The sequence below is a fragment of the Mytilus galloprovincialis genome, chromosome 12, assembly GCF_965363235.1.
Source record: "Mytilus galloprovincialis chromosome 12, xbMytGall1.hap1.1, whole genome shotgun sequence".
NCBI lineage: Eukaryota > Metazoa > Mollusca > Bivalvia > Mytilida > Mytilidae > Mytilus > Mytilus galloprovincialis.
The window spans coordinates 21,664,780-21,736,868 of record NC_134849.1 but is presented as its reverse complement, the minus strand read 5'-3'; the positions used below and the strand labels follow the sequence as shown (position 1 = coordinate 21,736,868).

Here is a 72,089-nt window from a genome sequence, read left to right as displayed (position 1 = left end):
AAGATAACTTATTATTTTCCATCTTTTAATTTCTTTTTCATTTTTTCTTCTACATTGTCAAATAGATCAAATCAAATGCTATTAGTTTCAGTTTTGGCATACACATTACAGTTGTAAAACCATACATTTTCAAATTTTTCATTGTTTTTAATTCTTGCCATTAGTCCAAGATTGCGTTGCGTGTCATCATGCAATTTCACTTCATTTTTCAGGGATCTTTTTTGTCGCATTATCCATATTTTAGTTTCAGTATTCTTTACCTTATCGATGACAGGCTTCTGATAACCAAAACAGGTGTTCTGTGGATGGCTAGTACATTACTGGGCTCAATATCTACTTTACATTCACTCTTTAAAGTTTCAATGAATGCATTTCTCAAATTCTCACCCCTTTTTCAAGAAAGTTTAGCATTCTTATATTATGTTTTCCACTGTATTATTATAATTGGCTAACTTCAATGCATCAAAAGATCTGTTATTATTGTCACCAACCTTTTCCACTAACTCTATCTTTAGCCCTGATTCTTTCCCTCAAATCCTCATTCTCAATCATCAATGTATCTAACTTATCATCAAGTTTTCCAGTTGCCTCCCTTATTTTACACTCAAACTTTCTAATGATCTTCTCTTCCAAACGATCTAATATTTTCTGGACAATGTTACTAAATAAAGTTTTTAAGTCCTTTTGTTAGCATTAGTAAGGTCATTCTTTGTAACTGTGCCCTGAAGAGATTGTTTTTTTTCACTTTAATCATTTTGAATACCAGTCAATTCAATACCTTCTACACTGTCATTTGCAACATCTGAGTGCGATCGTTTGTTCTGCTTGGTGGTTTTTCCTTTACAGAGTCTTTAGGAGAATCGTTGCTCCTAGGCTTTTTAGCTGCTAATATTGTTTGTATAGTTTTTGCTCCTTTACTGTCCCCAGGCATGGTGGTAATACAGGCAACACTACTCAGAAAATCAATAAATTACAAATATTTTTCCAATTCAAAATATATAATTCCACTATGGTAAATCCATTTTTCAACAAAATGGTATTTATACATTCCGACATTGTGTTATTGTGGTATATGTTAAATATTTTATTCTTGTCTTTAGTATTTGCTTATGTGCTTAGTTTACATGTCTTTTTGTTTTTCTTTGTTAATATATTTGTTTGGTTTTATAGTTATTAAGATTATAACCGAATGTTGACTGTTCGATTTGGATTGTCCGCGATGTTCCGTAATATTCATGGTTTACATTTCTTTATAATATAAAATAGGCGTTTTATTGAATTATCTTCTAATGATATAAATGTACATTAAACAAAAAAAAAAGATATACCGATTCCCGTATTATACATTTACCACAAAGCGACAAGTGATATTAAAAGAGTAACTAAAAGAGGGTGTCATATTGTAATATAAAACAGAAAAGAATTTTAAGGTTATGGAACAGTAAATGGACTTGGTCACAGATTTCGATCAAATTGTGCATATTACTTGTGATAGTTGAATTTTATCTGAAAGTCCAAAAAATTATCCATTTATCTTTTTTTATTTTCTAAAATATTGCTGTTTGAATTCATTCAAAATAAGTGAACATTTGTACAGGAAGCACATTCATGAAGTCGACGAAAAGAGTTCACAAATTTACATTAAAATCAACAAAGTTTATATTTTTACTCCAAAGATTTTTCTTAAAAAAACTATATGTTGTTGATACATACATTTCCGTTTTAATGATATAAAATATTCATATGGTCACCGACTTCGTTTTTGGTGACCGTGTATTCAGAAATTCGTTACCTTGTCTGTAGTCAAAAACGTGAAAATCGACGAATTTTGGTCTACAACGCGATGACGTTACCATCATTTCGTCGATTTTGTTTATTTTTTCAACAAGTACACCACTTTGCTTGATTTATACCTTAAAAACAAAATCGGTGATCTTATCATTATTTTACATCATTAAAACGAAAACGTCCATTAATATTTTTAAACCGATAAAAACAAAATATCATAACATCATGCAAAAATACCAATTTAAAATTAAGCTCTTCTATAATTATACATATAAAATAACATTTTTTTTATATCTGCGTATGAACAGATATTGCTAGGAAACCTCTGTTAAATAGTTAGCTATCAATTAAACAAAACCAAATCCAGGTCATAAATAAAAACCGAGGGAAACAACGGATCGAAAGGACGGATGTAAAGTTGGATCAATATTAAAATTCAACATTCGTTTTGTTTTATTAATATTTGTTTTTTCTTGCATCCATTTTCAACATTATACATTTGATTTCAACATTCAAAATTCGATATTAATATTCAACATTCAGCATTCCAATTTTTTTTTTCTTGCATTCATTTTCAACTTTCAACATTCATTTTCGACATTCAACATTTGTTTTCAACATTCGATTTTTAACTTTAACATTCGTTTTCAACATTCAATATTCGTTTTCAACCTTCAACATTCATTTTCAACATTCGATTTTCAACTTAAAACATTCGTTTTCAACATTCAACATTCGTTTTCAACATTCAAAATTCAAAATTCCATTTTCGAAATTCAACATTCGTTTTCAACATTCAACATTCGTTTTCAATATTCAACATTCATTTTCAATATTCAACATTCAACATTCGTTTTCAACATTCAAAATTCAAAATTCATTTTCGATATTCAACATTTGTTTTTAACATTCAACATTCGTTTTCAATATTCAGCATTCAACATTCAATTTTTTTAAATTTTTTTTTGAATTTTTTGTTGTTATATCCATTTACAAACATTCAACATTCGATTTTCAACTTTCAACCTTCGTTTTCAACATTCAACATTCGTTTTCAACATTCGATTTTCAACTTTCAACATTCGTTTTCAATATTCAACATTCGTTTTCAACATTCAATTTTCAACTTTCAACATTTGTTTTTAACAATCAACATTCGTTTTCAACATTCGATATTTTACTTTCAACATTCGTTTTCAACATTCAACATTCGTTCTCAACATTCAACATTCGTTTTTAAAATTCGGTTTTCAACTTTCAACATTCGTTATCATCATTCAACATTCGTTTCCAACATTCAACATTCGTTTTCAACATTCAACATTCGTTTTCAACATTCAATATTTGTGTTCAACATTCGATTTTCAACTTTAAACAGTCGTTTTCAACATTCATTATTCGTTTTCAGCATTCGATTTTCAACTTTCAACTTTCGTTTTCAACATTCGTTTTCAACCTTCAACATTCGTTTTCAACATTCGATTTTCAACTTTCAACATTCGTTTTCAACATTCATTATTCGTTTTCAACATTCGATTTTCAACTTTCAACATTCGTTTTCACCATTCAACATTCGTTTTCAACATTCTACATTCATTTTCAATATTCGATGTTCAACTTTCAACATTCGTTTTCAACAATCAACATTTGTTTCCAACATTCAATTTTCAACTTCCAACATTTCTTTTTAAAAATCAACATTCGTTTTCAACATTCGATATTTTTCTTTCAACAATTGTTTTCAACATTCAACTTTCAAAATACAAAATTCATTTTCGAAATTCAACATTCGTTTTTAACATTCAACATTCGTTTTCAATATTCAACATTCAACATTCAAATGGTTTTTTTTATTTTTTTGTTATTTTTTTTTTGTTATATCCCTTTACAAACACTCAACATGCGTTTTCAACATTCGATTTTCAACTTTCAACCTTCGTTTTCAACATTCAACATTTGTTATCGACATTCAACATTCGTTTTCAACATTCGATTTTCAACTTTCAACATTCGTTTTCAACATTCAATTTTCAACTTTCAACATTTGTTTTTAACAATCAACATTCGTTTTCAACATTCGATATTTTACTTTCAACATTTTTTTTCAACATTCAACATTCGTTTTTAACATTCAACATTCGTTTTTAACATTCAACATTCGTTTTCAACATCAACATTCGTTTTTAACAATGAACATTCGTTCTCAACATCCGTTCTCAACATTGAACATTCGTTGAAAGTTGGATCGAATGTTGAACACCAATGTTGAATGTTGAAAACGAATGTTGAATTTTGAAAATCGAATGTTGAAGGTTGAATCGAATGTTGAATATTGTAAACGAATGCTGAATGTTGAAAACAAATGTTGAAAATTGAAAATCGAATGTAAAAAACGAATGTTAAATTTCAAAAACGAATGTTGAATGTTGAAAACGAATTTTGAAGGTTGAAAATCGAATGTTGAAAACGAATATTGAATGTTGAAAACGAATGCTGAATGTTGAAAACGAATGCTGAATGTTGAAAAAGAATGTTGAAAGTTGTGAAAATAGAGTGTTGAAAACGAATGCCGAATGGTAAAAACAAACGAATTTTGAATGTTGAAAACGAATGTTGAATATTGAAAACGAATGTTGAAAGTTGTAAATCGAATGTTGAAAGTTGTAAATCGAATGTTGAAAGTTGTAAATCGAATGTTGAAAACGAATGTTGAATGTTGAAAACGACTGTTTAATGTTGAAAACGAATGTTGAAAACGAATATTGAATATTGAAAACGAATGTTGAAAATTGAAAATCGAGTGTTGAAAACGAATTTTGAATGTTGAAAACCAATTTGAATGTTACAAAACGAGTGTTGAATGTTGAAAACGAATGTTTGATGTTGAAAACGATTGCTGAAAGTTGAAAATCGAATGTTAAAAATAATGTTGAAAACGAATGTTGGATGTTGAAAACGAATGTTGAAAGTTGAAAAATCGAATGTTGAAAACGAATGTTGAATTTTGAAAACGAATGTTGTTCAATGTTCAATATTAAAATCGAATGTTGAATGTTGAAATCGAATGATGAATGTTGAAAATGGATGCAAGAAAAAAAAAATAATATAATTGAATGTTGAATGTTGAATGCTTAATACAGAAATCGAATATTGAATGTTGAAATCGAATGTTGAATGTTGAAAATGGATGCAAGAATTTTTTTTTTTTTTTTTGATTAAAAAAATCTGAATGTTGAATGTTGAATATTGAACCAACTTGACATCCGTACCAAAAGAAACACTTAACTGCTACCAAAACATACGACAATAAACATAGAAGCAGACTATTTGATAGAAAGTGTCACAACAACAAAATAACATAGAAAACTGAAGACTGTGCGACATTAACCCAACCAAAAACTGACTGTAATCTCCAGTGCTCCTGTATGGTAAGCAGCTCCTGCTTGACATCTGGTACCCGCCATGTTGCTAATGTTAGTACAAACCCGGTCGTAAGTCTTATTATGTAGATCGTACGTCACACTCGCGAAAAAGGAGAGAGGCAAATTTTAATTACGACATTCGGAACATATACGCTATCATCTGTGAAACGGATATTCCATAAAATTTACGAAGGGATAATTTCAACTTTAACACTTTAAACTCTTGATTTAATAGCTTCTCTGTAAGTAGCAACCCTCTATCCAGGACATCATGGTAAAAAATACAAGCCCTACACTATCGTATCAACTGGGAGATTAAAACTAGATATGCATGCGCCATACTCGCAAATGTTGTCAAGAGAGAGCCAAAAATTTAGTCCCTGATTTTTTTTCTCCACCACGGGGATCGAACCAGGAAACTTTGTGTTAGTATTCTGATGCGCTAACCACTATACCACTGCTTCATAATGTATAACATGACAGGTTCCTCGATCTCATTTGGAACAGGGTCTGTTCATCTTTCCGCAGCACTGGATATCTCCCCGTTTTGCTCTGTCTTTAATTTTTTATGTTGTTTTTTTGTGCACTGTTGTTTGTCTGTTTAGGTTGGAGATTTCCATGTTTTCTGTATGTATTACTCTATAACTTTCGATTGGCCAGACAACCCTACAAAATAACTACTAGATGCATAGATATCTCGGACTGTATTGTTTTTGTAGGAGTTCTGTCATGGTGGTTGTTGTTGTTCGCTGTCCGGTCCTATACACATAACAAATTCTATATCATTTGTGTATTACTAGGCACAAGTTTTTTCCAAGGTACAACAATCGGTCTTGAATTAGTTGATGAAATCCGACATCAGATACAAATATTAGTGGAATATGCGGATGTTATTTGCAAATTAGCAGATACAGAGTTTTCAAGAGTACATGCAGAGCTCAGAGAAATTGGAGACACATTAAATCAGACTAATAAAAGAATCTCAACTATTGAAAATGTAAGTAACAACAACAAACATTATGTAGTAATCAGTCCCATATTTAAATGTGTGAGGAAGTTCTAAAATATTGCAATGATGTCGATTCCGGGATCCCTTATTCTTTTTGTTTTTATTTCAATTGGGGTCTCAACTAATCCTCTATATAACTTGACTAAAGTCTGAACTGTGAGTGTAAAGGCCCAACAAATCTCATTATGCCTGATAGATAACCAATAAGATTTTTTGGGGTGTGATATCACTAAATATTAATACATTGAACATATTTCAAATCAATTGTCAATGAACATGGAAAAACATCCCATGAGAAAAAAAATCTGTTTTAATCAACTTCTTTTCGGACAATCTTAACGACTGGTCATGCTGCAGCCTTGTTGAAGATTTTTTTATTTTTTATTAGGTGAACATAATGTGTACGCAATAATTTCTTGTAACATTTTTTGTGTAGACGTATGTCTTATTCTGGCATGGGGCATTTTTTTTGGGTCAATTACAGCTGGGATGAGGAGTTTTCCTCAGTATTAATAGATATAAGACGATGTGGGTTGAGTGTCAATGAGACAACTCTCCTTCGAAGTCAAAATTTGTATAACTTTAACCATTAAAGCTCAAAGAACTTCCTTTAACACATCGAACAGCAAGCTATAAAGGGCTCCAAAAATCAATTAGTTCAAACAAGTAATCCAACTGTATAATCTTTATAAAACAAAACGAGAAACGAAATACTTATGAACAACATCAACTACTAAACAACATGTTCTTGATTTGACAGGTGCAAACAAATACAGCACGATAAACGGTTGAACAGGCCCCAACCCTCAACCGCACCTGAACATCAAAGCATAACACATCAGTTGAAATGGTTTAACTCAATCACAAAACATATTAATAAAAAGAAAGTAAACATACACTGAACGAACAAATTTGATCTATGACACAATGTAAGTATTCTCACAACGTAACGTTACATAATTTGACAAAAGAGCATATTCCTTGAAATTCCATGCATTTGCTTGCCATATTCTTTAACCTTTTATTTTTAACAATGATTGGGGTTATATTTTGTCATTTGTCTTAAACAATAACGTGTTATATTGTTCTTTAGTTTGCATTAATGTCACTTGATAGGGATAAGTTCAGACAATGAGGAAAAATGATGAAAAAGAAGTTCATCTGTGAAATTGCGAATAGTGAAAATCGGCGATTCGTTTATAATTATAATAAAGAAACAGCCATAATTTTGGCGAGTGGTGAAACATTCGTTTTCATGTTAATGTAATAGACCCTCTTTGGCATTGATTCTGCATCATGCTGTTATTGTATATGAATGTCAAGTTTATTTTGAATAAAAGCCAGCTGGTCGATTTCTATTTGTTTTGCAGACATTAGCCATACAAGAGAAAACACTTTTTGAATATGGATCTTTAAATGGTATGTTTAATTGTTGTATCAAAAATTTGCTAGTTAAAATCGTCAGTATAAAACATTAGTTATCAATATTTGATTTAATATTTACCAACATTCTAATTTTTAACATTCAAATAGTTATTAAAAATACCAGGATTACAATTTAAAACGTCAGACGCGCGTTTCGTCTGCACAAGACTCATCAGTAACGCTCATATCAAAATATTTATAAAGTCAAACAAGTGCGACGTTGAAGAGCAATAAGAATCCAAAATTCCCAAAAGTTGTGGCAAATACGGCTAAGGTAATCTATTCGGGGATAAGACAATCTTTAGTTTTAAAAAAAAATCTAAGTTTTGTAAACAGGAAATTTATAAAATTTACCACATTATTGATATTCATATCAACACAGAAGTGTTGACTACTGGGCTGGTGATACTCTCGGGGACGAAACGTCCACCAGCAGTGGCATCGACCCAGTGGTGTAAATAGTTATCAAAAATACCAGGATTATAATTAAGTACGCCAGACGCGCGTTTCATCTACACAAGACTCATCAGTGACGCTCATATCAAAATACTTATAAAGCCAAAAGTACGAACCTTTAATCTTTACAAATATCAAAAATATGACATAACTGAAAATAATAGTAAACCCATGTGTATTAGTTCAAAAGTTGTGAGTTTTGCATAGATTTACACCAACAACCCTTTAATATGCAGCATGATCTGAAACTTTAGACTGCGAATGTATCTGATGATTCAATTTAGAATAATTTATCAGTTGGCACATACAAAAGTAAGCTGGTATCAAAGGTACATAAACGAACGTAATTTAATAAAGATCTTAAACAATGTCTGTAAAAAGAAAACAGTACAGAAAACATAATACGAAATGAGACGAATACTCGGCATTGCAAATTAACAATAACCGGAGGTTTTTTGGGGTGACAATTCAAGGAGAATACGAAAATATAGAAAGGGAGTTGATAGGCAAAATGCCAACTGGAATCATTATAAACAACATATACAAATACAGACATATACACATATAATAAATCAGGAGAATACAAAATAAAAACGAAACAAAAACCCAATATAACTAATAATAAAAAAAAAAAACGAGACCTCTATCCTCTTCCTTATCACCATTGAAATAATAAAAAAAAAAAGAATAAACACTAACATAATATGACAAAAACAGATGAAATGAAGTGATTCTGAAGGGTTAACATAATATTTACGCTAGTTTTATAGAAAATATATACGAGCATTAATCAAACATGTACAAATGTATATGTAATAAACAAGTTTATTTTTTAGAATTTGTTTCTTTAATATTAATTAAAACGATTTAAAAAAAAATCTCGTGTTCAACATAATCTCTTTGTAGGATATAGACTTATCTTTGAATAAATGTTTCTCGGTTAGATCTGACTATGTAACATGATTGATAAAAGCACTCGGTATTAGAAAAAAATGCCATGCCAGTTGAGTCATGGAGACTCTTCATTTTAGAAAGAGACAATTAAACATTGGGGTCTTGCGGCCGATAATAAATATAATGATCAATCGTTTTTGGTCTGGTTGACATTTGTACATTTATTTGACACCGTTAACATTTGAGTGTTTTACAGACGCTGATATACCCGAAATGGAACTATGGAAGCTTAGAAGTAAACTATTTGTCGAAACAGACGTAGTCACAGATATTTTTGAAATTCTAGAAACCCATAATTGCTTACTTTTGACAGGAAGATCTGGAATGGGGAAAACCCTGACTGCACAGCATATAGCGTTCAAATTATTAGACGAAAAGGCGTATCGTATAGAGCCTTGCTTTAATGTTAAAGATATCCAGAGGCGATACAAACAGAATGTTCACCAGGTATTTTTTGTGGATGATATATGTGGAAAATATACAGCAAATATCAATGATATTGAAAACTGGCTAAAAATGGTAGAGTTTATCAAATGTATTCTTGTTAAGGACAAGACAAAAATTTTAGCCACTTGTCGTTCTGAAGTGTTTAATGAAGAATCTTTCAAATATGCATTCGATCTATTCAAAAACGATATTTACGAATTAACTGTAAAGTATTCACTTCAAGATAAAATAAAAATAGCCAGTAAATATCTGAAAAAGGATAACCAAATATTAAAAGATATTTTAGGAAATGTTGAATTCTCCCCACTAATGTGCTTCCTGTACTCTCAGCATGAAAAGTTTGAGATCAATGAGTTCTTAAACTGTCCATATGAAATATTTCGAAAGGAGTGGAACCAACTGAAATCTTTCGACAAAGAGAAATTATGTGTATTGTTACTTTGTGTTTTATATAACGGCACCATCAATCAAGCCATTTTTGATGTTTCAAACGATTTGAATACAGTTGAAAAAAAGAAATTAAAAGACATTTTTGAATTTTGCAAATTAGGTCGTGATACCCCTCGATCTTTAATTAAAGACAAAGTAAACGCTTGTGTTGACACTTATTTTATCAAAGTAGATAGGGAGTTCAAAGTTATACACGATAAAATGTTTGACTTTCTGTGCTTTTATTTTGGTAAAACATTAATCGCGCCAATTCTCAAATTTGCAGATGATAAACTTATTAGTGAACGTGTACAGTTAGAGTCAATACAAAAACAACATGGTGAGTTTACAATACTTATACCTTCAACAGAGGAATACCAATACAAGGAAAGGCTACGAACGGACCTTGAAAATGGAAAGATACATTGGTGTTTGAACAATGTCCAAATGAGATATAAAGAATATAGGCATAAGTTTTTAGATGTTTTGAAGGATTTCAACGATGACAATAAAAGACGACTTATTGACTTGAAGGACGAAAATGGGAATACGGCCTTCATCATGTTATGCTTGCGAGGTTATGAAGAACTTGTTGATCTTTTTATTTCTTTTGGAGCTGAAGTTGACTCTCGGAATGGTTGGTTCACACCTTTGACTGCTGCATGTCGTGATGGGCATTTAGAAACGGTAGAAATTCTTCTTGAAAAGGGATCAACTGTGAACCAAACTAATATTGACGGAGAAACACCACTATATACCGCTTGTATTTGTGGTCATTACGGTTTAGTTAAACGTCTGATAGAGAGACATGCTGATATAAACAAACAAAATAAATATAATCGTACCCCTTTATATGTTTCTTGTTTAGGTGGTTATGAAAACATAGTAAGATTGTTAATAGACGAAGGGTCAACCCTTTGTGATTGTAGCGATTCACTTATTGGTGCCACTCATGGAGGTCATGACAAAACAGTTGAAACTCTTTTTACCAAAGTTTTCGATATAAATTGTGTCGATGTCCAGGGAAGAACAGCATTATTCATTGCATGCGAGGAAGGCTATACTCAAATTGTTAAGTTGCTTCTGGCAAACAACGCTGACACATTCAAGGACAATTGTGAAGGTAGGACACCCCTGCATGCTGCTCGTAGTGCTGGGAATGATGATATAGTAAACATGTTGACTCAACACAATTCAAATGTTAACAAACGTAACACAGATGGAGCAAATGTTAATATCAATAAAGCAATCAATAAAAGAATAACCCCCTCAAATTTGACAGAACCTGATAGTCAACTGATCGATAGTTTAAATTTGGAATCGTTAAATACTGTACCAAGATTATTCACGTCTTGGGGTCAAGAGAACAAATGTCTGGAGCAAAAAGCCAGCAAATGCAGCAATATGATATCATGCGGGTGGACACCTTTATATGAAGCGTGTACTCGTGGAGACACTAAAACTGTCCAATCACTCATCACAATGAATGCAAACGTAAACATAAAAAATGGCACTGGTGAAACGCCTTTGGTTGCAGCTTGTCTACATGGCAATGGTCCTGTAATAGATATGTTACTGAATGAGGGAGCAGATATAAATCAAGCATTGTTTATATCAATACAAAACAACTATGAAAGCGCAGTCAAAATTCTTGTATGTAAAGAACAAGATATAAACTATAAACATCCTGAATGCCTTGATTGGAAATCGCTAATTACAGTGGCATGTACAAATGGTTCAATTGACGCAATTAAATTTATAATAGGGAAAGGTCTTGATGTTAATCAAGTCAATAACAATGGGCATGCACCTTTATGCATTGCATGCACTAAAGGATTCGATGATATTGTTCAGTTACTCATTCAAATGGGCGCAAGATTGAACAATCGATGTAGTAAGGACAGGAAGATACCCTTATACTTTGAATGCAAGCTTGGGTTTTATAAAATAGCAGAAACTCTGATCGTCAATAGAGCGGATATGAAAATAAAAGTGGAACACGGGACAATATTGCTACACATTGTATGCAATAACAAAGTTTGGAAGCTTCTAACAGAAGAAGGTTTCATTTACTGCATACCATATACATGTAGAAAGGGCAAATCAAAGGATAAAGGATTTCATCATATATCAGAATGTCTAGTAAAAAAAAATGACCCATTAACCATGCTTTCTTTGGTTTCAAGAATGCGCAACAACATTTATGCGAGTTTACACATATTGGAAATGGCGGACAGCGACTGTTGATAAACAATATCTTTGTATGTGTTCTATTCCGCATGTGAATCAGACTTTAAAATTGTAAAATATATTTGTTTTTATGCATCAGTGAAATGCACAGATGGTAATAAGATATTTATATTTATGTTAGAGAAAGTCGTGTAAAACTTGAATATATATGGTTAAATTCGACAAATAACATGGTCGTAATAGTTCTTCGTCTTGTTTCATCAAAGATTAGCTTTTAGAAATCAGGTTATTATATCAAACATTGTTGTTGAGTGACCAAGCCAACAAATGTTCAACTTTAATTGACCACAATTAACTGCAGGCTTAAACACGAAGTCTCGTTTAACGAAATGTTTTTAACTTTTATATTTTCCCTGGTCGTAAATCAAATTTTTAAAACTCAAGGTCAAACTTCGGAATGTGGTTCTCTCATTGGTGTAAAAAAATATCAAAAGGGCTTGTAAATAGTCAGGAAATAATATCTGAAATGTGAAATAACAAGACATTACTCCTTTAACGGGGACAATAACAATCAAAACCAAGGAGTAAGCAAAGACTCAAAAACCCATAAGACATTTACATCAACAGTTATCAATAATAAATAAGAAACAACACGAACTCCACTAAAAACCGGGAGTGAACTCAGGTTCTCCGGACGGGTAAGTATTTCTTGCACCGTATACGGCACCCGTCGTGTTATTTCTTTGTTAAGTTCGGTAATGATGGAAGGTTATTATGACTAAGGAAGAATATCAGATATGATTTCTGACACACTTTTGTCATAATGGCCAATCAGCTCATGATGGCGACCGTAAAATAAAACCGAGTGATGACCTTAATTTGATTGATTCATAGCCCTATTTAAGCAATTTTTTAGAAAGCAGTATTCCTCGTTCAACAAAATCAACGTACTTTGAGCTAGCTCTAGTAACGTATCAATTGAGACACATATACTGCATATGCTGGTGCCGCTGGGATGGAAAGTTGACTATAGGAAAATTAAAATCATCGCGTTTGTCATAAATTTTAGTATTAAACATACCATCAGTAGTCATTTCGAGAAAAAGGTCTAAATATAAAGCAGATTTATCTGTGTTTGTAGTATCTTTAATTTCAAGTTCACTTGGATATATTAAATGTAAGTTATCACTGAATCGATTATTATTAAGAGACAGTACATCATTGATATACCGAAAGTTGAAAGGAAAAGACTGGACTAATTTCTTTTCTCCTTTCTGTACAAACCCTTTGATAAATTCTGCTTCATAGGAATACGAAAACAAATCTGCAAGTAGAGGAGAGCAACTGGTACCCCTTGGGATTCCAATAGTCTGTTGGAAGACTAAATCTCCAAATTCAACAAATATGTTGTCATTTAAAAAGTCCAGTATGGCAGTGATATCTTCTGCGGTGTTGTTTTTTTTTTTTGCTTGACTCTGTATGATTTTTCACAAAGTAAGCTGAATTCCTGCCCAAAACTAGATATTTAAAAGGTCTAGTGCCCTTTTCGTGAAAGAAACATAAGCTGACGAGTTCTATCTGTCGAGCTTTAAGTTTAGAAAGTGAAATAGTGGTATATAGAGTTGAAAACTCAAAGGTTTTAATGTATGTTCAATGTTTTAATGATTGAGATTGTTAATTCACCAATTACTCTTTTGAATTTTTCAGTATCCACATCTGATTAACACAACTTCTTGAATATGCCGTTTCGAAATATTTCTGAAGTCCTACTTAAACTGCAGTGAGTATGGCAGTAAGAACTTCAGAAAGGGTATTAGTGGACACTTTGGAAGAATCTGCAATATACCTTTCTTCATAATGATTGTTGTGAAGCTTAGGAATCCAATTTATAAGGATGGATTAACACCAAAGGAGATTAGAACCGATTTGTGGTTTTCCAGGATCTCCTGCTTCGTAAGCGTATTAAGTGTATATATAGGATTTCAAAGTATGTTATTTATCCCGAGTTCCTTGATCAGACAGTCAATGTGGTGTTTTTGCAAACAAAAACAATATTGTTTGAGGCTAAGTCAGCTGGAACGAAAACATATATGTCATGGAGCCAAGACAACTCCTCTATGACCTCGGGGTCTTTAAATATGCTTGTTTTCTTGATTGAAAACATATTTCTTACGTTAAGAGGACAGTCGGCATTCGAATGGGTACCAATTGTGCCCCTCTGCTACCCGACTTGTTTTTTTATTATTATGAGGCTGAATCCATACAGGAATTTCTTAGGAAGAAAGATAAGAAGTTCGCACAATACGTACAAGATAACCACCAAATTTTGAACATTTTGTGACGATTTTACAGTTACCTTAATAATATTAGAAAGTTCTAAGTTTATCTGTAAGGAAGTCGGCAAATGTTTAAATCCTTTAACTTTTGTTTCTTAATAAAGTATGCTAATTACGATTGTACTACGGAAAACGATTCCGACGTTTTGGTACTGGTTCCGATCCTTTCTAGTTGAAAGTTTAGTGCTTGATATTAAATTACTATAGGCGTTATATTAAATCGTAACAGTAATATACGGAATATATGTATTTCTGTTTAGAGACTATGCATTTTGGTTAGAGATTATTCTTGTATATAAGTAGAGTTTCTCGCAACGTTAATCAGTTCGGTAGTCAGAGCTCCCAGAGTGACGACTAAGGAAAAGGTAATTATAAACTATTTCTGAATAAGAAGTAGCTTACCAAGGCCCTTTGGTTAAACTTTTATAAACAAGATCCAATTGTACTATCTGAATAAGGTGGTGACATATTGTCCTGTGGTATATAATTAAGGTGACAACGTGATACTGTACCTTTGGACCAGTGACACCTTGGCCCTGAATAAGTACCTTGGGAGCACTGGAAACCATAATTCCATATTATCTTTGAATCAAAGAACTAATTAAAAGTACTTTAAGACAAATAGGTTAATATTAATATATCTAATTTTGAAGTGAGGTTAAGTCACAGCTCCAATTTAAGCGTCCCTTGTGTTGTACTCTATTGTAAGGTTAAGGGTTCCATTTTGTATACTTACCGGAAGTAATTTTTTGTTAATTGTTGTTAGGCTTTTATATCGAAGATTGATTTAGTCCAGGAAACACGTTACCATTTGTAAGGGTTAGCAAAAAAAAAAGTTACAAAAAAAATTTTAACGGGCAATTTTCAGTGTATATAACCTGAAACGAAATGGGGGTCCCTTGGAATTGAACTTGTTTTCCCTAAAATTATGTGATGATGTTGTTAAAACCTTACCGTAAATTTACTGTTCCTATTATATATTTATTGTACAACTTTGTGTAAACATTGTTAACTTTTTATTATTCTTTCCTTTGTTTTTACAATCGGAACAGCTGTGAATTGTTTACTTCAAATGAAGTACACCAATGACGTCATAACCTACTTTTGTTATGACGTCGGCTCTGGCTTTGGTAATTTCGGTAAATGGTAAGCCGAAATGGTAAAAATGGTAAGCCGAAATGGTAAATGGTAAACCATTTCGGTAATGGTTTACCTAAGTATAAATACGGTGGAGAAAACCGATAAGACTTTAGTACGACTTTACCCTGGGCAAGTGACACACGCTAATTCCAAGCGATTTAAATATACATGTACCGAAACCATTTACCAGACTAAGTAGTTACCAGACTATTTCCGTATAATGTGGGCTTGTTAGTTCCTTTTAAACAAGTGAAAAACGTTATCTTTTTACATTGAATTCAATTTACCATTTGCCGATTACTAAGCTATAGTTCGTAAACTTTCGAGATATATATATTTCCGCTATCCATTTTCTTTACGATATTCTAATAAAGTAAGGTATTTATTTGTTAGACTAGAATACTGTTAAGTTATATACTATTTGTATGAATTGTAGATATTTAGCGCATCTTAAAGATAATACAAGTTGATTTTTATTTAACGAGTCTGTTATTCTTACAAAAACCTAAACGGAACCAAACTAAGATCTATCAGAATACCACAACGTACTACAAAACCTATACAGAACCAACTGTAGATCTACCGGAATACCACAAAGTACTACGATACCAGAGAACCACGCTACCAAAGAAGGGTCGCCAGTTATAACTTCAGTTCATATATACTTATCCATGTAATAAAACACATTCTTATAGCAAAACACTAAGGATTACATATTCATAGTTAACACCAAAGCCTGACCGCTCGGTTATCGTTACAGTGGTGGCAGCGGAGGCACGTACCTACATTTTTATATTCTTATAATAAGTTTAATAATATTTAAGATTAGGCAAAAATAAATATTAGTAAAATGGATAGCGCGGAAAATAGATTTGAAACACCTAGGTTAACTGCCCAGGGTAGACCAGTACTCCCCCGATCTCGGTCCTGTGAAACTTTCCATGATCTGACGCCGACCGGAGAGATAAGCATAAGAGTGAACCAAGATCAATGGCCCTCACATGAGAATACAGATAGATACGAAAAGGATGGTATACACCATACTGACAAAAGGCCATTGTCAGGAGGTCTATCACCATCAACGAAAGTGGCCATTGACCAAGCGAAAAATAAGGAAGTTTCAAATAGGGCAACGGTTGTGCATTTGGAACCAAATGCGACGTGGCCGGTAAAACAGAATCTTGGTGAAGAGTCAAGCACTCTTTATAACCATGCTGCCAGATCTAGGTATGGGTTTTGGAGTCAGAAAGCAGAGGGTTCTACTATAGCAGAGGGTACTGCTATAGCAGAGGGTTATGCCGGGGCAGAGGTTACTGCAGAGGCAAAGGGTTCTGCTGAGGGAGACTCCGGGAATACAAGACGAGTCGCGACGTCTTGTGAATCCAGATGGGATTCGGGAGATTTACCTAGGACTTTGGACCGGGGCGTACTCCATAATATGGGGGCAACGTACCAAGCATTACCTTTGACGTCCCGCGGACGATTCAGAGTTGGGGTTAACAGGACCGACCATGAACACTGTACTGATGAAATGACCAGTAATTTAAATTATTCTGGCATTAGCAATAAACCAAATTTTGAGCGTGATTATGAAATAAACTTTCAAAATACAAACTGTTACAAAAAGAAACCAGCACTTTTTGATGGGGAGGGTAATTGGGAAGACTATTTAGTCCAGTTTGAATTAATTGCAGCAATTAATAAATGGTCTGACCTAGAGAAAGCTTTGGAATTAGCAACTAGTTTGAGAGGTACTGCCCAAAGTATTCTAACAGATTTAAGACCAGAGATGCGGACCAATTTTGTACGACTGACTGCCGCTTTAGCGTCACGTTTTCAACCAGAAAACCAAGCAGAAATGTACAGGGCGCAAATGAAAAGTAGAATACGCGGGCGCACGGAACAAATACCTGTATTGGGTCAAGACATAAAACGTCTTGTAAGATTAGCGTATCCATCAGCTCCGATAGAGGTTAGGGACTATTTAGCACGTGATTGTTTTATTGATTCTCTAAATGATGCTGACATGGAATGGGCTATTTTCCAGGCCAAAACAAAAAATATTGATAACGCCATTCAAGTAGCTCTTGAATATGAAGCCTTCCAAAACAACAGACGTAAATACTGTAAATGAATATAATAATTTTGATCTAAATAGGGAAATTTATTTGTCTGAACAAAATGATGACATTTCAGGTCGTCTTTAAAAAAAATCCATATAACAGAAATAACAATTTTATTCCAAGAAAAGTGGTAGACCAAATGACTGGTCGGGGAAACTATTAGTAGCTGAAACCGAGTACCAAGTTTTAGCTGAGTCTAATTATGATTTTGAAGAGTCCAATAATTTTGAGAAATTCAGTCAGATAAATATATTCTGATAGTTTATATGTAATTGTCAATGTTTTTGACATAGAATTAAATTGTTTGATTGATACCAGGTCCATTGTATGTGGGTAGTTTTTTTATTATTTGTTATTCATCCATGAATAATACCATGTCCAAGATTGTGAAGACAGTGTTAACCAATACACGTAGTGGGATACCCCTGCATGACTAATTGAAGCGTAGTTATGCCGATGGGGACTGCTGTATTACCAACACAGTCTAATAAATACTCGGTATCGTGTCTCATTATTGCTGACATAGATATTCTTGTATCAATGATTATTGAGTTTGATTTTTATAGATAAAAGTATATATATATTGGATAAGGGAAAGAGTATTTTTTTTAATTTAAATGTCAATTTAATTTATTTCAGATTTTTATTGATATTGTTTACATTTGATGGTATGTTTAATATGTAACTTGCTTTCAGGAAATTCATTTGTACTGTTGTTTTACGAACATTCGTCCCGCTGAGAATATTTGATATTGCACTATAAACATTTGTCAGAATACACATAATTATTTCTGATGTAAGAACATTCATAATGCAAAGTAGATGTGTTGCTGCTTAATGAACATTCGTCTAGAACGTCAAGTGAAGAAGATTTGTCAGTGCTCTCTATAAACATTTGTTAAAATATTAAGCTGAACTTGTATTTTATGAACTGTCGTTATGAGAAGAAGATGTATTGGCGTTTTATGAAGATTTGTCAAGTGAAGAAGATATGTCTGTGCTCGCTATAAACATTCGTAAAAAAAACCAACAGAACTTGTGTTTTATGAACAATCGTTATGTGAAGAAGAGATGTTGGTGCTATATGAACATTTACAAGACTAAGGATCATAAAGAACATTGCGGAAGTCAAAATTTGCGGGAAGACGAAAATGAACAATGAACACTCAGAAGATTGTATTATATTTGATAAAATATTGTTTTATAATTTTGAATATGAATGTTATAGAATATTTAAATGAAAGATATGGGAGAACTTGTTTTAAATTTTAGGGAAAGTCTATTCATGTTTGGGGACAAACATTATTTTTCAAAGGTGGGGAGACTGAAACGAAATGGGGGTCCCTTGGAATGGAACTTGTTTTCCCTAAAATTATGTGATGATGTTGTTAAAACCTTACCGTAAATTTACTGTTCCTATTATATATTTATTGTACAACTTTGTGTAAACATTGTTAACTTTTTATTATTCTTTCCTTTGTTTTTACAATCGGAACAGCTGTGAATTGTTTACTTCAAATGAAGTACACCAATGACGTCATAACCTACTTTTGTTATGACGTCGGCTCTGGCTTTGGTAATTTCGGTAAATGGTAAGCCGAAATGGTAAATGGTAAACCATTTCGGTAATGGTTTACCTAAGTATAAATACGGTGGAGAAAACCGATAAGACTTTAGTACGACTTTACCCTGGGTAAGTGACACACGCTAATTCCAAGCGATTTAAATATACATGTACCGAAACCATTTACCAGACTAAGTAGTTACCAGACTATTTCCGTATAATGTGGGCTTGTTAGTTCCTTTTAAACAAGTGAAAAACGTTATCTTTTTACATTGAATTCAATTTACCATTTGCCGATTACTAAGCTATAGTTCGTAAACTTTCGAGATATATATATTTCCGCTATCCATTTTCTTTACGATATTCTAATAAAGTAAGGTATTTATTTGTTAGACTAGAATACTGTTAAGTTATATACTATTTGTATGAATTGTAGATATTTAGCGCATCTTAAAGATAATACAAGTTGATTTTTATTTAACGAGTCTGTTATTCTTACAAAAACCTAAACGGAACCAAACTAAGATCTATCAGAATACCACAACGTACTACAAAACCTATACAGAACCAACTGTAGATCTACCGGAATACCACAAAGTACTACGATACCAGAGAACCACGCTACCAAAGAAGGGTCGCCAGTTATAACTTCAGTTCATATATACTTATCCATGTAATAAAACACATTCTTATAGCAAAACACTAAGGATTACATATTCATAGTTAACACCAAAGCCTGACCGCTCGGTTATCGTTACAAACCTATATCTACATGTAGCTCTAAAACTTTCCAAGTGCATTCAAATTGAAATTAAATTAAACAATTCAGAAATTCTTAAGTTTTCTGTAGATTTTTTATCGTTATTTTGTCGTTTTAGACTTAGTTTATCTTTATTTTAGAACCTTGTTAAGTGCAACTATAAAAAAAAAGTACAACTACATGTATATGATTTGTAACGCCTTGATGTGTTATTTAATGTAAACCTTTGGCAAATTGTTTTATCATCTAGATATAAAAAAAATTAGGGAGATGGTGTATGATTGCCGATGAGACAACTATCTACAAAGTGAAGTGGATGTAAGCAAATATAAGCAACCTAATGGCATTCAACAAAACCTATAAATGTATAGTCGGCTATAAAAGACCTATACACGAAGAATGCGAAAACTGACAGTTTCAACAAACCAAGGTTATGCATTTTAAGTGTAGGCCAATGTTGTTCTCCTCTTATATTTAATGCGTTTCCCTCAGTTTTAGTTTGTTACCCCGATTTTGTTTTTTGTCCATGGATTTATGAGTTTGAACAGCGGTATACTACTGTTGCCTTTATTTATGTGAAGCAAACCAATGAACGCAAAACAAATATAAAAAAAAAACATGAACCAACGGTTACTGACCTACAGGCTCTTAACTTTAGGAAAGGTACATAAAGAATGCGGCGAAGTGCAAACATTTGAGTGTGCGCTGACCCTTCTCCCTACATGGGACAGTAGTATTACACCACAACATAACAACAAACTAAAAATATAAGTTGGAAAGGATTTTACTCAACAGACCGATGCAAAGCGAAAACATATCGTAACTCAAACACAGACCGGATGTGACAGGGTATTTATATATCCTTTAACAATAATAAAAGACGCAAAGTTTGATCTCAGGTGAACCTTATGATTAGCAGTTCCTGCTCAAAATAAGACACCAGTTATTTCAACATTCTTTTGTAAATAATACTAGTATAGAAGAAACATTATTATTAACAACCTTAAACAGTGCAAGCATAAAATCGTATGCTTAAAAGCATAACAAAAGTAAAAGTCTTCTTTTGTCAGTTTTATTGTTCGTTATTGTTTTAAAATATTGCAAAGTGATGATAAAATGTACTCACAGAGGGGTTGAAATTGGTGAGTAAATCTATTTTATCGTATGTGAAAAAAAGGCCTAATAAAACAGCAACCGGACACCAAATATAAATAAGGAGGTGTCTTGTGTTTACAAATAGTCAACTATGCGCCTTAGTCTGAGTTCAAATGAAGAGAATGTAAGCAATAGTGGGCAACCGTACGGCCATAAATTACCTACCTTTTTTTAAATCATTAATAAGACTGTTGACTTGGTTTCCTCTATTTGGAATCTAAAGGACTTAAACTTGATAATTGCTGGAGGATAAAGGCGTCAGGAAGAATTTGAAGATCAGTCGGTTCGTAGTTCATAAATTCGTTTGGTATTATGACACGTATTTCTGTTGTTTGTGGTGTACTGGAAGACAGCAACACAATTACATGAAAACCCAGACATTTCATATTGCCGCTGGACAGTAAACATTTATTCGTGACATTTACCCAACCACCTGTACAAATATCAGAAAAACAAAATCAACGATATAAAATATATTTAATAGGTAATACGTTTGTCTACAGCGCGATGTATCAGTGATAACCGAATCAAACCATATGGAATGCCGAATTCTTACAAAAATGGAAAGCACAAAAATAGAGCATTACAAAAGATGTAAGCCACATCAGACCATGCGAGGATGAAAAAGTCTTACTATTTTAAATGATTTTGATTATTTAGGAAAATTAACTTACAGATAAATCGACACTTCCATGGCCCTTTCAAAAATAACATTTGGTTACAATAAATTTGGTAAACAATTATAACATGTATAATTTGTTTACATTTGTTATCATCTTTTTCAGTCTAGTGATTTACTGAAAGTCCTTGACTTACTGGACGGTTGATTCAGTAAATATTATCATATACTCAACATAACAATTAATTATTATTAACAATGTACCTGTAAACAGTGTACCAGTATTCATAATTCTCGATTTTGTTTTAAAAAATCTGGTAAAACCAATAGATTTTAAAGCATAGACTAGAAATCAACCAAAGGGTTCAATAGGGAAAACGTCTTTTAAATGTTGACATTAGTGCTTTCATCCCAAAAAGTCTAAAATCAAAAATCTGAGATTAGTCAATAATCAAACTGCTCTTTCCAAAAAGAAAAAATTATAAAACTGTACATCAAAGTAATAGACCACTCTCGAGTTCATCCGTCACCGGAAAAAACTCGTCAATTATTTGCGCCTTTTTGACGTCATTTACCAGATAGAGGGGGTCTCCTGTATCCCTGCACTATTAACGTTCATCAAGCGTCTTAGTGATCGTCATTGTGCAGGATAAACTAGAAATAAATGTTGTTTCGTAGGTACTAAATCACAATTCCCTAATGACAGCAGTGCTGATTGTCAATTATGAGAATTCAATTTGCCGCATGATTCGTACAATATAGAGTTATAGTTTACCAACCACTCGCTCAACATCGGAACGGAAATGACGACGCTCCTAAACGCACGTATGATGTTCACTTAAACCACGGAAATGCATCGAACTCGAAAGTTGTCTATTTCCATTGTTTTCATGCATTTGAAGGATACAAAATTATATAAATGGGAGTATGAAGATAGTACAGTTTAGTTCTCACAAAAACACCGTAAAATGTAAAAATCTCGTAATGCAAATATATATTGAATGTAGGGGGATAGACCCCTGAGCCCTGCTTTCAAGTATTTAACTATCTTCATTAAGTATTGCTTTGTTTTATTAAAAGTGGACATGTAACGCGTTAAGACCCAAACGACGAGTATTGATCACTCCACAGAAGTTGATGCATGCAGTTGCTGCGTTTCTTTAGTTGTTTAGTATATGCGAAGGCTATAGTATATACGAAGGCTATCAGACCGTACAGAAAACACACACATAGGTCAGACTAGATATTTCATCAAACAGGATATGCAACGGAGAACATCGAGACAATGTAAAGGCACTATTGCAATCATTGCAAATATGGAACCAGTTTGATGGGACCAGTTTAATGATTTAACTATACATGTATGTTATCTTTTTATCTTATGTGAGATTTAACTTTAAGTTTGTCTGATTGATTATCTTCTTTAACATCTTTTACAATTAAAACAAAAGACAATAATTAAATTTGAATATTTCACATAGTAAACAGTGTATTGAGACTTAAGATGAACGTTAATTGTAAGTTTGTAGATATTTTATACATTTTCTCGTTTACAGTCTTAAAGTATCATTTTTATATTACGAATTACACTCATAAGAAGGTGTATATTGAATAAAATCAAGAATAAAGATCTGTAATCGTTCATAAGAAACGGTTTTATTTAATTTAAGACAGCCGTTCAGTTTAAATGTTTAAAAGGGATTATTTTAACAATTTCTAGGTCATTTAATTGGATTCGATTTGGAAGTTTTCTTATTATTCAATAATTGAATGTTGGACTTTTAATTAAATAATTTAAATGGCACGTTATAACGGACATTTATAAATATATGGGGAGCAATTTAATTCTAAAGTCATGCGAAACATATAACATCTACATTTAATATTTGTATCAAATACAACAAATATGAATACGTTTTATATATTTGAATGATTAAGTTTTACTGTAAAACAATTGTACATAGACTTTATTTTTAAAGAAAATCATCTTTTTTTCAAAATCTTACCGTTTACTGCTGTTAAATTATTGTCTTTCCGCTCTCTTATTTGTCAGAGTCTAATTTCAAGGGGGAAAACTTAACTAAACATGTGCTACGAGATATGATGACCATTTTGTCAATGTTAAACCATTTGTATCATTTAGCATGTGTTACGAGATACGATGACCATTGTGTCAATATCAAAGCCTATTTTTTTTTATCTTGTATGCAGGTATATAATGAGTTTTGGCTAAGATGGATGATATTTTCAAGAAGAAATCAAACGATATATTTTCAAAAAAAGTCATCGACGTATTCGAGAACAAATCAGACAACGATATACTGGCACATAAAAGTGGTGGTATTGATGTCTTTGAGACGAGAGAAGATATCTTTGAAAACCCAGGATATCAGGCTAACATTTTCCCCGGAGACAAAGAGACAGAATATCATGAACCAACAGTAAAAGATAAACCACTCCAGGTATATGTACTTACTAGAATAAACCCCTTCAGGTGTATGTACTAATTAGAATAAACCCCTTCAGGTATATGTACTTACTAGAATAAACCCCTTCAGGTGTATGTACTAACTAGAATAAACACCTTCAGGTGTTATGTACTAATTAGAATAAACCCCTTCAGGTGTATGTACTAATTAGAATACACCCCTTCAGATGTATGTACTAATTAGAATAAACCACTTCAGGTATATGTACTAATTAGAATAAACCCCTTCATGTGTATGTACTAGTTAAAAAAAAAAACCTTCAGGTATATGTACTAACTTGAATAAACCCCTTCAGGTGTATGTACTAATTAGAATAAACCACTCCAGGTATATGTACTAACTAGAATAAACCCCTTCAGGTGTATGTACTAATTAGAATAAACCATTTCAGGTATATGTACTTACTAGAATAAACCCCTTCAGGTATATGTACTTACTAGAATAAACCCCTTCAGGTGTATGTACTAATTAGAATAAGCCACTCCAGGTAAATATACTTACTAGAATATACCCCTCCAGGTATATGTACTAATTAGAATAAACCACTTCAGGTATATGTACATACTATAGAATAAACCCCTTCAGATATATGTACTTACTAGAATAAACCACTTCAGGTGTATGTACTAATTAGAATAAACCACTTCAGGTATATGTACTTACTAGAATTAACCCCTTCAGGTGTATGTACTAATTAGAATAAACCCCTTCAGGTATATGTATTTACTAGAATAAACCCCTTCAGGTGTATGTACTAACTAGAATAAACACCTTCAGGTGTTATGTACTAATTAGAATAAACCCCTTCAGGTGTATATACTAATTAGAATAAACCCCTTCAGGTGTATGTACTAATTAGAATAAACCACTTCAGGTATATGTACTAATTAGAATAAACCCCTTCAGGTGTATGTACTAATTAGAATAAACCCCTTCAGGTGTATGTACTAATTAGAATAAACCGCTTCAGGTATATGTACTAATTAGAATAAACCCCTTCAGGTGTATGTACTAGTTAGAAAAAAACCTTCAGGTATATGTACTTACTTGAATAAACCCCTTCAGGTGTATGTACTAATTAGAATAAACCACTCCAGGTATATGTACTTACTAGAATAAACCCCTTCAGGTGTATGTACTAATTAGAATAAACCACTTCGATATATGTACTTACTAGAATAAACCCCTTCATGTATATGTACTAACTAGAATAAACCCCTTCAGGTGTATGTACTAATTAGAATAAGCCACTCCAGGTAAATGTACTTACTAGAATATACCCCTCCAGGTATACATGTATGTACTAATTAGAATAAACCACTTCAGGTATATGTAAATACTATAGAATAAACCCTTCAGATATATGTACTTACTAGAATAAACCCCTTCAGGTGTATGTACTAATTAGAATAAACCACTCCACGTATATGAACTTACTAGAATAAACCCCTTCAGGTGTATGTACTAATTAGAATAAACCACTTCAGGTATATGTACTAATTAGAATAAACCCCTTCAGGTGTATGTACTAATTCGAATAAACCCCTTCAGATATATGTACTTACTAGAATAAACCACTTCAGGTAAATGTACTTACTAGAATAAACCCCTTCAGGTGTATGTACTAATTAGAATAAACCCTTCAGATATATGTACTAATTAGAATAAACCACTTCAGGTGTATGTACTAATTAGAATAAACCACTCCAGGTATATGTACTTACTAGAATAAACCCCTTCAGGTGTATGTACTAATTAGAATAAACCACTTCGATATATGTACTTACTAGAATAAACCCCTTCAGGTGTATGTACTAATTAGAATAAACCCTTCAGATATATGTACTAATTAGAATAAACCCCTTCAGGTGTATGTACTAATTAGAATAAACCACTTCAGGTATATGTACTTACTAGAATAAACCCCTTCAGGTGTATGTACTAATTAGAATAAACCCCTTCAGATATATGTACTTACTAGAATAAACCACTTCAGGTACATGTACTTACTAGAATAAACCCCTTCAGGTGTATGTACTAATTAGAATAAACCCTTCAGATATATGTACTAATTAGAATAAACCACTTCAGGTGTATGTACTAATTAGAATAAACCACTCCAGGTAAATGTACTTACTAGAATAAACCCCTTCAGGTGTATGTACTAATTAGAATAAACCCTTCAGATATATGTACTAATTAGAATAAACCACTTCAGATATATGTACTAATTAGAATAAACCACTTCAGGTGTATGTACTAATTAGAATAAACCACTCCAGGTATATGTACTTACTAGAATAAACCCCTTCAGGTGTATGTACTAATTAGAATAAACCACTTCGATATATGTACTTACTAGAATAAACCCCTTCAGGTGTATGTACTAATTAGAATAAACCCTTCAGATATATGTACTAATTAGAATAAACCCCTGCAGGTGTATGTACTAATTAGAATAAACCCCTTCAGGTGTATGTACTTACTAGAATAAACCCCTTCAGGTGTATGTACTAATTAGAATAAACCCCTTCAGGTATATGTACTTACTAGAATAAACCCCTTCAGGTGTATGTACTAATAAGAATAAACCACTTCAGGTGTATGTACTAATTAGAATAAACCACTTCAGGTATATGTACTTACTAGAATAAACCCCTGCAGGTGTATGTACTAATTAGAATAAACCACTTCAGGTGTATGTACTAATTAGAATAAACCACTTCAGGTATATGTACTTACTAGAATAAACCCCTTCAGGTGTATGTACTAATTAGAATAAACCCCTTCAGGTGTATGTACTAATTAGAATAAACCACTTCAGGTATATGTACTTACTAGAATAAACCCCTGCAGGTGTATGTACTAATTAGAATAAACCACTTCAGGTGTATGTACTAATTAGAATAAACCACTTCAGGTATATGTACTTACTAGAATAAACCCCTTCAGGTGTATGTACTTATTAGAATAAACCACTTCAGGTATATGTACTTACTAGAATAAACCCCTTCAGGTGTATGTACTAATTAGAATAAACCACTTCAGGTATATGTACTTACTAGAATAAACCCCTTCAGGTGTATGTACTAATTAGAATAAACACCTTCAGGTGTTATGTACTAATTAGAATAAACCCCTTCAGGTGTATGTACTAATTAGAATAAACCACTTCAGGCATATGTACTTACTAGAATAAACCCCTTCAGGTGTATGTACTAATTAGAATAAACACCTTCAGGTGTTATGTACTAATTAGAATAAACCCCTGCAGGTGTATGTACTAATTAGAATAAACCACTTCAGGTATATGTACTTACTAGAATAAACCCCTGCAGGTGTATGTACTAATTAGAATAAACCACTTCCGGTATATGTACTTACTAGAATAAACCCATTCAAGTGTAAGTACTAACTAGAATAAACACCTTCAGGTGTTATGTACTAATTAGAATAAACCCCTTCAGGTGTATGTACTAATTAGAATAAACCCCTTCAGGTGTATGTACTAATTAGAATAAACCACTTCAGGTATATGTACTTACTAGAATAAACCCCTTCAGGTGTATGTACTAATTAGAATAAACCCCTTCAGGTGTATGTACTAATTAGAATAAACCCCTTCAGGTGTATGTACTAATTAGAATAAACCGCTTCAGGTGTATGTACTAATTAGAATAAACCCCTTCAGGTGTATGTACTAGTTAGAAAAAAACCTTCAGGTATATGTACTTACTTGAATAAACCCCTTCAGGTGTATGTACTAATTAGAATAAACCACTCCAGGTATATGTACTTACTAGAATAAACCCCTTCAGGTGTATGTACTAATTAGAATAAACCACTTCAGGTATATGTACTTACTAGAATAAACCCCTTCATGTATATGTACTAACTAGAATAAACCCCTTCAGGTGTATGTACTAATTAGAATAAGCCACTCCAGGTAAATGTACTTACTAGAATATACCCCTCCAGGTATACATGTATGTACTAATTAGAATAAACCACTTCAGGTATTTGTACATACTATAGAATAAACCCTTCAGATATATGTACTTACTAGAATAAACCCCTTCAGGTGTATGTACTAATTAGAATAAACCACTCCAGGTGTATGTACTAATTAGAATAAACCCCTTCAGGTGTATGTACTTACTAGAATAAACCCCTTCAGGTATATGTACTTACTAGAATAAACCCCTTCATGTATATGTACTTACTAGAATTAACACCTTCAGGTGTATGTACTAATTAGAATAAACCACTTCAGGTATATGTACTTACTAGAATAAACCCCTTCATGTATATGTACTAACTAGAATAAACCCCTTCAGGTGTATGTACTAATTAGAATAAGCCACTCCAGGTAAATGTACTTACTAGAATATACCCCTCCAGGTATACATGTATGTACTAATTAGAATAAACCACTTCAGGTATGTGTACTTACTAGAATAAACCCCTTCAGGTGTATGTACTAATTAGAATAAACCACTCCAGGTATATGTACATACTAGAATAAACCCCTTCAGGTGTATGTACTAATTAGAATAAACCACTTCAGGTGTATGTACTTACTAGAATAAACCCCTTCAGGTGTATGTACTTACTAGAATAAACCCCTTCAGGTGTATGTACTAATTAGAATAAACCACTCCAGGTGTATGTACTAATTAGAATAAACCCCTTCAGGTGTATGTACTAATTAGAATAAACCACTTCAGGTATATGTACTTACTAGAATAAACCCCTTCAGGTGTATGTACTAATTAGAATAAACCACTCCAGGTATATGTACATACTAGAATAAACCCCTTCAGGTGTATGTACTAATTAGAATAAACCACTTCAGGTGTATGTACTTACTAGAATAAACCCCTTCAGGTGTATGTACTTACTAGAATAAACCCCTTCAGGTGTATGTACTAATTAGAATAAACCACTCCAGGTGTATGTACTAATTAGAATAAACCCCTTCAGGTGTATGTACTAATTAGAATAAACCACTTCAGGTATATGTACTTACTAGAATTAACACCTTCAGGTGTATGTACTAATTAGAATAAACCACTTCAGGTATATGTACTTACTAGAATAAACCCCTTCAGGTGTATGTACTAATTAGAATAAACCACTCCAGGTATATGTACATACTAGAATAAACCCCTTCAGGTGTATGTACTAATTAGAATAAACCACTTCAGGTGTATGTACTTACTAGAATAAACCCCTTCAGGTGTATGTACTAATTAGAATAAACCACTTCAGGTATATGTACTAAATAGAATAAACCACTTCAGGTGTATGTACTTACTAGAATAAACCCCTTCAGGTGTATGTACTTACTAGAATAAACCCCTTCAGGTGTATGTACTAATTAGAATAAACCACTCCAGGTGTATGTACTAATTAGAATAAACCCCTTCAGGTGTATGTACTAATTAGAATAAACCACTTCAGGTATATGTACTTACTAGAATAAACCCCTTCAGGTGTATGTACTAATTAGAATAAACCACTTCAGGTATATGTACTTACTAGAATAAACCCCTTCAGGTGTATGTACTAATTAGAATAAACCACTTCAGGTATATGTACTTACTAGAATAAACCCCTTCAGGTGTATGTACTAATTAGAATAAACCACTCCAGGTGTATGTACTAATTAGAATAAACCCCTTCAGGTGTATGTACTAATTAGAATAAACAACTTCAGGTATATGTACTTACTAGAATAAACCCCTTCAGGTGTATGTACTAATTAGAATAAACCACTTCAGGTATATGTACTTACTAGAATAAACCCCTTCAGGTGTATGTACTAATTAGAATAAACCACTTCAGGTGTATGTACTAACTAGAATAAACCACTTCAGGTGTATGTACTTACTAGAATAAACCCCTTCAGGTGTATGTATTAATTAGAATAAACCCTTCAGATATATGTACTTACTAGAATAAACCCCTTCAGGTGTATGTACTAATTAGAATAAACCCTTCAGATATATGTACTTACTAGAATAAACCACTTCAGGTGTATGTACTTACTAGAATAAACCCCTTCAGGTGTATGTATTAATTAGAATAAACCGCTTCAGGTACATGTACTTACTAGAATAAACCCCTTCAGGTGTATGTACTAATTAGAATAAACCACTTCAGATATATGTACTAATTAGAATTAACACCTTCAGGTGTATGTACTAATTAGAATAAACGACTTCAGGTATATGTACTTACTAGAATAAACCCCTTCAGGTGTATGTACTAATTAGAATAAACCACTTCAGGTATATGTACTTACTAGAATAAACCCCTTCAGGTGTATGTACTAATTAGAATAAACCACTTCAGGTATATGTACTTACTAGAATAAACCCCTTCAGGTGTATGTACTAATTAGAATAAACCACTCCAGGTGTATGTACTAATTAGAATAAACCCCTTCAGGTGTATGTACTAATTAGAATAAACCCCTTCAGATATATGTACTTACTAGAATAAACCACTTCAGGTGTATGTACTTGCTAGAATAAACCCCTTCAGGTGTATGTACTAATTAGAATAAACCACTCCAGGTGTATGTACTAATTAGAATAAACCCCTTCAGGTACATGTACTTACTAGAATAAACCCCTTCAGGTGTATGTACTAATTAGAATAAACCCTTCAGATATATGTACTTACTAGAATAAACCCCTTCAGGTGTATGTACTAATTAGAATAAACCACTTCAGGTATATGTACTTACTAGAATAAATCCCTTCAGGTGTATGTACTAATTAGAATAAACCCTTCAGATATATGTACTTACTAGAATAAACCCCTTCAGGTGTATGTACTAATTAGAATAAACCACTTCAGGTATATGTACTTACTAGAATATACCCCTCCAGGTATACATGTATGTACTAATTAGAATAAACCCTTCAGATATATGTACTTACTAGAATAAACCCCTTCAGGTGTATGTATTAATTAGAATAAACACCTTCAGGTGTATGTATTAATTAAAATAAACCCCTTCAGGTGTATGTACTAATTAAAATAAACCACTTCAGGTGTATGTACTAATTAGAATAAACCACTTCAGGTGTATGTACTAATTAAAATAAACCCCTTCAGGTGTATGTACTAATTAGAATAAACCCCTTCAGGTGTATGTACTAATTAAAATAAACCACTTCAGGTGTATGTACTAATTAGAATAAACCACTTCAGGTGTATGTACTAAATAGAATAAACCACTTCAGGTGTATGTACTAATTAGAATAAACCACTTCAGGTATATGTACTTACTAGAATAAACCCCTTCAGGTGTATGTACTAATTAGAATAAACCACTTCAGGTGTATGTACTAAATAGAATAAACCACTTCAGGTGTATGTACTAATTAGAATAAACCACTTCAGGTATATGTACTTACGAGAATAAACCCCTGCAGGTGTATGTACTAATTAGAATAAACCCCTTCAGGTGTATGTATTAATTAGAATAAACCCCTTCAGGTATATGTACTTACTAGAATAAACACCTTCAGGTGTATGTACTAATTAGAATAAACCACTTCAGGTGTATGTACTAATTAGAATAAACCCCTTCAGGTGTATGTACTAATTAGAATAAACCCCTTCAGGTGTATGTATTAATTAGAATAAACCACTTCAGGTATATGTACTTACTAGAATAAACACCTTCAGGTGTATGTACTAAATAGAATAAACCACTTCAGGTGTATGTACTAAATAGAATAAACCACTTCAGGTGTATGTACTAAATAGAATAAACCGCTTCAGGTACATGTACTTACTAGAATAAACACCTTCAGGTGTATGTACTAATTAGAATAAACCACTTCAGGTGTATGTACTAATTAGAATAAACCCCTTCAGGTGTATGTACTAATTAGAATAAACCCCTTCAGGTGTATGTATTAATTAGAATAAACCACTTCAGGTATATGTACTTACTAGAATAAACCCCTTCAGGTGTATGTACTTACTAGAATAAACACCTTCAGGTGTATGTACTAATTAGAATAAACCACTTCAGGTATATGTACTAAATAGAATAAACCACTTCAGGTGTATGTACTTACTAGAATAAACCCCTTCAGGTGTGTGTACTAATTAGAATAAACCACTTCAGGTATATGTACTTACTAGAATAAACACCTTCAGGTGTATGTACTAAATAGAATAAACCACTTCAGGTGTATGTACTAAATAGAATAAACCCCTTCAGGTGTATGTACTAATTAGAATAAACAACTTCAGGTATATGTACTAATTAGAATAAACCACTTCAGGTATATGTACTAAATAGAATAAACCACTTCAGGTGTATGTACTTACTAGAATAAACCCCTTCAGGTGTATGTACTAATTAGAATAAACCACTTCAGGTATATGTACTTACTAGAATAAACACCTTCAGGTGTATGTACTAAATAGAATAAACCACTTCAGGTGTATGTACTAAATAGAATAAACCACTTCAGGTGTATGTACTAATTAGAATAAACCACTTCAGGTATATGTACTTACTAGAATAAACCCCTTCAGGTGTATGTACTAATTAGAATAAACCACTTCAGGTATATGTACTTACTAGAATAAACCCCTTCAGGTGTATGTATTAATTAGAATAAACCACTTCAGGTATATGTACTTACTAGAATAAACCCCTTCAGGTGTATGTATTAATTAGAATAAACCACTTCAGGTATATGTACTTACTAGAATAAACCCCTTCATGTGTATGTACTAATTAGAATAAACCACTCCAGGTGTATGTACTAATTAGAATAAACCCCTTCAGGTGTATGTATTAATTAGAATAAACACCTTCAGGTGTATGTACTAATTAGAATAAACCACTCCAGGTGTATGTTCTAATTAAAATAAACCACTTCAGGTATATGTACTTACTAGAATAAACCCCTTCATGTGTATGTACTAATTAGAATAAACCACTTCAGGTATATGTACTTACTAGAATAAACCCCTTCAGGTGTATGTACTAATTAGAATAAACCACTTCAGGTGTATGTACTAATTAGAATAAACCCCTTCAGGTGTATGTACTAATTAGAATAAACCACTTCAGGTATATGTACTTACTAGAATAAACCCCTTCAGGTGTATGTACTAATTAGAATAAACCACTTCAGGTGTATGTACTAATTAGAATAAACCCCTTCATGTGTATGTACTAATTAGAATAAACCACTTCAGGTATATGTACTTACTAGAATAAACCCCTTCAGGTGTATGTACTTACTAGAATAAACCCCTTCAGGTGTATGTACTAATAAGAATAAACCCCTTCAGGTATATGTACATACTAGATTTGATTGTTTAGTTGTGTTGTTGGGTTGCTAGCTTATCCTATATACATGTAAGACAGGATCTACTTGCACTTCCGTCTTCCGATGCAACTGCAATCAACTCGAGTTTTAATGGGATTCGTGTTGCTCGGTATCTAGTCCTCTATATTGTGTTTTTCAGACTGTTGGCTGTCTTTTATTTTGGTATGGTTTATTTGCCACGCCATTGTTACTTTGTTTTCGACTGATGAGTATGACTATTACTTTGGTGTCATTCGCCGCTCTTTGGTTGACTTTTCTCTGTAGTGTTCAACATTTTAAAATATTTTACCTTAAATCACAGCCACAGGTTAAACCCGACAATGTGTCGGTTTTAACTGAGTACTACGTGGAAATTTTGCGGACGGTACGGGGCATATGTGTATTTGTACTTCGTCCGTCGTTCACCAAGAAAGAAAGAAAGAAAATACAAGTGATTGTTTTGAAATCATACAACTCGACTTTTGAATCAAACGTTGGCTATCATAAGTCAAGATTGAGAATTTAATTGCATTGTATAAGCGTTTCTGTATTCTATATTTGTTTATAAAAAAATCATTGTGTCATTGTTTACCGGCATGCATAAGCTATTTTTCACACGAATTCGAGGGACCTAGAACGGTTGCCTGCATGGGTGACATTGACTGCTCGGCAAGTACACTGAAAGCACTACTCACAGAATTCCCGTCTGACATGATTGTTCTTTGTATTTTGTAAATATTTATTGTTTGCTCTTTGCGTTGCTTTTCTTTTATCTGACGCAATCAAAGTTGTGAAATCGAAAAGAAAAGACAACTCCATTTTTCGAAAGGCAAACAGAAGAAGCAAAAAAAAAAAGATTCTGCGACTGAAATTTGTGTAACTTTCCCAACTGATGTCAAACCATATTCAAGATCTGCTGTTTCAGACAATTTATTTTTTGACTTCGAATCGTCTTTAAATCTGCATATGTTCTGTAAAATGATGTCCCTTTGGTTTACTTATAATATTGAACAACAGTACAACGAAGTATTTTTTGTCATATTTTTTGTCTTGGTATACTATCCCTTTACCCTGCTCTCCAAATTTAAAGTATAAATGTATTTATTCTTACAGGCTTTAGATGTACTATGCCATGGAAAATTCCGAAAGAACAGATGTCATGCCAAGGTCATACAGAGGACACTTGAACTTTATATGAAAGGAGAAGATAAAAACATGAAAAAGAAACCGACTGCAGTTAAACCAAAGAGAGTGACAATTAAGGATGATTTAGAGTGGTAGGGATAAATTCTCAGCTTAGAACAGTTATCCATAAATGAAAGACACCATTCAAGTACAACTTTGCTGCATCCGATCCAAACAGTGCGAGGTAAAAAAAAGAAATCTTTGCAGTCGAGATAATTATCAGCCGTTATGTCAAAAGTTGGAAAAGTGCTTTGTGGTTCCGATTACTCCGCTCAATGAATGCGAAAATAATTCGAAAGGAACCAGTGTGATTTGCTTATTCATAAAAGGTGTTTTATTCTATTGGCTGCTTTCTTAATCCGTGGTTTGTTTACTTATTCCAAGGTGAAAAGCTAACGGAGTGCCACCCATAATTCTTGATGCCACGCTTCTGTGTTTATTAAGTGTTACTGTTTCCCTTAGAATGTTTAGAAGATGAAAACTGTGAGGTATCATGAAAAATATATGACTTTTGGAAGATTGCCCGACTATGAACAAAACGGTTTAGCCATAACGTAACAATCTGTGTTTCGTAGTACAAATGTAGTTATTTATTTATCATTTGAAGTTGGAATGAATAATGAGGAATAAATGCGCAGCAAATGAACTTTAAATAAATACATTTGAGTCACTGATCATGCATACATGTAGCAACATTTTATCTTAAATGATCTCTAATTAAAGTGGGTTTTAAAAATCACGAAGCTCATTCATAAACAAACTATGTCTATATTTACATATAATTATAAATTGTCAGATTTGATATGTGTGTGAAGTTAGCAGCCGGTTCGTTATTCGATATTCGATATTCAATATCCAACCGGCTGCTAGCAGTCGGTTGGATATTCAAAATTAAGTTGAAAATAAAAAAAGAATAATACTTAATAACATTAAAAGCATGATTTTTATAGTTAAAAGAACTGATAAGATACGTAGGAGATAGTTTCATGACCTCTTCAAGCTGTCGCAAATTGTCGTTGTTCTCGAATATAAACCCTTTTCTAATTTGCATATTTGTCTAAATGTAATATAGATTGTTGTCAATAAACAAAAATCAAAAAGGTACAGAGTACTTTTATACAGGATTTTTCTTAAAAACAAAAACAAAAACCGATTACTCTAGAAAACAATTCGGATTATAAATAGAAATATTTATGGAAAGCCCATAAAAGAAATATATAGTGAAAAGCTACCTGAGACCGCTTAAATGAGGGTGAGACCCCCCTAGTCTTTCAATGTCCACAAAATTTAAGTAAATCATAGACTCTGTATATATAAAGGTTGTATCAGAAGGATTGCCCAGAATAATGTCATATTCGATATCTATGGAGGGCTTGTATTGTCACTTTTCAGCTAAAAATTATCAAAATGTTAGGACAAAGGGCACAGGGCAATGGTGAGAGCCCCCTAATTGCTCAATCTTTCTAATATTATGCAGACATTTAGTCAATAGGTAGATACACACGTGACTAAAAGGAATTTGGATAGACTTTCTGTCTTTAATGTTTACGGAGCGCCCAAAGTGCCAGTTGGATATTCAAAATAGATATAGTGAAAAGCTACCTGAGACCGCTTAAATGAGGGTGAGACCCCCCTGGTCTTTCAATGTCCTCAACATTTAAGTAAATCATAGACTCTGTATATATAAAGGTTGTATCAGAAGGATTGTCCAGAAAAATGTCATATTCGATATCTATGGAGGGCTTGTATTGTCACTTTTCAGCTAAAAATTATCAAAATTTTAGGACAAAGGGCACAGGGCAATGGTGAGAGCCCCCTAATTGCTCAATCTGTCTAATATTATGCAGACATTTAGTCAATAGGTAGTTACACACGTGACTAAAAGGAATTTGGGTAGACTTCCTGTCCTTAATGCTTACGGAGCGCCCAAATTGACAGTTGGATATTCCAAATATATAGTGAAAAGCGACCTGAGACCGGTTTGATGAGGGTGAGACCCCCCTGGTCTTTCAATGTCCACAAAATTTAAGTAAATCATAGACTCTGTATATATAAAGGTTGTATCAGAAGGATTGCCCAGAATAATGTCATGTTCGATATCTATGGAGGGCTTGTATTGTCACTTTTCAGCTAAAAATTATCAAAATTTTAGGACAAAGGCCACAGGGCAATGGTGAGAGTCCCCTAATTTCTCACTCTTTTAAATATTTTGCAGACATTTAGTCAATAGGTAGATACACACGTGACTAAAGGGAATTTGGATTGACTTCCTGTCTTTAAAGTTTACGGAGCGCCCAAAGTGCCAGTTGGATATTCAAAATAGATAGTGAAAAGCTACCTGAGACTGCTTAATTGAGGGTGACACCCCCCTGGTCTTTCAATGTCCACAAAATTTAAGTAAATCATAGACTCTGTATATATAAAGGTTGAATCAGAAGGATTGCCCAGAATAATGTCATATTCGATATCTATGGAGGGCTTGTATTGTCACTTTTCAGTTAAAAGTTATCAAAATTTTAGGACAAAGGGCACAGGGCAATGGTGAGAGCCCCCCTAGTTGCTCAATCTTTCTAATATTATGCAGACATTTAGTCAATAGGTAGATACACACGTGACTAAAAGGAATTTGGGTAGACTTCCTGTCTTTAATGTTTACGGAGCACCCAAAGTGCCAGTTGGATATTCAAAATATATAGTGAAAAGCTACCTGAGACAGCTTAAATGAGGGTGAGACCCCCCTGGTCTTTCAATGTCCACAAAATTTAAGTAAATCATAGACTCTGTATATATAAAGGTTGTATCAAAAGTATTGTCCAGAATAATGGCATATTCGATATCTATGGAGGGCTTGTATTGTCACTTTTCAGCTAAAAATTATCAAAATTTTCGGACAAAAGGCACAGGGCAGTGGTGAAAGCCCCCTAATTGCTCAATCTTTCTAATATTATGCAGACATTTAGTCAATAGGTAGATACACACGTGACTAAAAGGAATTTGGATAGACTTCCTGTCTTTAATGTTTACGGAGCGCCCAAAGTGCCAGTTGGATATTCAAAATAGATAGTGAAAAGCTACCTGAGACCGCTTAAATGAGGGTGAGACCCCCCTGGTTTTGCAATGTCCACAAAATTTTAGTAAATCATAGACTCTGTATATATAAAGGTTGTATCAGAAGGATTGCCCAGAATAATGTCATGTTCGATATCTATGGAGGGCTTGTATTGTCACTTTTCAGCTAAAAATTATCAAAATTTTAGGACAAAGGGCACAGGGCAATGGTGAGAGCCCCCTAATTGCTCAATCTTTCTAATATTATGCAGACATTTAGTCAATAGGTAGATACACACGTGACTAAAAGGAACTTGGGTAGACTTCCTGTCTTTTATGTTTACGGAGCGCCCAAAGTGCCAGTTGGATATTCAAAATATTTAGTGAAAAGCTACCTGAGACCGCTTAAATGAGGGTGAGACCCCCCTGGTCTTTCAATTTCCATTAAATTCAACCAAATCATAGATTTTATATGTATTAAGATTGTATCAAAAGTGGAATGTTCTTGAACGGACTGTTTGCTGCAGATCAGATCAGACCAGAACCCTAGGCCTAGTAGAATCGATGACCTAATTTAAAATACAAACCGTCACTATAGGTTGAAGGGAAAATATACAGACCTTTATCACACACCTTCACACAGCTCACACAATCACCCCTTATGATGTAAAATCCAGGTCCAAATGCATTGTTGATCGCTATTTCACACAGACAACTTAGGGTTCCAACACCTCATGCTGACATGAATTGTGTTCGCCAACATAGGAAAGGCTCGCATTGCCCCTTTCCGCTAACATGGATAGGAATCCACTTTCTTTTTGAATGTTTTTCTTCAATTGGTTAGTGCTTTTTTCACTAGAACCATTTTGTAGAAGCTTGGTGATCTTTTCAATCTGTCGCGGGGTAAGCAACATCTTGTGTTAACCATGCAGGTTTGTGTTGGATAAACGAATGGTGACCGGGAAACCTTTTTGTCTGCTCTCTGTAATATTTAGATTGACCTTTTATTAGTTCAAACCGTATTTCAATAGACTATTTATTCATGCCTCGCGAAGATGGAAGCGGATGGTGAGATGTTCTCTGTGGAGGATCGCCGTCTGGATTGGTGAGGTATGTCTGCATGCGATTGATGGTTCTCAAGATCACGGGTAAGTACGCCATATTTTTGGGGGGTTTGAATGATCTTTACCCCGGGATCGATTGCAGGGGGGGGGGAGCTTCAGATAGTGGACTGTTGGGAGCCGTGTATGTAGCTGCTATTGATGATGCCACTGTTCACCAGGATGCTGTTGATGCTTCTGATGCTAACAATGTATTCACCCTCTTTGTAACATTTTTTGCCCGATCAAATGTGTAGAGCTGTCGCTTAAATCCCAATGTGGTGTTCGATTCCTTAAATTGTAGTTGGGGGAGGGGGTTGAACCGAGTAAAAATGCGACTGTCGTTTCTAGAGACAAGGATAGAAAACCCTTGTTTTTGGTCTGTGTTGTGAACGATTTGCTGCAACAGTGTGGTGTCCATTTATTTATTAAAACACGACGTTCAACTACTGACCGACCGATTCGAACTGGAGGCCTAGGACTCCTACGGAGATTGGAAGTGCAAATGCTTCGGTGTTGGCGGGAACATAACGCTCGAATTCCGATCGAATCTGGATGTCCGCTCGGACTGATGACTTACATCGATGACCAACAGCGGCTATATGTCAATGAAATCAGAGGGGTTGACATCACCGTTACTAAGGAGGGTGTCAATGTTGTAGAATTTCTTTCTGAAGTCTACATCCTCCTTGAACACTATGGAAACCTTGTTTTGTGAAGAAAAAAAAGGCATTACAGTCGACGGCTGAGTAGCGTTCAGCTTTGAGGGTGACATGGATATTTTGCAATCGACAGCGATTGAACACGGAAGCATTATGGGTTTTGTCATATCTCTGTCGGTTTGAAAGGCAACGATAATATATCTTGGCTTTTCATGACCACTATTGGCAGCTAGGCGGCAGTTAAACTGTAAGGCTTGGGGAACGACTATGAAATCACACTGTCTCATGCAAAATCCACAAAGGATCGTGGATTTTTTCTATATGGTTTTGTACAGTTGCATCTTGTTTTTGTCTGCAGGAGTGATGCTCCAGAGTTGGTAAGTTGGGCGTCGGCTTAAGGTTCGAATTCGTGAACCTAGTATTAATATTTTTGAAGACTTTCATCGAAGGTCAACCCTTCTGTGATTGTAAGGATGTCAGACATTATGTATTTATTTATAGCATTGGAGGAAGTTGGGATGGTACCGATGCCACGACCAGAGATGAAATTGTTTAACTGGGTTTGGTTGTTGGGCTTTCTGCGTTTAACACTGAGCTGTTGATTGGGCTTGCTGCGTTGGTCAATGGGTCCACAAAATTTAATTCACTTTGTCAACGACATGGTTGACGACTACCACCTACCACTCCTATCATGGCTGCATTGGTGGCAGTGCTCATAGGCCTACTTTTCAATGTCTTGGCAGCAGAGGAGGTGAACATGCGACCAGCGATACTGGCGATAGTGTCAAAAAACTTCTACCACCGTATGCATACTTTCAAACAAAACCTTTCTTAATTGAGGATATTACGATGGAGTTGCTTATATTCCTTGATGCTGATGTGTTCACCTTTCTTTATGGCATCGATGATCGCCATAATCGCGTTGCGCACACCATTGTTTCCAGCACGGTATGCAGTGTTCCACAGATCCAAGCAATAAAGGAGCTGTTCAAAGTCGGAGGGTAGAAACACGGTTTGAAGTCCGCTACAATGCTTATCTTGCTTTAGATGTGAGACACAATCTTCGTCCACTTAGATCTTTATCGCCTTAGGGTTCTCGAGAGGGTTAATTGCCTTGATACATGGCACCGGAACTGTTCAGGATCTCTGCATAGTCGACAAGGTCTTAAAAACTTCGGACTCGAAAGATTCTGATTTCTTTTTCACCATGAGTTCCCAGAGGTTAAGGGTTCCTTTGTACCTCACACCATCCACGAAAATATCATCGCCGTCAGAAGTAACTGGTTAGCTTCCGATGTAGAGATCGAGATCCAAAGGTGTGGTCGGCGAAGGATCGTTACTGATCTGCAAATACTGCTGTGCTCGAAGTCCGAGGATGGTGTCTATAGGTGGTGCAATGGGTAGTGGGTAGTCAAACTTGGGCGGTGGAGGCTGGAGGGCTGTCACTGCTGCAGGAAGTTAAACGATCGTTTAGGTGATCGGTGAAGCTGCCTCTCGCTGACCCTCAAACACAGGCTAAACACTTTGGAAAGGTCATGTTATATTTTTTATGCTCGTGGTGTTTTGTCTGATGCTTGGTCCGTTTCTGTGTGTGTTACGTCTCGGTGTTATGTCGTTGTTCTCCTCTTATATTTAATGCGTTTCCCTCGGTTTTAGTTTGATACCCCGATTTTGTTTTTTGTCCATGGATTTATGAGTTTTGAACAGCGGTATACTACTGTTGCCTTTATTGAGTCCAATCTTCTCAAGGCGATGCTGCATGTTACTGGCTTGAATCTTCCGCTTGATCTCTTGCAACTCCCTGGCGAGCGCCTCACACTGTTTAGGGTCTGTAATCTTTATAAACGTTCATTTATTCAAAGCGTTGACGTGAACCTTCCTAAGTGAAGGTTTGAATACCTGTAAGCGTTTGTTTGAACGCCCCTAAGCGTTGGTTTGAACAGTTGTACCTTTCCTGAAACTATATATAGGCATATATCTATCGAAAGGTTAAAAAAAACACACATGCATTTTTGCTCGTTTTTCCATAATTTGAATTGAAAAGGTCGAGCTATAAATATTTGTTGATAAACACTACAATAATTTATGGACCAATGGGTGGTTCGGATAGAAAAATACGGACTGTCAAACAGATACATACCATATAAAACATGCTAAAACAATCTAAATGTTCATATAACCCCACTAAGGAGGATATATTATTATTCAATTATCTAAAAATCTATTTCATTGTACAAAAACCTTCATATTTAAAAAAATCACCATGGCCATAATGCGATACTTAACTTCTATTAAACTGTGTATTGCTACAGAACCTTATCGTTTTTTATTTCAACCTTATCGGTAAATCAAAGCACTCAAAGTCCGCGTACACTACGAAATGGACTCTCATCGGGTGGGTGTTGTTGACAAAAGTCAGCTGGTATGTCCCTTCTTTGGGCAGCTCTGATCTTGGCTGCCTTGTGGTTGACTCAACACTCTTTGTTGGTTTCCAGAACTTCCTTGCTATAAACGTGGTTCAAGCACATGTAGCCTTGGATCAGCAGTTACTTGAGTTCTCTCTCCCGCTGTTCACCAATGTTTGAAATGTGCAGCGGGTATACTTCACTATCATCTATTCTAAATACATTAACCGCCAGGGTGGAATTGGTCTTCTCAAATTAATTAATTAATATCCTTAAGGCTTACCAGATTGAGCTTTGTGTAACCCTGTCCATTTGTTTTGGGTCTACCTGCAAGGCCGAAAGAATGGCCCACTTGAAACACTCCTCGTCTTTATTTTTCACATTGATTACAGCCTTCTTGTATTTGATCCACGCCGGCTAATCAATGTACTGTGACCTACCCAGCGGTCGTTGGTAATATTGACTTGAAATTTTACAATTGCTTTCGATGTCCAGTCACTTTTTTCAGAGGTCCACTGTGCAATCTTCTCTCCGATCTTTTCATCCATTTTCTCAAGGGTTTCAAGCAAGTCCGTGGTTGAGAGGAAAATCTGGTTTCCCGAGTGAAAGTATCCCACGTTCTCATCATCCATCTTACCTGTTGGGCTAATCTTCACAGTGCAGCATCACATTGACTTGTTATCCTTTCAATGCCCAATCGTCTATAAGTTCCACTCTTGACATCTGAGAGACCTCAAGGAAGGTCTGCACATCCATGTCAATAATATTGGTCATCTTTCAGGTAGTAAATACATCTTTAAAGGCTTTCTTCAGTGGATGTACCTCAATGTTATCCCCAATGATTTCCTATCTTCTCTGATCTGTTCCTGTAACTTATCCAGTAGTCGATCTTTCGACATCCTGCTAACCTCTATCAACTCATGCTGTTTGGCTTGGGTGATAATATCCTTCCTAGTAAAGGGTTGGAACAACGCTAAAAAAATGTTGGTCTTCGTTCCGATCAACTGATCCAACTGATTCTTTCTCATCCGGGAGTACCATCGGCGGTGGTTCATTTTGGCAATACCACTCAGGGCTTTGACGTTTTCAATAACTAATTCCAGCTATTAATAGCTATTGGATCGATGTCTTAATCTTTATAACAATCCAAAATAAAATCAATTTGTTTCACCCAAAACCAATATCCACGATTAAATGGTTTTTAGACCCAGCTTTTGATCTTTCGATCCTATCGTCCATATCAAAATATATAAAATTCGTGGTAATCATACCTGGTGCGCCTGTTTTTTTTTTTTATCCCATAGCTCACAATTTGACGAACTCAATCGGTCTCTCTCTTTGTCAAGACGGTGGTCAGCTGCTTGTTTAATCTCTCATAACCCCAAGTGGGGATATGGTTGCCCCTTTCCAACATAAGGTTATTATTTCTGCCTACCTATTAACTAAATGTCTGCTTAGTAATACAAAGATTGAGAGATTAAAGGCTATCACCATTGCCCTGTACCCTTTGTCCTAAAATTCTGATATTTTTTAGCAGAAAAGTGACAATATAAGCCCTCCATATATATATCGAATATGACAATATTCTGGCAAATCCTTCTAATACAACCTTCATATATACAGAGTCTATGATTTACTTAAATTTTATAGACATTGAAAGATCAGGGGGTCTCACCCTTATTTAAGCGGTCTCAGGTAGATTTTCGCTATATATTTTGAATATCCAACTGGCACTTTGGGCGCTCCGTAAACATAGAAGACAGGAAGTGTACCCAAAGTCCTTTTAGTCACGTTTGTTTCTACCTATTGACTAAATGTCTGTCAAATATTAGAAAGATTGAGAGATCAGGGGCTCTCACCATCACCCTGTGCCCTTTGTCCTAAAATTTGGACATTTTTTGACTGAAAAGTGACAATCTTAGCCCTCCGTAGATATTGAAGATGACGTTTTTCTGGAAACTCCATCTAATACAATCTTTATATATACAGAGTCAATGATTTGGTTGAATTTTATGGACATTGAAAGACCAGGGGGGTCTCAACCTCATTTAAGCGGTCTCGGGTAGGTTTTCGCTATTTATTTTGAATATCCAACTGGCACTTTGGGCGCTCCGTAAACATAGAAGACAGGAAGTGTACCCAAAGTCCTTTTAGTCACGTTTGTATCTACCTATTGACTAAATGTCTGTCAAATATTAGAAAGATTGAGAGATCAGGGGGCTCTCACCATCACCCTGTGCCCTTTGTCCTAAAATTTGGACATTTTTTGACTGAAAAGTGACAATCTTAGCCCTCCGTAGATATTGAAGATGACGTTTTTCTGGAAACTCCATCTAATACAATCTTTATATATACAGAGTCAATGATTTGGTTGAATTTTATGGACATTGAAAGACCAGGGGGGTCTCAACCTCATTTAAGCGGTCTCGGGTAGGTTTTCGCTATATATTTTGAATATCCAACTGGCACTTTGGGCGCTCCGTAAACATAGAAGACAGGAAGTGTACCCAAAGTCCTTTTAGTCACGTTTGTATCTACCTATTGACTAAATGTCTGTCAAATATTAGAAAGATTGAGAGATCAGGGGGCTCTCACCATCACCCTGTGCCCTTTGCCCTAAAATTTGGACATTTTTTGACTGAAAAGTGACAATCTTAGCCCTCCGTAGATATTGAAGATGACGTTTTTCTGGAAACTCCATCTAATACAATCTTTATATATACAGAGTCAATGATTTGGTTGAATTTTATGGACATTGAAAGACCAGGGGGGTCTCAACCTCATTTAAGCGGTCTCGGGTAGGTTTTCGCTATATATTTTGAATATCCAACTGGCACTTTGGGCGCTCCGTAAACATAGAAGACAGGAAGTGTACCTAAAGTCCTTTTAGTCACGTTTGTATCTACCTATTGACTAAATGTCTGTCAAATATTAGAAAGATTGAGAGATCAGGGGGCTCTCACCATCACCCTGTGCCCTTTGTCCTAAAATTTGGACATTTTTTGACTGAAAAGTGACAATCTTAGCCCTCCGTAGATATTGAAGATGACGTTTTTCTGGAAACTCCATCTAATACAATCTTTATATATACAGAGTCAATGATTTGGTTGAATTTTATGGACATTGAAAGACCAGGGGGGTCTCAACCTCATTTAAGCGGTCTCGGGTAGGTTTTCGCTATATATTTTGAATATCCAACTGGCACTTTGGGCGCTCCGTAAACATAGAAGACAGGAAGTGTACCCAAAGTCCTTTTAGTCACGTTTGTATCTACCTATTGACTAAATGTCTGTCAAATATTAGAAAGATTGAGAGATCAGGGGGCTCTCACCATCACCCTGTGCCCTTTGCCCTAAAATTTGGACATTTTTTGACTGAAAAGTGACAATCTTAGCCCTCCGTAGATATTGAAGATGACGTTTTTCTGGAAACTCCATCTAATACAATCTTTATATATACAGAGTCAATGATTTGGTTGAATTTTATGGACATTGAAAGACCAGGGGGGTCTCAACCTCATTTAAGCGGTCTCGGGTAGGTTTTCGCTATATATTTTGAATATCCAACTGGCACTTTGGGCGCTCCGTAAACATAGAAGACAGGAAGTGTACCTAAAGTCCTTTTAGTCACGTTTGTATCTACCTATTGACTAAATGTCTGTCAAATATTAGAAAGATTGAGAGATCAGGGGGCTCTCACCATCACCCTGTGCCCTTTGTCCTAAAATTTGGACATTTTTTGACTGAAAAGTGACAATCTTAGCCCTCCGTAGATATTGAAGATGACGTTTTTCTGGAAACTCCATCTAATACAATCTTTATATATACAGAGTCAATGATTTGGTTGAATTTTATGGACATTGAAAGACCAGGGGGGTCTCAACCTCATTTAAGCGGTCTCGGGTAGGTTTTCGCTATATATTTTGAATATCCAACTGGCACTTTGGGCGCTCCGTAAACATAGAAGACAGGAAGTGTACCCAAAGTCCTTTTAGTCACGTTTGTATCTACCTATTGACTAAATGTCTGTCAAATATTAGAAAGATTGAGAGATCAGGGGGCTCTCACCATCACCCTGTGCCCTTTGCCCTAAAATTTGGACATTTTTTGACTGAAAAGTGACAATCTTAGCCCTCCGTAGATATTGAAGATGACGTTTTTCTGGAAACTCCATCTAATACAATCTTTATATATACAGAGTCAATGATTTGGTTGAATTTTATGGACATTGAAAGACCAGGGGGGTCTCAACCTCATTTAAGCGGTCTCGGGTAGGTTTTCGCTATATATTTTGAATATCCAACTGGCACTTTGGGCGCTCCGTAAACATAGAAGACAGGAAGTGTACCTAAAGTCCTTTTAGTCACGTTTGTATCTACCTATTGACTAAATGTCTGTCAAATATTAGAAAGATTGAGAGATCAGGGGGCTCTCACCATCACCCTGTGCCCTTTGTCCTAAAATTTGGACATTTTTTGACTGAAAAGTGACAATCTTAGCCCTCCGTAGATATTGAAGATGACGTTTTTCTGGAAACTCCATCTAATACAATCTTTATATATACAGAGTCAATGATTTGGTTGAATTTTATGGACATTGAAAGACCAGGGGGGTCTCAACCTCATTTAAGCGGTCTCGGGTAGGTTTTCGCTATATATTTTGAATATCCAACTGGCACTTTGGGCGCTCCGTAAACATAGAAGACAGGAAGTGTACCCAAAGTCCTTTTAGTCACGTTTGTATCTACCTATTGACTAAATGTCTGTCAAATATTAGAAAGATTGAGAGATCAGGGGGCTCTCACCATCACCCTGTGCCCTTTGCCCTAAAATTTGGACATTTTTTGACTGAAAAGTGACAATCTTAGCCCTCCGTAGATATTGAAGATGACGTTTTTCTGGAAACTCCATCTAATACAATCTTTATATATACAGAGTCAATGATTTGGTTGAATTTTATGGACATTGAAAGACCAGGGGGGTCTCAACCTCATTTAAGCGGTCTCGGGTAGGTTTTCGCTATATATTTTGAATATCCAACTGGCACTTTGGGCGCTCCGTAAACATAGAAGACAGGAAGTGTACCTAAAGTCCTTTTAGTCACGTTTGTATCTACCTATTGACTAAATGTCTGTCAAATATTAGAAAGATTGAGAGATCAGGGGGCTCTCACCATCACCCTGTGCCCTTTGTCCTAAAATTTGGACATTTTTTGACTGAAAAGTGACAATCTTAGCCCTCCGTAGATATTGAAGATGACGTTTTTCTGGAAACTCCATCTAATACAATCTTTATATATACAGAGTCAATGATTTGGTTGAATTTTATGGACATTGAAAGACCAGGGGGGTCTCAACCTCATTTAAGCGGTCTCGGGTAGGTTTTCGCTATATATTTTGAATATCCAACTGGCACTTTGGGCGCTCCGTAAACATAGAAGACAGGAAGTGTACCCAAAGTCCTTTTAGTCACGTTTGTATCTACCTATTGACTAAATGTCTGTCAAATATTAGAAAGATTGAGAGATCAGGGGGCTCTCACCATCACCCTGTGCCCTTTGCCCTAAAATTTGGACATTTTTTGACTGAAAAGTGACAATCTTAGCCCTCCGTAGATATTGAAGATGACGTTTTTCTGGAAACTCCATCTAATACAATCTTTATATATACAGAGTCAATGATTTGGTTGAATTTTATGGACATTGAAAGACCAGGGGGGTCTCAACCTCATTTAAGCGGTCTCGGGTAGGTTTTCGCTATATATTTTGAATATCCAACTGGCACTTTGGGCGCTCCGTAAACATAGAAGACAGGAAGTGTACCCAAAGTCCTTTTAGTCACGTTTGTATCTACCTATTGACTAAATGTCTGTCAAATATTAGAAAGATTGAGAGATCAGGGGGCTCTCACCATCACCCTGTGCCCTTTGTCCTAAAATTTGGACATTTTTTGACTGAAAAGTGACAATCTTAGCCCTCCGTAGATATTGAAGATGACGTTTTTCTGGAAACTCCATCTAATACAATCTTTATATATACAGAGTCAATGATTTGGTTGAATTTTATGGACATTGAAAGACCAGGGGGGTCTCAACCTCATTTAAGCGGTCTCGGGTAGGTTTTCGCTATATATTTTGAATATCCAACTGGCACTTTGGGCGCTCCGTAAACATAGAAGACAGGAAGTGTACCCAAAGTCCTTTTAGTCACGTTTGTATCTACCTATTGACTAAATGTCTGTCAAATATTAGAAAGATTGAGAGATCAGGGGGCTCTCACCATCACCCTGTGCCCTTTGCCCTAAAATTTGGACATTTTTTGACTGAAAAGTGACAATCTTAGCCCTCCGTAGATATTGAAGATGACGTTTTTCTGGAAACTCCATCTAATACAATCTTTATATATACAGAGTCAATGATTTGGTTGAATTTTATGGACATTGAAAGACCAGGGGGGTCTCAACCTCATTTAAGCGGTCTCGGGTAGGTTTTCGCTATATATTTTGAATATCCAACTGGCACTTTGGGCGCTCCGTAAACATAGAAGACAGGAAGTGTACCTAAAGTCCTTTTAGTCACGTTTGTATCTACCTATTGACTAAATGTCTGTCAAATATTAGAAAGATTGAGAGATCAGGGGGCTCTCACCATCACCCTGTGCCCTTTGTCCTAAAATTTGGACATTTTTTGACTGAAAAGTGACAATCTTAGCCCTCCGTAGATATTGAAGATGACGTTTTTCTGGAAACTCCATCTAATACAATCTTTATATATACAGAGTCAATGATTTGGTTGAATTTTATGGACATTGAAAGACCAGGGGGGTCTCAACCTCATTTAAGCGGTCTCGGGTAGGTTTTCGCTATATATTTTGAATATCCAACTGGCACTTTGGGCGCTCCGTAAACATAGAAGACAGGAAGTGTACCCAAAGTCCTTTTAGTCACGTTTGTATCTACCTATTGACTAAATGTCTGTCAAATATTAGAAAGATTGAGAGATCAGGGGGCTCTCACCATCACCCTGTGCCCTTTGCCCTAAAATTTGGACATTTTTTGACTGAAAAGTGACAATCTTAGCCCTCCGTAGATATTGAAGATGACGTTTTTCTGGAAACTCCATCTAATACAATCTTTATATATACAGAGTCAATGATTTGGTTGAATTTTATGGACATTGAAAGACCAGGGGGGTCTCAACCTCATTTAAGCGGTCTCGGGTAGGTTTTCGCTATATATTTTGAATATCCAACTGGCACTTTGGGCGCTCCGTAAACATAGAAGACAGGAAGTGTACCTAAAGTCCTTTTAGTCACGTTTGTATCTACCTATTGACTAAATGTCTGTCAAATATTAGAAAGATTGAGAGATCAGGGGGCTCTCACCATCACCCTGTGCCCTTTGTCCTAAAATTTGGACATTTTTTGACTGAAAAGTGACAATCTTAGCCCTCCGTAGATATTGAAGATGACGTTTTTCTGGAAACTCCATCTAATACAATCTTTATATATACAGAGTCAATGATTTGGTTGAATTTTATGGACATTGAAAGACCAGGGGGGTCTCAACCTCATTTAAGCGGTCTCGGGTAGGTTTTCGCTATATATTTTGAATATCCAACTGGCACTTTGGGCGCTCCGTAAACATAGAAGACAGGAAGTGTACCCAAAGTCCTTTTAGTCACGTTTGTATCTACCTATTGACTAAATGTCTGTCAAATATTAGAAAGATTGAGAGATCAGGGGGCTCTCACCATCACCCTGTGCCCTTTGCCCTAAAATTTGGACATTTTTTGACTGAAAAGTGACAATCTTAGCCCTCCGTAGATATTGAAGATGACGTTTTTCTGGAAACTCCATCTAATACAATCTTTATATATACAGAGTCAATGATTTGGTTGAATTTTATGGACATTGAAAGACCAGGGGGGTCTCAACCTCATTTAAGCGGTCTCGGGTAGGTTTTCGCTATATATTTTGAATATCCAACTGGCACTTTGGGCGCTCCGTAAACATAGAAGACAGGAAGTGTACCTAAAGTCCTTTTAGTCACGTTTGTATCTACCTATTGACTAAATGTCTGTCAAATATTAGAAAGATTGAGAGATCAGGGGGCTCTCACCATCACCCTGTGCCCTTTGTCCTAAAATTTGGACATTTTTTGACTGAAAAGTGACAATCTTAGCCCTCCGTAGATATTGAAGATGACGTTTTTCTGGAAACTCCATCTAATACAATCTTTATATATACAGAGTCAATGATTTGGTTGAATTTTATGGACATTGAAAGACCAGGGGGGTCTCAACCTCATTTAAGCGGTCTCGGGTAGGTTTTCGCTATATATTTTGAATATCCAACTGGCACTTTGGGCGCTCCGTAAACATAGAAGACAGGAAGTGTACCCAAAGTCCTTTTAGTCACGTTTGTATCTACCTATTGACTAAATGTCTGTCAAATATTAGAAAGATTGAGAGATCAGGGGGCTCTCACCATCACCCTGTGCCCTTTGCCCTAAAATTTGGACATTTTTTGACTGAAAAGTGACAATCTTAGCCCTCCGTAGATATTGAAGATGACGTTTTTCTGGAAACTCCATCTAATACAATCTTTATATATACAGAGTCAATGATTTGGTTGAATTTTATGGACATTGAAAGACCAGGGGGGTCTCAACCTCATTTAAGCGGTCTCGGGTAGGTTTTCGCTATATATTTTGAATATCCAACTGGCACTTTGGGCGCTCCGTAAACATAGAAGACAGGAAGTGTACCTAAAGTCCTTTTAGTCACGTTTGTATCTACCTATTGACTAAATGTCTGTCAAATATTAGAAAGATTGAGAGATCAGGGGGCTCTCACCATCACCCTGTGCCCTTTGTCCTAAAATTTGGACATTTTTTGACTGAAAAGTGACAATCTTAGCCCTCCGTAGATATTGAAGATGACGTTTTTCTGGAAACTCCATCTAATACAATCTTTATATATACAGAGTCAATGATTTGGTTGAATTTTATGGACATTGAAAGACCAGGGGGGTCTCAACCTCATTTAAGCGGTCTCGGGTAGGTTTTCGCTATATATTTTGAATATCCAACTGGCACTTTGGGCGCTCCGTAAACATAGAAGACAGGAAGTGTACCCAAAGTCCTTTTAGTCACGTTTGTATCTACCTATTGACTAAATGTCTGTCAAATATTAGAAAGATTGAGAGATCAGGGGGCTCTCACCATCACCCTGTGCCCTTTGCCCTAAAATTTGGACATTTTTTGACTGAAAAGTGACAATCTTAGCCCTCCGTAGATATTGAAGATGACGTTTTTCTGGAAACTCCATCTAATACAATCTTTATATATACAGAGTCAATGATTTGGTTGAATTTTATGGACATTGAAAGACCAGGGGGGTCTCAACCTCATTTAAGCGGTCTCGGGTAGGTTTTCGCTATATATTTTGAATATCCAACTGGCACTTTGGGCGCTCCGTAAACATAGAAGACAGGAAGTGTACCTAAAGTCCTTTTAGTCACGTTTGTATCTACCTATTGACTAAATGTCTGTCAAATATTAGAAAGATTGAGAGATCAGGGGGCTCTCACCATCACCCTGTGCCCTTTGTCCTAAAATTTGGACATTTTTTGACTGAAAAGTGACAATCTTAGCCCTCCGTAGATATTGAAGATGACGTTTTTCTGGAAACTCCATCTAATACAATCTTTATATATACAGAGTCAATGATTTGGTTGAATTTTATGGACATTGAAAGACCAGGGGGGTCTCAACCTCATTTAAGCGGTCTCGGGTAGGTTTTCGCTATATATTTTGAATATCCAACTGGCACTTTGGGCGCTCCGTAAACATAGAAGACAGGAAGTGTACCCAAAGTCCTTTTAGTCACGTTTGTATCTACCTATTGACTAAATGTCTGTCAAATATTAGAAAGATTGAGAGATCAGGGGGCTCTCACCATCACCCTGTGCCCTTTGCCCTAAAATTTGGACATTTTTTGACTGAAAAGTGACAATCTTAGCCCTCCGTAGATATTGAAGATGACGTTTTTCTGGAAACTCCATCTAATACAATCTTTATATATACAGAGTCAATGATTTGGTTGAATTTTATGGACATTGAAAGACCAGGGGGGTCTCAACCTCATTTAAGCGGTCTCGGGTAGGTTTTCGCTATATATTTTGAATATCCAACTGGCACTTTGGGCGCTCCGTAAACATAGAAGACAGGAAGTGTACCTAAAGTCCTTTTAGTCACGTTTGTATCTACCTATTGACTAAATGTCTGTCAAATATTAGAAAGATTGAGAGATCAGGGGGCTCTCACCATCACCCTGTGCCCTTTGTCCTAAAATTTGGACATTTTTTGACTGAAAAGTGACAATCTTAGCCCTCCGTAGATATTGAAGATGACGTTTTTCTGGAAACTCCATCTAATACAATCTTTATATATACAGAGTCAATGATTTGGTTGAATTTTATGGACATTGAAAGACCAGGGGGGTCTCAACCTCATTTAAGCGGTCTCGGGTAGGTTTTCGCTATATATTTTGAATATCCAACTGGCACTTTGGGCGCTCCGTAAACATAGAAGACAGGAAGTGTACCCAAAGTCCTTTTAGTCACGTTTGTATCTACCTATTGACTAAATGTCTGTCAAATATTAGAAAGATTGAGAGATCAGGGGGCTCTCACCATCACCCTGTGCCCTTTGCCCTAAAATTTGGACATTTTTTGACTGAAAAGTGACAATCTTAGCCCTCCGTAGATATTGAAGATGACGTTTTTCTGGAAACTCCATCTAATACAATCTTTATATATACAGAGTCAATGATTTGGTTGAATTTTATGGACATTGAAAGACCAGGGGGGTCTCAACCTCATTTAAGCGGTCTCGGGTAGGTTTTCGCTATATATTTTGAATATCCAACTGGCACTTTGGGCGCTCCGTAAACATAGAAGACAGGAAGTGTACCTAAAGTCCTTTTAGTCACGTTTGTATCTACCTATTGACTAAATGTCTGTCAAATATTAGAAAGATTGAGAGATCAGGGGGCTCTCACCATCACCCTGTGCCCTTTGTCCTAAAATTTGGACATTTTTTGACTGAAAAGTGACAATCTTAGCCCTCCGTAGATATTGAAGATGACGTTTTTCTGGAAACTCCATCTAATACAATCTTTATATATACAGAGTCAATGATTTGGTTGAATTTTATGGACATTGAAAGACCAGGGGGGTCTCAACCTCATTTAAGCGGTCTCGGGTAGGTTTTCGCTATATATTTTGAATATCCAACTGGCACTTTGGGCGCTCCGTAAACATAGAAGACAGGAAGTGTACCCAAAGTCCTTTTAGTCACGTTTGTATCTACCTATTGACTAAATGTCTGTCAAATATTAGAAAGATTGAGAGATCAGGGGGCTCTCACCATCACCCTGTGCCCTTTGCCCTAAAATTTGGACATTTTTTGACTGAAAAGTGACAATCTTAGCCCTCCGTAGATATTGAAGATGACGTTTTTCTGGAAACTCCATCTAATACAATCTTTATATATACAGAGTCAATGATTTGGTTGAATTTTATGGACATTGAAAGACCAGGGGGGTCTCAACCTCATTTAAGCGGTCTCGGGTAGGTTTTCGCTATATATTTTGAATATCCAACTGGCACTTTGGGCGCTCCGTAAACATAGAAGACAGGAAGTGTACCTAAAGTCCTTTTAGTCACGTTTGTATCTACCTATTGACTAAATGTCTGTCAAATATTAGAAAGATTGAGAGATCAGGGGGCTCTCACCATCACCCTGTGCCCTTTGTCCTAAAATTTGGACATTTTTTGACTGAAAAGTGACAATCTTAGCCCTCCGTAGATATTGAAGATGACGTTTTTCTGGAAACTCCATCTAATACAATCTTTATATATACAGAGTCAATGATTTGGTTGAATTTTATGGACATTGAAAGACCAGGGGGGTCTCAACCTCATTTAAGCGGTCTCGGGTAGGTTTTCGCTATATATTTTGAATATCCAACTGGCACTTTGGGCGCTCCGTAAACATAGAAGACAGGAAGTGTACCCAAAGTCCTTTTAGTCACGTTTGTATCTACCTATTGACTAAATGTCTGTCAAATATTAGAAAGATTGAGAGATCAGGGGGCTCTCACCATCACCCTGTGCCCTTTGCCCTAAAATTTGGACATTTTTTGACTGAAAAGTGACAATCTTAGCCCTCCGTAGATATTGAAGATGACGTTTTTCTGGAAACTCCATCTAATACAATCTTTATATATACAGAGTCAATGATTTGGTTGAATTTTATGGACATTGAAAGACCAGGGGGGTCTCAACCTCATTTAAGCGGTCTCGGGTAGGTTTTCGCTATATATTTTGAATATCCAACTGGCACTTTGGGCGCTCCGTAAACATAGAAGACAGGAAGTGTACCTAAAGTCCTTTTAGTCACGTTTGTATCTACCTATTGACTAAATGTCTGTCAAATATTAGAAAGATTGAGAGATCAGGGGGCTCTCACCATCACCCTGTGCCCTTTGTCCTAAAATTTGGACATTTTTTGACTGAAAAGTGACAATCTTAGCCCTCCGTAGATATTGAAGATGACGTTTTTCTGGAAACTCCATCTAATACAATCTTTATATATACAGAGTCAATGATTTGGTTGAATTTTATGGACATTGAAAGACCAGGGGGGTCTCAACCTCATTTAAGCGGTCTCGGGTAGGTTTTCGCTATATATTTTGAATATCCAACTGGCACTTTGGGCGCTCCGTAAACATAGAAGACAGGAAGTGTACCCAAAGTCCTTTTAGTCACGTTTGTATCTACCTATTGACTAAATGTCTGTCAAATATTAGAAAGATTGAGAGATCAGGGGGCTCTCACCATCACCCTGTGCCCTTTGCCCTAAAATTTGGACATTTTTTGACTGAAAAGTGACAATCTTAGCCCTCCGTAGATATTGAAGATGACGTTTTTCTGGAAACTCCATCTAATACAATCTTTATATATACAGAGTCAATGATTTGGTTGAATTTTATGGACATTGAAAGACCAGGGGGGTCTCAACCTCATTTAAGCGGTCTCGGGTAGGTTTTCGCTATATATTTTGAATATCCAACTGGCACTTTGGGCGCTCCGTAAACATAGAAGACAGGAAGTGTACCTAAAGTCCTTTTAGTCACGTTTGTATCTACCTATTGACTAAATGTCTGTCAAATATTAGAAAGATTGAGAGATCAGGGGGCTCTCACCATCACCCTGTGCCCTTTGTCCTAAAATTTGGACATTTTTTGACTGAAAAGTGACAATCTTAGCCCTCCGTAGATATTGAAGATGACGTTTTTCTGGAAACTCCATCTAATACAATCTTTATATATACAGAGTCAATGATTTGGTTGAATTTTATGGACATTGAAAGACCAGGGGGGTCTCAACCTCATTTAAGCGGTCTCGGGTAGGTTTTCGCTATATATTTTGAATATCCAACTGGCACTTTGGGCGCTCCGTAAACATAGAAGACAGGAAGTGTACCCAAAGTCCTTTTAGTCACGTTTGTATCTACCTATTGACTAAATGTCTGTCAAATATTAGAAAGATTGAGAGATCAGGGGGCTCTCACCATCACCCTGTGCCCTTTGCCCTAAAATTTGGACATTTTTTGACTGAAAAGTGACAATCTTAGCCCTCCGTAGATATTGAAGATGACGTTTTTCTGGAAACTCCATCTAATACAATCTTTATATATACAGAGTCAATGATTTGGTTGAATTTTATGGACATTGAAAGACCAGGGGGGTCTCAACCTCATTTAAGCGGTCTCGGGTAGGTTTTCGCTATATATTTTGAATATCCAACTGGCACTTTGGGCGCTCCGTAAACATAGAAGACAGGAAGTGTACCTAAAGTCCTTTTAGTCACGTTTGTATCTACCTATTGACTAAATGTCTGTCAAATATTAGAAAGATTGAGAGATCAGGGGGCTCTCACCATCACCCTGTGCCCTTTGTCCTAAAATTTGGACATTTTTTGACTGAAAAGTGACAATCTTAGCCCTCCGTAGATATTGAAGATGACGTTTTTCTGGAAACTCCATCTAATACAATCTTTATATATACAGAGTCAATGATTTGGTTGAATTTTATGGACATTGAAAGACCAGGGGGGTCTCAACCTCATTTAAGCGGTCTCGGGTAGGTTTTCGCTATATATTTTGAATATCCAACTGGCACTTTGGGCGCTCCGTAAACATAGAAGACAGGAAGTGTACCCAAAGTCCTTTTAGTCACGTTTGTATCTACCTATTGACTAAATGTCTGTCAAATATTAGAAAGATTGAGAGATCAGGGGGCTCTCACCATCACCCTGTGCCCTTTGCCCTAAAATTTGGACATTTTTTGACTGAAAAGTGACAATCTTAGCCCTCCGTAGATATTGAAGATGACGTTTTTCTGGAAACTCCATCTAATACAATCTTTATATATACAGAGTCAATGATTTGGTTGAATTTTATGGACATTGAAAGACCAGGGGGGTCTCAACCTCATTTAAGCGGTCTCGGGTAGGTTTTCGCTATATATTTTGAATATCCAACTGGCACTTTGGGCGCTCCGTAAACATAGAAGACAGGAAGTGTACCTAAAGTCCTTTTAGTCACGTTTGTATCTACCTATTGACTAAATGTCTGTCAAATATTAGAAAGATTGAGAGATCAGGGGGCTCTCACCATCACCCTGTGCCCTTTGTCCTAAAATTTGGACATTTTTTGACTGAAAAGTGACAATCTTAGCCCTCCGTAGATATTGAAGATGACGTTTTTCTGGAAACTCCATCTAATACAATCTTTATATATACAGAGTCAATGATTTGGTTGAATTTTATGGACATTGAAAGACCAGGGGGGTCTCAACCTCATTTAAGCGGTCTCGGGTAGGTTTTCGCTATATATTTTGAATATCCAACTGGCACTTTGGGCGCTCCGTAAACATAGAAGACAGGAAGTGTACCCAAAGTCCTTTTAGTCACGTTTGTATCTACCTATTGACTAAATGTCTGTCAAATATTAGAAAGATTGAGAGATCAGGGGGCTCTCACCATCACCCTGTGCCCTTTGCCCTAAAATTTGGACATTTTTTGACTGAAAAGTGACAATCTTAGCCCTCCGTAGATATTGAAGATGACGTTTTTCTGGAAACTCCATCTAATACAATCTTTATATATACAGAGTCAATGATTTGGTTGAATTTTATGGACATTGAAAGACCAGGGGGGTCTCAACCTCATTTAAGCGGTCTCGGGTAGGTTTTCGCTATATATTTTGAATATCCAACTGGCACTTTGGGCGCTCCGTAAACATAGAAGACAGGAAGTGTACCTAAAGTCCTTTTAGTCACGTTTGTATCTACCTATTGACTAAATGTCTGTCAAATATTAGAAAGATTGAGAGATCAGGGGGCTCTCACCATCACCCTGTGCCCTTTGTCCTAAAATTTGGACATTTTTTGACTGAAAAGTGACAATCTTAGCCCTCCGTAGATATTGAAGATGACGTTTTTCTGGAAACTCCATCTAATACAATCTTTATATATACAGAGTCAATGATTTGGTTGAATTTTATGGACATTGAAAGACCAGGGGGGTCTCAACCTCATTTAAGCGGTCTCGGGTAGGTTTTCGCTATATATTTTGAATATCCAACTGGCACTTTGGGCGCTCCGTAAACATAGAAGACAGGAAGTGTACCCAAAGTCCTTTTAGTCACGTTTGTATCTACCTATTGACTAAATGTCTGTCAAATATTAGAAAGATTGAGAGATCAGGGGGCTCTCACCATCACCCTGTGCCCTTTGCCCTAAAATTTGGACATTTTTTGACTGAAAAGTGACAATCTTAGCCCTCCGTAGATATTGAAGATGACGTTTTTCTGGAAACTCCATCTAATACAATCTTTATATATACAGAGTCAATGATTTGGTTGAATTTTATGGACATTGAAAGACCAGGGGGGTCTCAACCTCATTTAAGCGGTCTCGGGTAGGTTTTCGCTATATATTTTGAATATCCAACTGGCACTTTGGGCGCTCCGTAAACATAGAAGACAGGAAGTGTACCTAAAGTCCTTTTAGTCACGTTTGTATCTACCTATTGACTAAATGTCTGTCAAATATTAGAAAGATTGAGAGATCAGGGGGCTCTCACCATCACCCTGTGCCCTTTGTCCTAAAATTTGGACATTTTTTGACTGAAAAGTGACAATCTTAGCCCTCCGTAGATATTGAAGATGACGTTTTTCTGGAAACTCCATCTAATACAATCTTTATATATACAGAGTCAATGATTTGGTTGAATTTTATGGACATTGAAAGACCAGGGGGGTCTCAACCTCATTTAAGCGGTCTCGGGTAGGTTTTCGCTATATATTTTGAATATCCAACTGGCACTTTGGGCGCTCCGTAAACATAGAAGACAGGAAGTGTACCCAAAGTCCTTTTAGTCACGTTTGTATCTACCTATTGACTAAATGTCTGTCAAATATTAGAAAGATTGAGAGATCAGGGGGCTCTCACCATCACCCTGTGCCCTTTGCCCTAAAATTTGGACATTTTTTGACTGAAAAGTGACAATCTTAGCCCTCCGTAGATATTGAAGATGACGTTTTTCTGGAAACTCCATCTAATACAATCTTTATATATACAGAGTCAATGATTTGGTTGAATTTTATGGACATTGAAAGACCAGGGGGGTCTCAACCTCATTTAAGCGGTCTCGGGTAGGTTTTCGCTATATATTTTGAATATCCAACTGGCACTTTGGGCGCTCCGTAAACATAGAAGACAGGAAGTGTACCTAAAGTCCTTTTAGTCACGTTTGTATCTACCTATTGACTAAATGTCTGTCAAATATTAGAAAGATTGAGAGATCAGGGGGCTCTCACCATCACCCTGTGCCCTTTGTCCTAAAATTTGGACATTTTTTGACTGAAATTTTTTTTTTGGCTTTCCATATATATTTCTATTTATAGTTAAAAATATTTCTAGAGTTATTGGTTTTTCTTTTTGTTGTAAGAAACATTATACACACAAGTACATCTTTGAAGTCGTTTTTATGACAAAACTCTATATTACATACAGACAAATAAGTCGCACGGAAAAGGGTTTATATTCGAGGACAACGAGAAATTGCGACAGCTTGAAAAGGTCATTTAATGATTCCTACGTATCTTATCAGTCCTTTTGACTATGAAAATCGTGCTTTTTATAATTTCAAGTATTTAATTTTCTTATGATTTTTCACTAATTTTTGAATATCAAACTGGCTGCTAGCAGCCGGTTGGATATTGAATATCGAATAACGAATAACGAACCGGCTGCTAACTTCACATACATAGATTTGATGCATTTGAAGATCTTTAAACGTTTTGTCTGCTTAATGATCGGAACGGTGTAACTGTTGTGAGAGGGAAGATCTCAAAGTGTTCAAAATATATTTTCAAATCTAAACCTTATGTTTAAAAACTTTAACACGTTATAGGAATTTTAAAAATCAATTGACATCAAAATTAGACAAATTCGAAATGAACTTGAGAACAGTTTTATTCTGAAATATATTTTTAATGTATGAAACTTGAATTTTATGATGATTTTGTTTTGAAGAATATTGTTAAATTGCAAACCTTGAAAGTCCTGGGTAGATTTATAACTTGATACACTGTATAGATATCTATCTATTGTTTATAACCGTATGTTGATCATTTCATTGGTTTGGGGTTTTGTGTCGTGATATATAAGCCAAGTTAAAAATATACGTCACATTTTTCTCAGGAACTACAGTACAATCATATCTGAAATTTGGTTTCAGGGTTAATATAAGTCAGCTTCACCGTGTGATGTGTTTTCAGATTCGTCACTCAACAACTTCTTATTTACCGAAATATTACAGTGATGGCATCATTAGTGGGCAGTAACTCACACTTTCACTTGGTTTTTTCTTTAGGGGGTGGGATTGGGGTTTTGGTGGGTTGCAGGATAAAATGTCATAGAAAATCAATTATAACATGTATAATGACATTGTCGTCCATTAAGACATATATCTGTAAAATACATTCACTTGGTTTTACGACACTTCACCAAATGTATACATTCACCATTGATTTTGAAACTTTACACTGCAATAAATTATTCATAAAATTTTTCCTATAGCTTTATTGACATTAAAACTCTTAAAGTTTTATGATTTTATACATTTCAAATATTACTGATGAAATATACTGATTATTTGACGTTTCTGGTTTAAAATCGGGTGCACTTAAAATCAACCACGGAATTTTTCCCTTTAAATTTTTAATTTGAGATTTAAAATTCACATAATTTAGCCTTGGAGTAAAACCTAAGTCAATTTACCAGTGTTTAACGATATATTACTTTATATATATATATAACTTGTGTTTTACTGTTTATATAGAAACAAGGATCGGATGACGTTTGGTTTTTTAAGACAAGTTTTTTACCTGATAAAAATCGTGACAGGATATATCGGTTTTATTGTAAGGAGAAGTTGAGACAAACTGTAACTCTTGTGGAGAATTGTCTCATTGGCAATCATACCACATCGTAATTTTTTATGTATATTACTGTAAACTGATAAAAAGGTAGACATTCTAAGTAGATTGTGGTCTGACAAATTATAATTCAAAACGTGGTGATTTATAGCAATGGATATATATCTTAAAGAAAATATAGTTTAAGGAATACGAATTGTAGTTGATAAAGTTGTCTTACGGTGAATTAAAATCAGATAGGATAAACGGATAGATTTGTTGATATTGCGTAATCAACATTTTTGGCAATTCGCAGTGTTATATATATAATTGTAAAAAATTCAGTCGAAGGCACGAACGAAAGTAGACTATTGCGATACAAGTGTTTGGTGATTTTCAGTAGAGTATATTTTTATTGTACAGTAATAGTAAAAGAAAACTAAGAACTGTACTGTCGTGTTACTGAACTCGTTCAGGATTTCATTATGAAATGGACTTCAAGACTGAAAAAAGTATAACTTGTAAGTGTAGATATTTTATTGATAAAATGAATGTTGTTTTGGGTAACGTCCAGTGGCAAATACTTCATCAACAATGTTATAACGCATTCCTCCCTTTGTGAAGTGAATACTTACATGTATATTTACTAGTAAGCAATTGCATAGGACACATTCCCAAAACAATGTACTCAATAAGAATAGCGGCCAAGTTTGGTAAAATACATATTCTTTACATGAGGCATCGGATTAACAGGTGCCATTCAGATTGGACGTGGCTACGTACTTGTACATCCCGAAAGGCAAATATACAAGGCAAGGGTTTGAATGCCGATCGGAAGAAGCCCAAAGTGACGACTTTTCTATTTCATAGTCATTCTTGATGGATTAAACTAATTAACTATCTCTTTTGTCATAAAGTTTAATTCTCAACCAAACCTTTCTAGTCAGAAACTGCGAGTACTCTCAGATCAGTAATTAGTGTCTTTTTGTTGTTGGGATATACATGTACCCGACCACGTCCACTCTGTGTTTTTGTTAGATATTTCTGTTTGTATCTTGTGCAAGAGTTGTCTCATTGCCAATCAAACAACATCTTCTTTGCATATACTTACTATCAATTTTAAGGTAACACACATTTTAGAGTGTGTATTTTCGTATATAAACTTATTCAATATTTCATTTCTATGGAACAAACTTTAAAAAAAATTGAAGACGTCACGCTTACATGACATAATTATGTATATGAGTTGATAGAAAAAAATAGCCAATCCGGCAGAAGACGTGTTACAACCAAAATTAAATTATTTGCTAATGTATTATAAATATTTTCAGCTGGTAAAACCTATGTTCCATCAAAAGTTAACATCAGTAGTAAGAATGGTCTCTATGAAGTACAGACTTATAACCCAACTATCGATCCGTTCGAAAAGAAGAAAACTAATACACTTAGTGAGCCTACCGACCCGTTCAAGCAAAAGACAGGGTATTCCCCTACACGGACGACAGACGACATTACAAAACGGAAGATTGAGGATTACCAGGGCCACAAATACGATACGTATTATGATTATGGATTTCCCAATGATAAAGATAAAGAAAAGAGAAAACAGGAACCAAAAGAGCCCAAACCTAAGTCAGAACCAAAAGTAGACCGGAAACCAAAACATGTCGAAAGAGCGGTAAGTGTATTGCAGTAACTTAATTACGCAACAGGGTTCCGGTTTCGATTAACTAAATGGACATAAGTATAAATTTTCATCTTGTTTACTATATTGAGCTTTCAAATAACATTTTTTGGTCGGGTTGGGTAACGTCGGTTATACAATTTTGGTTGTCAGATTATGTATAATGGTTAAATGCCGCATAAGTAAACAACTGCGCATGCGTCCGCCAGAACATCACAATACATGCAGATGATACAGTATCAAAGGGGTATTCAAACTCAAAGACGAAGACAACAACATGGTCATAAACAGAAACAAAAAGGACCAAAGATAAAACCCAACATAGGAAACCATAGACTGAGCAACCCGAACCCCACCAAAACATAGGGGTGAACTTTGTTGCTGCGGATGCATGATTAAGCAGATCCTCCTCCACGACGTTATGCTCATATGAGTTCAAGTTTGTTGATAAGTCTAATTCTATGATGTCACATTTTTGGAGAAGAGGATACCCCGTCCTCTTGTCCTCACATGTGTTTTAGACAATTGGAAAATTGAAAAATGTGAAAGTATAATTAAACGGTATTATATTGACGTTTTACATCAGAAATATTATATAATATTTAGGGACCTTACATGAGTGTGAGAGAACATGATTTATGTATATCGGACTGTTTGTTCCTATGTTGTACTGTTACTACACTGTCGCAGGTGTTGTGGAGGTTTGGGCCATCATTGATTGTCGTTGGTTAATAACTTAAAAGCTTTCACAGTTTACGATAAGGATAGTAGAATACTTTCTTTCCGTTGAGGAACACATGAGCAACAACTATTTTAATAGTCCTTTTTTTTTTTGTGGCCCTATTCACAGCAAAATTTTCTAACCTCCAATTGACTGAACTTACACGAGCAATAAAACCGGACTGGTGCAACATGTTGAGCAGATCTTTTTCCCTTCAAGAGCACATGAAATCACTCCGGTTTTGCTGTGGTTCGAGCGGATCTATCTTTGGTCATTCAGTTGGTCTTCTAGTCTGAGTTGTGTGGACTGTTGTTGGTCTATAATTCTTTTTCATTCAATTGTTATTTTGTTTAAACTAACAAGTTTAACTTTCCATATCGTATCTTTCGCATCTCTGCCGCTCCATTTTTAATAATTTTTATCATAATTTTTATCCTTTATTGTGGACCGTCATTACCCAATCATCATCCTGTACATGCATGAAAAATTTACCTGTACTTTAGGCAATCATCAACCAACCTTCCTGTCGTATTAATATAAGTTTCCGTTCTATGTCTATGACTATATCTCAAATATTTGTCACTGGTTGTAAGGCAACTAAAGGTCAATCGATACAATTGTTGAGTTTACACCAAGGGTCTTATCCAACTTTATCCGTTATATTTATACCCTCATTACCAGATTTTCAGGTAGACGAACATTAGAAAGCAGCAGTTTTGACAGCATATATGTTATAAATTCACTTTCACTATGCCTCAAATCGTATAGTACATATCGTTATTGAAATAATCATATATTTTTCAGGAATCTCCGTTTCCATACAACGCATCAAAAAGTGTTTCGCGTACTTTCATGCTGATGACAAAGGGTAATCGAGTCAGACCCGAGGGAACAAGCTTCAAAACGACAGATGAATTCGACTGAGATTAAATGTTTGTTTGACATCGGATTTGTGCAATATTAAATAACTTATGTCTATTAATCACATTTATAAACAAGCAGTGGTTCGCCAAAATCAAAACTGAAATGAGCGTCAGATTTAAAAACTACCGAGAAAAGACGGTACTTAGAATATTTGTTTGTATTAAAATATAAACGTGAGTCTCAAAAATGTGTTTTGGGGTAACCAGTTTGAATTAAAAAAAAAATTGCTGCGGTATTGTTTTTAACTTTTCAGCAAGATGACCAAGTATGCCTTTAGGTCGGATGTTTTTAAGTATTATTTTATTTTCAAAGATAAACGAAGATGTGTTATGAGTGCCAATAAAACAACTCTCCATCCAATGTTTATTTTCATGATTTTGAAAGGAACCCTTTTTGAAAATCCTAAGATCTGTTGCTATCTTCTAAAATCAGATTGTAAACTTAAAATGCTTCAATTGCATAGCGTGTATAATTCAGAGTACGCAATAATATTAGCCACTTAATGTAAAATTACCAAGAATAATCAAAATAGGGCTTCTATACATTATGTGCTTAGTATTTCCACCAATTTCAGTTTGAAATATCATTAATTCTAGTGTACACTTAACTTTTTGTATTGACATGGTCCATTTGAAGATGTTGACCTCTAGATATTTGTTGTTACTATTTTTACTTTGTTTTATGGTCAAATCATTTCCAATATCTCTTTTATTTAAAAAAAAATAGGATTCAAAAACTGTTCGCAATTCATGAACTCAAAACGGAACGAAAGCCGGTTCAGTTTTAGTCAGGGTGACCATTTACTGCTATGAACAAATTGCCTACCATACAACTTAGCTTCCAAATCACGTCTTACTTGTATAAGGGTGTGGATTGAGATCCTTTAATTCTAGACGGGTGCCGTATACGGTGCAGGATATGCTTACTTTTCCGGAGCACCTGTTTCCACTCCCGGTTTTTAGTGGAGTTCGGTGTTGTTTCTTATTTATTGTTTATAACTGTGAATGTCAATGTCCTTTGGTTTTATGAGTCTTTGTTTTGATTTTTATTGTCTCTAATATTCAATTCTTTGTTAATTTTTCTCTATTCTGTAAACCCAATCTAACGCCCTCTTGTATTCTCGACAAATGGCGCAACTATCTCCTTGCTTAAACTATAGTAAAAATAAGTGGGGTGTATCCATGGGACACAGATGATGCCCCCTCTTGCATTAAATGTTATACAGAGCATAAGTTTGGACGGTCACGTCCATTTCAAATTAGATCCATCTGATGAGTTAAGATTTTTTTTCATTTGATCCGTACAATCTGTTCTTATGTAGTACTGTTACAACATTGTCCCAGTTTAGTCAGCAGCCTGTAGCCTTCTTTGTACATAAATTATGCCGTTAGTTTTCTCGTTTGAATTGTTTTACTTTTGTTCTTTCGGGGTCGATTATAGCTGAATATGTGGCATGAGCTTTGCTCATTGTTAACGACCGTACAGTGACCTATAGTTGTTAATTTCTGTGTAATTTGGTCTCTTGTTATGCGTTGTCTCATTGGCAATAGTACCACATCTTTTCTATATTGATCTGTGTTTTTCTGGTAATAAGAAGATTCATAAAATTTGGTTGAGGCAAAGACAGGATGGACACAAAAAAATTATCCGCAATATTTGAATTTATAAATGTCATTACTCTAGAAATATAGAAAGGACGCCACCTGTATTACAGCCGATTGCATTGAGACTCTAGGTTAATGTACTATATATTAAGTTAGCTTGCTTGCTTACTTGCTGAACCGTTAAGTCATAATTAGGCTTGGTAAACTATCCTCCTTTAAGAGTAGACTAGTTCGAAAGATATCCAATATATCTGCATGTAGGACTATGCTACTACGGAAGGAGGTTAGTATACCTTATACCTAATAATGACTTCATGGTTCAGCTAGAAAGCAAGCTAACCAAATATCTTATCTTCACACTCCATGCAATCGGCTGAAATTCAAATGTGGTCTGTGTTTTGTTGTAATGGGCATTGTGTATAAATACAGAGGGACAATGATAAAACGTAATGCACTCTCCGCTAGGGTAGGAGCATACAAATAAAAACAACAACAAACTTCAATTTTATGGAATGTATTTGTCAAACTACAGGCAAGACATGTTGGTCCTGTTATCTGGAAATCTATCATAAAATGGCAAGTAATGGTCTCAACAACTAAGGTAAGGGTTATAGGATGGTTCTTTTGTGGTTTATAAAAAAATATACCACGAGTCCAAGCGTGACCAACTGCCTGATGACTTATGACTATACATATAATGACAAATACATATACAATTTACATGACTCCAATACAATTCTATGATGAACTGAACATCTGTTCCTTAAAAGTTGCAGACCAGCTACATAATGAATAACAATAAATCTTTTGTATAGAATGACAGAATAAAAGTTGATAAGATTATTGTACACATGAAAATCGTGAAATGTTTGTGGAAAAAATTAAAGATTTTTAAACAAATCTTTAAATCAACAATAAAAATATCTAAATTAAATAAAATTTTCTTTATTCTTTAAACACGTTTTTTAACACCTATAAGACCAATAATCATTCACTTTAGATTATCATCAAGATTCACTTACACAATATTGGCCAGAATAAGATGATAATCTAATAGCATTTTAGGTGAACTTAGCGAGTAACTGCTGAAAACTTTTGAATTAATAAATGTTGGATTAATAACTTTTAAATTCAGGTAACACTGTGTGTATAGTATTTTGTGTAGTACACCCAATGCAAAGATGAAAGAAAACATCAAAACTGAAAGTTATTCTAACTGTATAAAAAAGTGGTACCTTTAGTCGTTCGTTTCATAGTTATCCATTGTACACATTTTTAAATTAAAATAAACAATTATGAAAGTTTTTAAGTATATAAATACAAAGCATTTAAATGTGGAAAGAAATAAGATAAAACTTGATATGTTAATTCAACCATCATTTTTATCACAACTCTAATGAATTATCAAAGTAATTTAAATCTTAAGTCCTTTGGTACTGAGAGACTATGTTTGAAATAGTTCTATTTTTGTTTATCTAAAAGAGTAGCTTGCCTCTCTGTATATGTTAAATATATCCAATATAAAAATACAAAGATATACGTATGATAGTCAATAAGACAACTTTCCACCAGAATCTTAAGTGCTATGGTTAATCTCATTGTTCGTACATGGCATTGGTTGAATTTCCATTGTTTATAACATTTTAAACCAATCACAACGTTTTGGTGTACGCTTTTGAAAATATTACCCAGAATGCATTATATTCTGAAACGGCGAATTGACATATAAGTCAGCGACTAGATGTCACCGTACAAGTATTTTTAAAAAAAAAATATTGTAACAGTTTTTGAAATTGTCAGTCTAGTATTTCAGTGGAAAATACCTCGACTGACCAAATGTATGATATGAAAATATGGTTGAAATAAATGAGTTTAGAATATTTACCCTTCTGACATAATTATGCAAAATACATTTTAAATGCTAATTTGTTATTAAAATGTGCTATTATCTTGATTGATATGGAATAATTAAATTTACAGCAGGAAAAAGGACAAAAAATTGTTTTATCTGATCTTCCTTGGTAATCATTTAGATTATTTTTACAGGTATGGGCATACATTTTTATTTTCAATATTTAAAGGACATACTTGTTTTCCAAGATGCCTATATGCTATACTCATTCATCTTAGAAAGCTTTGCATGAGCAGTAGCCAATTTTGTCCAGTTCAGTACCAGGCTACTATTGACAACCTTGCGTAAATATTCTTCTTAGTTTTTCTTACTTTGTAGGTATTGCTTTTATTTGATTGTCTCTCATAAAAATAATCAAGCACAACCATTCGATGCGATATTAATTTGGGGGAGGGGGCGTATTTTTTCCACGTATATGATTATTTTAAGTACAACACGTGAGGACATCGTTCGTCATAACTCGGTCGATTCCGTACCTCATAGAAGGAGAGCAGCGGAGTCATACGAGGATTGCCGATTGGTTAGGACATACTTCTAAAATAACTCTGATTATCTCCCCTTTAATATTGTCAATAGTACTGTGAAGTGTTTTGATTGTCTATCTTATATGAACTATCAAAAACAAAAACATATCAAGAAAAATAGCACCTTTCTAATCAAAACAAAATTTACATATTTAGATACAAACGAATTCACTGAAGATGAATACAACTTCCAATCACAAATTAGAAGAAATTGCATACAACTTCCAAACACAAAATCTATTTACAGTATGCATACCCTGTTCTATAAATAAAATACTCCAAATAATATATATACCACCTTGTCAAATGTTTTATTTAAAATACATATAGACCTATCAAAATTTATTTTCATAATTGTCAATTTTTCAATATATCCACTGTTCATTACCTAAATGCTTTTGATGTAGCTATCACTAAATTCTTAAAATTCTATAAATCAGACTCGGAAAAGAATTCCAATAAAATCAAAGAAAGTGGGTCGGTTCCAAACTGCTTAAAAAAGAAAATAGTTTATTATTATTTGTTTATTATTTGTCTAAAACCCATGAACGGAAAATCTATACCTAATTATTATAAATTAATCTCAGGGTAATTAAAGAAAAAACATAAAAGGTTGAATTATTGTTGTTTGCTTAATTTCCAGCGCCAAATAAATGATAGGAATTCATGAAATCATTATCACAAAATAAACATTATACACGAATACTCATAAATCATAAATGCAATCACGAAAATCTATAAAAAAAATCCAGTTTATTTATTTATATTTCATCATTTTATTATAAAGATTATTTATATATTTGACCATATCCAACATGTCCAACTGTATAACAATGTAATTATAACCATTTAATCTGCTTATTTCATTTTACAAAATAATAGTGAACATGAACGATCAATACTTCTATTTAATGAGGTAGGCCTTCACTTGGAATTCTCGTTTTATATAAAGTTTTGAAGTATTACACGGATTACTGCCCTTCCCTCGTTTACCCACGATATCTTGAGCAAAGCTACAATACCCATTCGTCACAACTCGGTTGATTCCGTACCCTCATCTTAGAAGGAGAGTGGCAAATTCTACCGAGGATAACCGAATGCTACAATACCACTCGATTCATACTTATTTACATGAAATATATTATGCTTTTCAATTCTCGAGGTTGTTTGATTAGTAACAGCATAAGAAAACTGAATAACAGTTTCATAGTTGATGGTAAAAATGTCATCAAAATAGAAGATCAAAGACGTTCAACAACATGAGAAATATCATCTTTGTAAACTAATGTAAAAGCAAAGAATATGAAGTCAAGATGCTCTCAATACATTTTTGTTACATTAACAGATGAGTAGACAATACATTTCTCAATGCTTATGCTTTTGATTTCATATTAAAATTTGATATGTACTTAAAACTATTTTTAAAACTGAGTATATTTATAAAATTACTCTGGTCCATTCAAAAAGCAGACGTTTTCAAACTATCATCCATTAATTCTGTGACACCATTGTGGCTGCTCTCAATGGTGTAATATCTGAAGGAGGTGTGCCATTTGGAGTGGTCCTGAGTTCACTTTCTGCTTCTAATTCTGGAACTGATACGGGAACAGCCTTTGGCGGTGATGGTTCAAATATTGGCTCTTGCTTCAGGACCATATCAGAATGAAATGTCATGGAACGCTCTAATTCAGTCATGTGACCGGATGTGACGTGTTGAAAAGATGGAAGCATGCCAGGTGGAGGGCTACCAACCTGTAGAAGAGCGGGAGGTGGCGCACTAAGAGCAGCCAAGACAGAACTGTGACTCTGATATAGCTGAGGATATGTTGTGATATGCTTCATGTCAGTCACTGAAATAATAAAAAAAATGTTTTAAGGATGTTCGCTTGTCATGTTTTGGAATTTTTGTTAGATTTTCGGAATCCTCTGGTTTTATCTATTTGAATGCCTTAATAAATTTTGCCCATTGAACCCATTTTTCTTTTTATCAATCTTTTACATGTATAATTATAAGCCATCAGTAAAAGTCTTATAAAATCGTTGTTATTTTTAAACCGTTTTTGAGCACTTGATAAAGCTATGAAAAATCAAGAGATAACATTTTCCCGCTAAAATGTCAATGGCTAATATCTCCAAAACAAGCACATTAACCTATATATTTTTTTTGCTTTTTTGTTTCCTTTAATAATACCTTATCAATATATACTTGTGTTATTAATAGGTCACCTCGGAATGCCAATGGAACTCACGGTTTCGGAATTCCAGACAAAGTTCTATCAATCTTTTTACCGATTTCCATGTGACTGATTAAGGTTCACAAAATTGAGATTCAAAATAATGAACGAAAAATAAAAAACAAATATAGAAAATTGGACAGCTAAAATTAGGAATGAAGAAAAAGGGACTAAATAAATAAAGAATAGAGAAATGGTATAAACAGTTTAAGTCAAAAAATAAAAAACAACTCCCGGTCTTAAATTTCAACTAATACAGTAAACAATATTGCAAACTCGGCACTGGTCCAAATTTTAATGACGTCTTTAAACAAATTGCTTTCCTTCCTTTGGGATTTATGAAACGGACAAGCAGACACCCTAATTATAAGGACTACCTATCGTAATCGGAAATACAGTACCATTATAAACACCTATTTAAACAAACCACAAAACAGTAAATGGAAGGATTCATTGTATCGCATGATGCTTTCTCCAGGGGGGCAGAACTTTTTTCGGGACGTCGGCATCGGATGTTTTCAAGCTCGGGATTTTGCCGGATTGACCCTTTCGGGATCCGGGATTTCGGTAGCAGGACACCTCAGAACCTCCCCGCCCCCCTCTTTCTCTGGGGTATAATTCAGTTGTATACTGATGACAATACGTACCTAATTGATTGTCTGATCTGGTAACAGAAAGATCTAATAATCCTGATGACTGGTTCCCTGTATATGGCATGGATGTTGCATATGATGAAGGCATGATATTATGATCCGGTGTATTATTCATGTCACGTGTTGGAGTAGCTGCTTTTGACGCCATTTTTGCTTTACGTTTTCTTGTTTGGATTCCATCTTTTTTCATTGACATTGGTCGGGCTACCTAAAATTTGAAAAAATATAACACTTCAGTCAAACATGATTAAATTGTAGGCAAAATTATGCAGGAACTTGTAAACTATCAATCTTTATCAATCTTTTTTTTATATCAAAGTCGTTCTTTTAATTCTAATTGTAATCTTCATGTAGACGTTGTCAAGTCTTTTTAAAGAATTTTTGAAAAATCAACGCAGTATTCATGAAGAATTGAATATCTTGTACCCTTTGTGCTTTATTGGTGAAAGGTAAAATAAATTGTCTCTTATAGAGACTTGTCTAATTCAGTGGCAATCATATATATATATATATATTTATATATATAGACCATTGCTCGTATGTATACCTGGTGTAATTTATAATAGAGTCCGCATGCGTTACAAACTGGTTCCCCTTCACTGTTCCTTCTCCATAAAGTCGTTGTGGTTGTTCCACAGTTAGCACAGGACAAACCCATCCGACTTCTGTTATTAACCTGAAAAATATTTGAAAGTATAGTTTTTTTTCTCAAGAAAGTGTACCTAAATTCAATAAACATTTGCTGTTTAATTATGAAATAAAAAGAACATGTAGAATATGTTGCGTTTAAAGAGAATAGTTTAATACCCTTCACCAGGAACCCTCGGGGAACAGGAGAGTTTGCATTTTTTGTTATATTTTTGTTTCCTTCATTTCACATCCGAAAGTTGGTACTCATTCTTGATGGACAAGGAGTATTGCTTTCTTAAATTTATAAACACCCTTCATAATTTTGTAATGTCTGGTAAAATGTTACAAACAAACGAATCTGACTTGGAAAATCAACAAAATTGTCTACTTCATATAGGTATGCATAACAATTGTCACAACAAGCATCATTTCAACATATACACACAACCCTTAGTGGCAACGAGACCACATTGAGGGTGGGAGGTTATGGGTTCGAATATACATTTTATTTTGTGCTGGAAGTTAAACAGCCATCCATCACAAGCTTAAACATGTAATAGAACATTTAGTCTTTGAAACGGGAAAAAAACGAGGT

General features: G+C 34.9%; 3 protein-coding genes across 5 annotated transcripts in view; 2 read left to right on the top strand and 1 right to left on the bottom strand.

The window, feature by feature from the left end:
• The first annotated feature begins 9,266 nt into the window (after positions 1-9,266).
• Positions 9,267-12,177, top strand: LOC143055250 (uncharacterized). The gene has a single exon (XM_076228382.1). It carries the CDS (start codon positions 9,268-9,270, stop codon positions 12,175-12,177), a length of 2,910 nt encoding a protein of 969 aa, XP_076084497.1. The 5' UTR covers position 9,267.
• Positions 12,178-24,034: 11,857 nt separating this feature from the next.
• Positions 24,035-64,189, top strand: LOC143054363 (uncharacterized). 3 transcript variants are annotated; one of them, XM_076227364.1, is made up of 4 exons: positions 24,035-24,279; positions 34,773-34,936; positions 61,940-62,286; positions 63,818-64,189. In XM_076227364.1, the coding sequence occupies exons 1-3, from the start codon at positions 24,052-24,054 to the stop codon at positions 61,944-61,946; spliced, it is 399 nt and encodes a 132-aa protein (XP_076083479.1). In that variant the 5' UTR covers positions 24,035-24,051; the 3' UTR covers positions 61,947-62,286; positions 63,818-64,189. The 3 variants fall into 3 exon arrangements, 2 of the variants coding, with proteins under 2 accessions (XP_076083479.1, XP_076083478.1); XR_012971646.1 differs by lacking the exons at positions 24,035-24,279; positions 34,773-34,936 and adding an exon at positions 60,363-60,719 and having other exon boundaries at positions 63,818-64,188; XM_076227363.1 differs by lacking the exons at positions 24,035-24,279; positions 34,773-34,936 and adding an exon at positions 60,377-61,129 and having other exon boundaries at positions 63,818-64,188.
• A 4,624-nt stretch (positions 64,190-68,813) lies between these two features.
• Positions 68,814-72,089, bottom strand: part of LOC143054080 (GATA-binding factor 5-B-like) — a 16,704-nt gene continuing 13,428 nt past the window's right edge. The window contains exons 3-5 of the mRNA XM_076226963.1: positions 71,412-71,540; positions 70,859-71,072; positions 68,814-69,827 (exon numbers count right to left, since the gene is read on the bottom strand). Of these exons, the coding sequence (XP_076083078.1) occupies positions 69,469-69,827; positions 70,859-71,072; positions 71,412-71,540 (702 nt within the window). The 3' untranslated portion in view covers positions 68,814-69,468. The remainder of the gene's footprint in view (positions 69,828-70,858; positions 71,073-71,411; positions 71,541-72,089) is intronic.

Coding starts and splice junctions, on each gene's coding strand:
- LOC143055250 (XM_076228382.1), top strand. CDS start 9,268: ATGGAACTATGGAAGCTTAGAAGTAAACTATTTGTCGAAACAGACGTA.
- LOC143054363 (XM_076227363.1), top strand. CDS start 61,099: ATGGACTTCAAGACTGAAAAAAGTATAACTT. Junction 61,130..61,939: donor GACTGAAAAAAGTATAACTT/GTAAGTGTAGAT, acceptor AAATATTTTCAG/CTGGTAAAACCTATGTTCCA. Junction 62,287..63,817: donor CAAAACATGTCGAAAGAGCG/GTAAGTGTATTG, acceptor TATATTTTTCAG/GAATCTCCGTTTCCATACAA.